Source organism: Triturus cristatus, chromosome 3_2 (assembly GCF_964204655.1).
Source record: "Triturus cristatus chromosome 3_2, aTriCri1.1, whole genome shotgun sequence".
NCBI lineage: Eukaryota > Metazoa > Chordata > Amphibia > Caudata > Salamandridae > Triturus > Triturus cristatus.
In genome coordinates, this window is record NC_140584.1 from 569,728,090 (window position 1) to 569,800,178 (window position 72,089).

Sequence of the window (72,089 nt, forward strand, 5' to 3'; positions counted from 1 at the left end):
CCCGGGCAGCATCGTGCTTTAGGACCTTTACTCTGTAGGTATTAATCTTTTGGCGGGTCTAAGGTAAGGCATCTAAAGGTAAGTCTGTTTACTTATTTTCGTATTTTGCCTGTATTTAGAATGTTTTGTGTTCGTAAAGGAGGTTTAAGCTTTACAGCGCATTTGCGGTGAATTCTCTTTGATAAAAACTTTGAACGCGGTCAGACAGGTTGGAGCCGCGTTTCCTTTTGCTGGATCGCTATCTGTCTCATGCATGCTTTCACATTCAATTCACCAGGAATTCACACCTCCTCGCTAACGATAGCACACACTCTCAGGCAGACATTCCTTTCATCCAAGGAAGACCACCACCCAAACATTAGCATACGGCTAGACAACAAGAAGATTTCACACGCGTGCTGTTCGTAAACAAGTGTTACTTCTCTATTGTTATTCATTTAAAGTAACTCCCCTTTCCTCCGGTTTGACTGTACTTAAACTCGAAGAGCAGCCATTCGAAAACATTGCTTGGTTCCAGGTCATCCAGTACGAGCGAAACTATCTCTATTCCGAAAAGGTAAGCCACTTTATTTGTATTGCCGTTTTGTAAATATACGCATTGAACGTTTTGTATCGTGTTTTGCTAATGTAAAGTGCTGGTGTTTTACTATGTTAACCTTAGCCAACATGTTGGGCGCTTTTATTGTTAGCAAAGTCCGCTCAGTATCTTGATGCCTTTAAATTTTCAAAACCGCGCTTTTATTTACTATCGGCAACGGGAAAATTGACTAACTTATATTGGGCAGCATTTAGAAGGGGCACGCACCCCATATAACCTTAATGTTTATGCTTTTTCCGGGATTATTATATACATTACGGGGCCGCTTCGCCATCGTTTGGTATCTTGCTCCCTTTAATTGTCAATGCCGCGATTACTTGCATTTTACAAAGAAAAACACTTGCTGATAAATATTTGACGGAATTTGTGAGGACCACGCACACACACCACATTACCTTGCATGCTTTTTGTGTCCGCCGCTATTAATAAATACATTACGGTACCGATTGGCTGCGTTTCCCGTGTATTGCATACTTAGTGAAGCGCTCTCTGCATAATACACTTTTCCATGCTTTACATTTCAGACTTGCTATTGTTGTCAGGGATCGTACATTTATTAGTTGAAATACAACTTGAAATGCCTTTTGCTTTCGAATCTATGGTTACATTTTTGAGATCATTTATATTAAATACGCTTCATTTCTCTTTTCCTCGACCTGAACTGGAACAGCAGCCATTCTAGACATTACGTGGTTCATCCGGTACGAAGTATACTATCTCTATTGCAAAAAGGTAAGCAAATTCAATTGTATTGCCCTTTTTAAAATAAACTCAACGAACGTTTTCTATCGTGGATTGCTAATGACAAGTACAGTAAATTTCCAATGTTGACCTTTGCAAACATGTTATATGCTTTATTTATTAGCAAAGTTCACTGAGTGTCTTTATGGCTTTAAATTTTCAAAGCCGCACTTTTATTTAAAAGCTGCAACGAAAAGATTTACTAGCATATGTTAGGCAGAATTTACAAGGGACACGCACACACACCACATTACATTAATGTTTTACCTTTCGCCGCGATTTATATATACATTACGGTACCGGCTCGCCATCGTTTGGTATCTTGCTGACTTTAAGTTTCGAAGCCGCGATTACAATCGTTGAAAAGAAATCACTTGCTAGGAAAGATTTAACACGATTTATAAGGAGCACGCACGCACACCACGTTATTTTGCAGTTTTTGGGTGTTTGCCACTCTTACTATACACATTACGGTACGCGTGTTTTGCATACTTTGTGAGGCGCACACTGCATTACAAACGTTTCCCTGGATTGCATTGCACACTTGCTCTGTTGTCCAAAATCGTACAATTATTACTTAAAATACAACTTACAATGCATTTGCCTTTCGAATAGATGGCTAGATTTCAGAAAACATTTGAACTAACTCCCTTTTATTTCTCTTTTCCTTGACCTAAACTGGGAGAGCAGACATTCAAGACATTTCGTGGGTCATCCAGTACGACCAAAACGATCTCTATTGCTAAAAGGTAAGCAGCTTCTATTGTATTTCCGTTTACACAATGAACTCACTGAACGTTTTCTGTCGTGTTTGGCTAATGACTAGTGCAGTGGTTTTGCGATCTCAACCTTTGGCAACATGTTAGGCGCTTTGTAGTTACCACAGTGCGCTTCGTATCTGAATGCATTTAAACTTCCGACCCGCGCTTTTTTGTTTGTCAAGTTTGCAATAAAATATTTGGTGAGCGTAGATTGGGCAGAATTTAGAAGGGACACACATAGACAGCACATAACCTGGATGCTTTTGGCTTTCGCCAGTATTTCGGTATACATTACGGTACCGCTTCGCCATCGTTGGTTATCCTGCTTATTTTGATTTGTAAGCGTAACGTTTAGATGCCATCATTTTGTTTTTAGCTTAAAACCGAACAGCTTTCGAAACATATTAGGCCAACTTTAACGAATGCACATGCAGTACATTGACTTGCTCTTTTTGCTTGCACCACTAATGCTAGCCTTATTACGGTAACGTTTTGATTTAGTTTGCCACTTATTTCATCCTCACTGAAACACTCTATGCATAAGATACTTTAACATCGATTGCATTGCAAATTTGCGACTGTTGCCAGTCATCTGCAATTATATGCTAGTATACAATTTTCGCACCCGAGGAATATTAATGCGCTTGATACTTTTTACATGTCTTACGACTGTTTTACTTTTGTTGGCAAAATGTGTTTTGTGATGCGAAACATTTATGTGAAATGTTTTCATATGCATGCCTCCTTTTGGAAATGACTTTTGGCCTATGATTGCAGTTATGGTGCGCGCATTCTATAGATTTGGGTTTATTTCGATTCGTTTGGCTTGACATTTGAATACATTTACCATGTTCCGGTTGGGATTCTTTGCATATGCTTTTAAGGTACATTGTTTACGTATAGGTACCGTCTAAAACGCGTCTTTACCTTACTTAAATCTCTAACGCTTCTATGCTAATGTAACCAACTGAAACAAGTGTGTGATGAGGGGGGCGAAAAGGGGGGTAGGGGGGTTAACCTTCTACTAGCAGTGCCATTTTGTCATGTGCACTAATGCTAGCCTTATTACGGTAACGTTTGGCTTTAGTTTGCCACTTATTTCCTCCTCACTGAAACACTCTATGCATAAGATACTTTAACATCGATTGCATTGCAAACTTGCGACTGTTGCAAGTCATCTGCAATTATATGCTATTATACAAATTTCGCACCAGTGGAATATTAATGCGCTTGCTACTTTTTACATGTCTTACGACTGTTTTACTTTTGTTGGAAAAATGTGTTTTGTGATGCGAAACATTTATGTGAAATGCTTTCATGTGCATGCCTCCTTTTGGATCTGACTTTTGGCCTATGATTGCAGTTATGGTGCGCGCATTCTATAGATTTGGCTTTATTTCTATTCCTTTTTCTTGACATTTGAATACATTTACCATCTTCCGGTTGGAATTCTTTGCATATGCTTTCAAGGTGCATTGTTTACGTATAGGTACCGTCTAAAACGCGTCTTTACCTTACTTAAATCTCTAAGGCTTCTATGCTAATGGAACCAACTGAAACAAGTGTGTGATGAGGGGGGCGAAAAGGGGGGGAGGGGGGTTAAGCTTATACTAGCAGTGACATTTTGTCATGTGATGTTTGTTAGACTTTTGGAGGGGGTGGGAGGGGTTTCACAAAGTACGCTAGCGGGACGAGGTATCCTTTTCTAAATTATTTCATCGCTCCTCGAAGGTTACTTAATTTTAGTGTTTGCTGTACAAACATTGGCGTTCATGTATGTATTACCCGCAGTAATGCAGATACTACTGTGCAATTGTTTTTGGGGAATCACGCGTTGGAAAAAAATGAATTTTTTCATTCAGAACATATGGTTCATAGCTTAAAAATGCCATGCACTGTTTGGCATACATCTCTGCTGCCTTTATCTTCAATACTAACCTTTAATATTTGTATACTACATAAATTACTCCTCTCGCTACTCCTTTATGTTTATTACACACTTTATCTTCTTTAATCTTCTCTTTGTTTTCCATGATTTTTCATAATTTACAACTAAAAGTTGACAATAGCTAATGATGAGAAAGTGAGCATGCAGGTGAGAACCAATCTGCTAACTCAAATGGTGTGACTGACATGAGGCTTTGCAAACGTTTGGTACAAGTTTTACCTTTTGCTATTCCTATTTTCAGCAGTAATAGCGCACACTCGCCACCATGCATTTCACATCATGCATTCTCCAAAACACACGCTACACCACACACTCTTTAGCGCACATTGAAATTCACTCTCTTCTATCCACTCTCTACAGCACACTCATTGTGTGACTTAGTGAGTGTAACTTAGCGCGTGTAACTTAGTGCGTGTAACTTAGCGCAGGTAACTTAGCGCGGGTAACTTAGCGCGGGTAACTTAGCGCGTGTAACTTAGCGCGTGTAACTTAGCGCGTGTAACTTAGCGCGTGTGACGCTCTGTTGCACGCGCTCTGTTGCACGCGCTCTGTTGCACGCGCTCTGTTGCACGCGCTCTGTTGCGCGCGCTCTGTTGCGCGCGCTCTGTTGCGCGCGCTCTGTTGCGCGCGGTCTGTTGCGTGCGCTTTGTTGCATGCACTGTGTCACACGCTCTCATGCACTATCATTTCACATACTCTTTAGCATACTACTTTTTGTACACATTTTTATATACATCCCCTCAACATGCACCACAGCAAATTTACATCTCTAATGCCTTTATCTTCACTACTATCCTTTATTATTTGTACACTGCATACATTATTCTTGCTCCTGTCGCTACTCCTTTATGTATGCTACACTATGCCTCTTCTTTATACTCCTCTTTGTTTCCCTTGCTTTTCTCATACTTTCAAACTATAAGTTGACAATAGCTGATGATGAGAAAGTGAGCATGCAGGTGAGAACCAATCTGCAAACTCCAATGGTGTTACTTACGTGAGGCTCTGACAACTTTTTCTGATTTTTTTTCATTTTCCTATCCCTGTTTTCAACAGTAATTGCTCACACTCCACACCATGCATTTTTCACCATGCATTCTCAAAAACACACTTCACACCACACAGTCTTTAGCACACATTCTCATTTACACTCTTTTATCCACTCTCTACAGTACACTCATTGTGTAACTTACCACATGTGGCTTAACGCAGGTAACTTAGCGCATGTAACTTAGCGCATATGACAGCATGGTGCATATACTCTGTAGCACGCAGTTTAGTTACAGCCTCTATGGCACTCTCTGTACTACCAGCTCTTTACCACAGGCTCTCTGCCACACACTGTATGCCACACACTTTTCTACATGCTATCTTTTGGCAGGCGCTTTCACATACTACCTACTGTACACATTGTAATACACATCTCCTCTACATGCAGCATAGCTAATGCTTCCAACTACTACCATTATTATCCTCCTATCCTTTACTATCAGTCAAACACTACACACACTACTTTTACTGCTCAAAACTACTTCTTCATGTACAGTACATACTGTCTCTTCTTTATTCACACTTTCTATTCCCTTCTTTTTGGACACTTTCAGCCTATTTGTCAAAAAAAAATAATAAACAGAAAGTGAGCATGCACGTGACAACCAATCTGCACAATGCAATGGTGTTACTTATGTCACGCACTGTCAACTTTGTGGGCAACTATTTTCTTTAGCTAGCTGTGTTTTTACCATTAATACGCTATTTTTTGATGCACACTCTTTCCCAAGCCCTCTTTTCCGCGCACTTTCCCGCGCCCTCTTTCCCGCGCCCTCTTTCCCACGCCCTCTTTCCCGCGCCCTCCTCCCCGCGCCGTCTTCCCCGCGCCCTCTTCCACACGTAGTCTCAATACACATACTTTACTGCACACCATTTTTAGCACACCACTTAAATATCGTAGCTAATGCTAGCTTTTTTTACTACATGCATAGCCCAAACAGCACCATACATCTCTAATGCCTTTATCTTCACTACTATCCTTTATTATTTGTGCACTGCATACATTACTCTTGCTCCTGTCGCTACTCCTTTATGTATACTACACTCTGCCTCTTCTTTATACTCCTCTTTGTTTCCCCTTGCTTTTCTCATACTTTCAAACTATAAGTTGACAATAGCTGATGATGAAAAAGTGAGCATGCAGGTGAGAACCAATCTGCAAACTCCAATGGTGTTACTTACGTGAGGCTCTGTCAACTTTTTCTGAAATTTTTTCTTTTTCCTAACCCTGTTTTCAACAGTAATTGCTCACACTCCACACCATGCATTTTGCACCATGCATTCTCAAAAACACACTTCACACCACACACTCTTTAGCACACACTCTCATTTACACTCTTTTATCCACTCTCTACAGTACTCTCATTGTGTAACTTACCACATGTGGCTTAGCGCAGGTAACTTAGCGCAGGTAAATTAGCGCATGTAACTTAGTGCATATGACAGCATGGTGCATATACTCTGTAGCACGCAGTTTAGTTACAGCCTCTATGGCACTCTCTGTACTACCAGCTCTTTACCACAGGCTCTCTGCCACACACTGTATGCCACACACTTTTCTACATGCTATCTTTTGGCAGGCGCTTTCACATACTACCTACTGTACACATTGCAATACACATCTCCTCTACATGCTGCATAGCTAATGCTTCCAACTACTACCTTTATTATCCTCCTATCCTTTACTATCAGTCAAACACTACACACAATACTTTTACTGCTCAAAACTACTTTTTCATGTATACTACATACTGTCTCTTCTTTATTCTCACCTTTTTTTCCACTTCTTTTTGGACACTTTCAGCCTATTTGTCAAAAAAAACAAATAAACAGAAAGTGAGCATGCACGTGACAACCAATCTGCACAATGCAATGGTGTTACTTATGTAACGCACTGTCAACTTTGTGGGCAACTTTTCTTTAGCTAACTCAGTGTTTTCGCGCCCTCTTTCCCGCGCCCTCTTTCCTGCGCCCTCTTTCCCGCGCCCTCTTTCCCGCGCCCTCTTTCCCGCGCCCTCTTCCCCGCGCCCTCTTCCCCGCGCCCTCTTCCTCGCGCCCTCTTTCCCACGCCCTCTTTCCCGCGCCCTCTTTCCCGCGCCCTCTTCCCCGCGCCCTCTTCCCCGCGCCCTCTTCCTCGCGGCCTCTTTCCCGCGCCCTCTTTCCCGTGCCCTCTTTCCCGCGCCCTCTTTCCCGCGCCCTCTTTCCCGTGCCCTCTTTCCCGTGCCCTCTTTCCCGCGCCCTCTTTCCCGCGCCCTCTTTCCCGCGCCCTCTTTCCCGCGCCCTCTTTCCCGCGCCCTCTTTCCCGCGCACTCTTTCCCGCGCACTCTTTCCCGCGCCCTCTTTCCCGCGCCCTCCTTCCCGCGCCCTCCTTCCCGCGCCCTCCTCCCCGCGCCCTCCTCCCCACGCCCTCTTCCACACGTACTCTCAATACACATACTTTACTGCACACCATTTGTAGCACACCTCTTAAACATCGTAGCTAATGCTAGCTTTTTTTAATAGATGTATAGCCCAAACAGCACTATACATTTGGGGAAAGTGCTCCATGTAGGCATCTCCACCGTAGCACCCCAGAACGATGAAGCCCTGTAAACAAACAAAGATACACAGTTAGTTACAAAACATACAATATGCCTTACCTAAGTCCCGCAAACAACACCATACTTACAAAGGAAAAGCCTCCCTGCATGCCGCCGCACTGGAACGACCCTCACTGCTGAAGACCTGTAACGAAACAGAAAAAAAAAATGAGTTACTTACAATATGCCTTACCTAAGTCCCACAAACAGCACCATACTTACCGAGGAAAGCACTCCCTGCACGCCGCTGCACCGGAATGACCCACACCGCTTAAGCTCGAGAAACAAAAAGTTAGATAAAAAGCAAGCAAACAACAAAACAGCCAAAAAACATAGCACATTGCTTGCCATACTGCTTCATGAAGAATTTGCCTCACAGCCATAAACATAAGCCGGAAAAGGCCAAAGATAAAATAGAAGAAACATGCCCACCATCAAATATAGGTCCGGCTGGGCAAAAGAGAAAAGTTGCAAAAAAAGACACCCATGATTCTGAAGAGCGTGGGGCAGGCTGAGGGAAACTTCCTCAACAAATGCTTGCTATGGGAAAGGGGAGAGAAAAGAGTTGGGCCACAAAAAACAATACATAGATGGCTGTGCACAATCAAATAATGTATTATTGATTTTAGCAAAATGGGAAGTTTGCATGGAGTACTTAAATTCACGATTGAATGAAGCAGTGTGTATGTGTAGGTTTATGTAAATGCCTGTGTGACATCGTGAAAATGTGAATATAAACCACATTTGGCATTAGCTGTTGATGGGGAAGTAAGCATGCACATGCCAAACAATCGGAAAACTCGAATGGTGTTAATAACATGAGGCGCTGGCAAATTTTACGTTAGAGCAGTTGAATTTATTAGATAGCAATATAGTTTAGTTTTCTACAAACAGTCTTGCGTTTGCACTGTTTACCATACAATCTTTAACATGCACTCTTTAACATGCTATATTGTACAGAATACAATTTAAAGCGCACTTTTTTAGAGACACCTCCTCTACATATATCATACTTAATGCCTACATTAAGACTACTGTTGGTCGTTAGACGCGCCTCTTTTTAATCCTTTCTTTGGGGAACTTTCAAGCTATATGCTGCCGAAATTTAACAATGAAGAAGTGAAGATACAAGTAAAGTATTTGGCAAACCTCAATAGTGTTACTGACATTAAACACTCAACACTACCAGGGGATTTGGACTTTGCCTATGTCAATTTTTCCAGCAATAATATACTTTAATCCTCTACAAACACTCTTTTGCACGCACACTGTTGTACGCGCTCTATTGCACGTGCTCTGTTGCACGCACTCTGTTGCATGCACTTCTTAAATGCTCTCTGCCATACGCTCTATCATGCACTATGCTTTTACATACTCTTTACCATACTACCTGTTGCACACCTTTTTAAGTACATCTCCTCAACATACACCACATCTAATGCTTACATCACTACTGACCTTTATCCTCAACACTATCCTTTACAATTTAACACTACATACATTACTCTTACTCCTCTCGCTACTCCTTAACGTAAAAGACACACTGCCTCTTCTTTATTCTCCTCTTTGTTTTCGTTTCTTTTTCATATTTTAAACCTAAACGTTGACAATAGCTGATGATGAGAAAGTGAGCATGCAGGTGAGAACCAATGTGCAAACTACAATGGTGTTACTTACGCGATGCTCTGTCAACTTTTTATACAATTATTTCCTTTTACTAACCCTGTTTTCAACAGAAATTGCGCACACACCACAGCATGCATTTTACACCATGCATTCTCCAAAACACACTCCACAACACACACTCTTTAGTACACATTCTCATTCACACTCTTTTAGCCACTCTCTACAGTACTCTCATTGTGTAACTTGACACATGTGGCTTAGCAACTGTGACTTAGCGCAGGTAACTTAGCGCGTGTAACTTAGCGCATATGACAACATGGTGCATATACTCTGTAGCACGCACTATATTTACAGCCTCTATGGCACTATCTGTACTACCAGCTGTTCACCACAGCCTCTCTGCCACACGCTTTATGCAACCCACTTTCCTACACGCTGTCTTTTGGCATACACTTTAACATACTACCTATTGTGCAAATTGTAATACACATCTCCTCTACATGCACCCTAGCTAATGCTTATAACTCTACTACCTTTATTATCCTCCTATCCTTTACTATCAGGCAAACACTACACACACTACTCTTACTGCTCTTTCTACTCCATGTATACTACATACTGTCTCTTCTTTATTGTCACTTTATTTTCCCCTACATTTTTGACACTTTCAGCCTATTTGTTGGCAATAACTAATTTTGAGAAAGTGAGCATGCACATGACAACCAATCTGCACAATGCAATGATGTTACTTATGTAAGGCACTGTCAACTTTTTGGGAAAGTTTTTCCTTTACGTAGCTCAGTGTTTTCACCATTAATAGACTATTTCTTTATGCACCCTCTTCCCCGCCCCCTCTTCCCCGCCCCCTCTTCCCCGCCCCCTCTTCCCCGCCCCCTCTTTCCCCGCGCCCTCTTCTCGCGCCCTTTTTCCCGCGCCCTCTTTCCCGCGTCCTCTTTCCCGCAATCTCTTCCCCGCCCCCTCTTCCCCGCCTCCTCTTTCCCCGCCCCCTCTTTCCCGCCCCCTCTTTCCCCGCCCCCTCTTTCCCCGCCCCCTCTTTCCCCGCCCCCTCTTTCCCCACCCCCTCTTTCCCCGCCCCCTCTTTCCACGCGCCCTCTTTCCACGCGCCCTCTTTCCACGCGCCCTATTTCCACGCGCCCTCTTTCCACCCACACTCTTTCCACGCACTCTTTCCACGCACACTCTTTCCACGCACACTCTTTCCACGCGCCCTCTTTCCTTTGCCATGCACTCTGTTGCATGCATGCGCTCTGTTGCACGCGCTCTGTTGCACGCGCTCTGTTGCACGCGCTCTGTTGCACACACTCTGTTGCACACACTCTGTTGCACACACTCTGTTGCACACACTCTGTTGCACACACTCTGTTGCACACACTCTGTTGCACACACTCTTTAGCACATACTCTTTAGCACATACTCTTTTGCACACACTCTTTTGCACACACTCTTTTGCACACACTCTGTTGCATGCACTTCTTAAATGCTCTCTGCCACACACACTCTCATGCACTATGATTTTACATAATCTTTAGCATACTACCTGTTGCACACATTTTTAGGTACATCTTCTCAACATGCACCACAGCTAATGCTTACATCTCCACTCTCTTTATCCTCACTACTATCCTTTAAAATTGTACTGTACATACATTACTCTTACTCCTCTTGCTACTCCTTGACGTATGACACACTGCCTCTTCTTTACTCTCCTCTTTGTTTTCCTGGCTTTTTCAAACTTTGAACATTTAAGTTGACAATAGCTGATGATGAGAAAGTGAGCATGCAGGTGAGCACCAATCTGCAAACTCCAATGGGGTTACTTACGTGAGGCTCTGTCAACTTTTTCTCAAAGTTTTTCAGTATCCTATCCCTGTTTTTAATTGTAATAGCACACACTGCTTTTTACACCATGCATTCTCTATTATACATTCTGTACCACACATTCTTTAGCACACATTCTCATTCACACTCTTTTAGCCACTCTCTACAGTACTCTCATTGTGTAACTTGACACATGTGGCTTAGCAACTGTGACTTAGCGCAGGTAACTTAGCGCGTGTAACTTAGCGCATATAACAACATGGTGCATATACTCTATAGCACGCACTATATTTACAGCCTCTATGGCACTCTCTGTACTACCAGCTCTTTACCACAGCCTCTCTGCCACACGCTCTATGCAATACTACACGCTGTCTTTTGGTATGCACTTTAACATACTAGCTACTGTGCAAATTATAATACACATCTCCTCTACATGCACCCTAGCTAATGCTTACAACTCTACTACCTTTATTATCCTCCTAGCCTTTACTATCAAGCCAACACTACACACACTACTCTTACTGCTCTTTCTACTCCATGTATACTACATACTGGCTCTTCTTTATTCTCACTTTATTTTCCGCCAAATTTTTCACACTTCCAGCCTATTTGTTGGCAATAACTAATGATGAGAAAGTCAGAATGCACATGACAACCAATCTGCACAATGCAATGATGTTACTTATGTAAGGCACTGTCAAATTTTTAAGAAAGTTTATCCTTTAGATAGCTCAGTGTTTGCGCCATTAATAGACTATTTCTTTATGCACCCTCTTTCCCCGCGCCCTCTTTCCCTGCGCACTCTTTCCCTGCGCCCTCTTTCCCCGCGCCCTCTTTCCCCGCGCCCTCTTTCCCCGCGCCCTCTTTCCCCGCGCCCTCTTTCCCCGCGCCCTCTTTCCACGCGCCCTCTTTCCACGCGCCCTCTTTCCACGCGCCCTCTTTCCACGCGCCCTCTTTCCACGCGCCCTCTTTCCACGCGCCCTCTTTCCTTTCCATGCGCTCTGTTGCATGCATGCTGTTGCATGCGCTCTATTGCACGTGCTCTGTTGCACACTCTCATGCACTATGATTATACATAATGTTTACCATACTACCTGTTGCACGCATTTTTATGTACATCTTCACAACATGCACCAGAGCTAATGGTTACATCTCTACTGTCTTTATCCTCACTACTATCCTTTAAAATTGTACTGTACATACATTACTCTTACTCCACTTGCTACTCCTTGACGTATAACACACTGCCTCTTCTTTACTCTCCTCTTTGTTTACCTAGCTTTTTTCAAACTTTAAACCTTTAAGTTGACAATAGCTGATGATGCGAAAGTGAGCATGCAGGTGAGAACCAATCTGCAAACTCCAATGGGGTTACTTACGTGAGGCGCTGTCAACTTTTTCTCAAAGTTTTTCAGTTTGCTGTCCCTGTTTTCAACTGTAATAGCACACACTGGCCACAATGCTTTTTACACCATGCATTCTCTATTACACATTCTGTACCACACACTCTTTAGCATACATTCTCATTCACAATTTCTTCCATCTACTCTTTACAGCACACACATTCTGTGACTTCACACATGTGGCATAACACGTGTTACTTTGCGCCTCTGCCTTAGCCCCTGTACCTTAGCGCATGCGCCAATATGTTGCATAATTCCGTGCTGCAGACTACCATGGGATGAATTATGTGAAGCACTGACAAGTTTTATTGCCTTTGTTTTTGTACCGTACTGTTTGTCTTTCTTAATGAAACTATTTAAATATTATACTCTAAGAAAAACACTCTACTACTCTTTTCTTCACATTCTGCTACACATTCTCGATGTACACTTTTTTGGCTACACATTGTCTACACTATGCTACATTTTACAACACTTTTTCTACCATACTCGACAGAAACCTTACACTACAAACCATCTCCATATTATTACATCTGTATTGCTCTTTGGGATACAATTTCTACTTGTGTTTTCCCTCCATTACATCTACCAACTTTATGAGCCATGCAAAAATTACTTAATTTCGTTACTATTGACAACTTACTGTATATTACTATGCTAAATCAACATTAATACTTGTTTTTATTCTTCCATAGATAACTGTGAGAAGTTGCGCATTCTTTTTCAAGGCATCAAGGTGAAAGTATCTTAATTTATTGTTGATACACCAGCCTGTGGTGAAAACAAATCAGTTGGGATCATTAGAATATATATATATATTTTTTGAAACATACTCATTGTTTTCAGCATGCATAACCTCTGTTAACGATACCTATAGGCTGTTGAGAAAGTCTAGTGCTTACAAATCCGTAAACATCATTCACAGACTATTTAAGAAACACTGACCTTTGCTTAAAGCACAACATTCGTGGAAACACTACAAGCGTATAGAAACACACAACAAATGCATGCTTAGAAGACACTTCTATTCATTTTAGAATCCTATGCATATAGCATAAATTTAATAAAGTATACATCTAACCTATCTCACCGAAATTAGTTTGCTGAACAGCATCTATTTATTACTTACTGTTATTAGCAGCACAAGGGAAGTTGCATGAACCTTGTATAGCTATACAAATAAATAGTAACTACTCAGAAAAGTTAGAAAGTGTATATAAATTTTAATATATGCTAGTTAGCATTATACTTGTATAGAAGCATACAGATATATAGTCCATACAAGAAACTTACAACACTAAAATACAGCATCCAAAGAACGCTACAATACAAACCTATAATAGGTAGTTTAATACCGGCAGTTTATTTGAACAATATTTTGGTGTCGCTATTAATATCATGGAAATACTGCAGGCAGCTTATCATCAAGGGCATAACAAATTTTCTCCTACTTCGCGGGGCAAACAATGTTTGCCAAACAGCACATTCGCAATCATACACAATAGCTACAAACCTGCTAATACATGGACTGTAGAAGATTTACATGCCATTATGGACTTAGGGGATGCTTTATATATAGATATGCATTCCATAAATCAAGAACAGCTTATGCATCCTGATGATTTACCAAATTATATCCAACACAATGACACTATCTATTCGCTTAAGCTTAAACAACCTTCTTATGGGGATATACTGAAACAGTTTGACCCATCTTCGCCAAATATGCAAACAGTATTGAGAGCTGCACTCAATTTGCATTGCGGTGTTTTACTTTGCATGGATATGTATGTTATAGCTATTATGCACAGTGAAAATTCATACTTTGTATTTGACTCGCATAGCCGCGACACCACAGGAATGCCTCACCCAAATGGGACATGTATTACCATACAAATATCATTTGAAGGGCTTATACAGTACATAACAAATCTGGCATATAGTCTAAAGCGACCCAATAGTAATTACTTACCATATGAATTAACTCCAATAGATATAATTCCAATTAAAAAAGATTCACTACATAAGGCAATGCTCATAGCAGAGAAAAATGCAAGTGCCATATTACACAAGCATATTTATGTGCATTCTACTAAAGCATGTACAGATTTATTCACACACACATTAAGAACTCGCATACAAAATGAAAGAGATTGCCTCCAAAGATCAAAGGCAGGTACTCTTCAGCCATCAGCATCATTAGCTAGTGATCAGCATATTCCCCCCTCACAAAATTGCATTGTGCCTATAACAGCTGCACAACTGACGCTACCTACCTGCACTAGCATAGATACAACAGAATATGCAAGTAACTCACATAATACTCCGACATACGCAAATATACTTAGAAATACACTTAGACACAACACAAGAGTCACGAGTTGTGATACAAAAAACATACAGACACAAAACATCACAGGCTCAACAAGTGATTTGCATAATAACGCATATATACAAAGCTCCCATCCTACAAACAAACATAACACTCAGGGTAACAAAATACTTAGCCCAAAAAATAACACCAAGACTATATTGTCAAAAATTCATATTAACATCAGGAACAACATAGAACAAACTTTTTGGCCACAAACACAACAACATATAAATGTCGTATATAGTACAGACAAACAGCAAACACAAACAAATCTTACACTACCATCAAGGTGTACACAATCTATACAAAATAGTCTATTTGCTATTCTACATAACTACTGTAAACCCGCACATAGTTGGGATAGTCAAGACTTGCAATCTATTATGGGACTTGGAAAGGCACTATATATTGAAATGCAGTCAATTAATAAAGAAAATTGTATGCAACCACAATATTTACCCAATTACATAGAGCACAATGACGTTATATATGCAATTAAGCAAAAAAAGAGCATAACGTTGGAGGAAAAGCAAACAGAAATGCAAAATGCAAGGCTTTTGAGAACCCTTACTTCAATGCATTTGAACAGTGGTATATTGATTTGTTTTAATGCATACACTATTTCAATATTCAAAACGATTCATGCATACTTTGTATTTAATTCAAATAGCCAAAATGAGGAGATAATACCTCCTGCTAAGGGGACCTCTATTGCTTTACAAATCAAATCACCTGAGCAGGTTATTGGTTACATCAGAACGTTGGCTCTCCAGAACAAAGTACCACATTCGTTAAGTTTTACTTTATACTTCACTCCAGTTACAGTACGCAAAATTAGCAAATTGTCACTTGAGACAACACAAAGAAAACATAGAGAGAAAAAAGTTACACCTATAAGAGACATGTATATCCATACTACTAAGTTAACTCTACATGCCTCTATACATATCACACCTATAGAGTTACAACTAGAAAATACAATTACAGAAACACTCGACAGCGATAGGCAAATGCATACAGATAATTCCACAACCACAAGTCATATTGAATCTATCATAGCTATTAACAATCCCAATCCAATAACAAACACATTTACACATAATGCTGGGATACACAATGAACCAAATGCAATAGAAGTACAACCAAATAACTGTAACAGAAAAAGATTGCATGAACAAGAAACAGAAAATACACTTAATGCCAGAAATATAACATCTTTGACAAATGCCACAATTAGTACTTTCCATGCACAAATTAAATATGGCCCAGAGTATGCTTGCACTATTTGCAATCAGTTGTGGCATAAACAAAGTTTGCAAACAACGCACAAGTTAAAAAAAAGGGCTAAATTCATAGAATGTAACATTAGTCAATATCAAACAGAAGATATATGCCGGACATGTTACAACTATATTGCCAAGGACAAAATACCACCATGTTCTTTCTATAATGGGATGACATTTCCTGATATCCCACCTGAATTACACTTGCATAATTTAGAAGAGAGATTAGTATCGCCAAGAATACCTTTTTTACAAATCAGAACGCTGCCGCGAGGCTTCCAAAAATCTCTCTCAGGTGCAGTAGTTAACGTTCCTGCCGATGTTATGACAACTGTAACTGTTTTACCAAGACAAATTAATGATAACATGACGATTCCAATAAAATTAAAACGCAAATTAAGCTATAAATCCTATACCCATTTCGAAAATGTAAGGCCAAACAAAGTAAAGCGTGCAGCTCTATATTTAGCAACTACTAGCAGTATGTTCCAAGAATATGGAGTCACTGTTAATAAAGATTGGGAATATACACCAGAGAATATGCCACCTTGTAATGACACTTCTGATGCAAACAATACATCAGATTCATCAGACAACATTGCAGCTGGGAATTTAGATACTATGCTAACTAATGAAACTATAACTACAGAAAGCATTAACATTATTAACTTGGCACCTGCAGAATATAACACACCAAGGGGTCTATATGAAGACAAAGATTCTGAATATTTAGCTTTCCCCACTATTTTTTGTGGGAAGCGAAGGCCAACAAACAAAGAAAGGCATGTACCAATACATTACAGTACAATATGTCAATGGGAATTAAGAAGTTATGATTTAAGAGTAGCAAACTCCATGACAAATGTTTTCTTCAAATTGAAAAAGTTGCATATTAAGCAAATACAGAGCAAAATATACATCTCACTTAGAAAATATTTTACCAATGGTAACATTATTACAGCAAAAGACATCAAACAAAAATTAGATAGCATTTTCCAATTTAATGAGGGATATAAAATACTAAAAACAATACGTGGCTCACCACCATATTGGGAGCAATGCAAAAAAGACTTATTTGCTATGATAAGACAATTAGGGATACCAACATTTTTTTTAACATTATCAGCAGCAGAAACTAAATGGTATCATTTAATCAACATACTATTACGCACTGAGAAAAAAAAAGAATGTACAGAAGAAGAATTCAAAAAAATGTCATGGGAGGAAAAATGCAAATTAATACAGAGAAATCCCATTACTTGTGCCCGACATTTTGACTTTCAAGTTAGAAAATTCTTTAATTGTATATTACTGCATAAAAGTAACCCAATTGGCAAGGTGATAGATTACTTTTATAGAGTAGAATTTCAACAAAGAGGATCACCACATATACATGCTATAATATGGATTGAAAGAGCTCCACAGTATGAAACTTCAGAAGTTACTACTGTTACAGCTTTTATAGATAAATATATAACCTGTGCAAAACAACAAGATACAAATATCGAGCCTTTATTGCCACTACAAAAGCATGGACATACCAAAAATTGTCGTATTAAACATAAAAGAACATGCAAATACCAGTACCCAAAATATCCAATGCCAGAAACTTTTATACTGGAACCATTACCACTAGACAAAACTGATCAAGAGCTCTTACAGAAAATCGAACTAATCCACCTAACTATGAACACGCAAGAGTTCTCACATTATTCCTTTGAACAGTTTTTAGATACAATGAAACTAGATCTAAGTCAATATGTTAGATGTATACGCTGCATTATAGAAAAAAATACAATTTTCCTAAAAAGAACACCAGCTGAATGCTTTATTAATAACTACAATACGACAATTTTACAAGCATGGCAAGCAAACATTGATATACAATACATCTTAGACGCATATGCATGTGCCGTATATATAGTATCATATATTAGTAAATCACAGCGTGGAATGAGCAAGTTGATTGCACAAGCAGCAAAAGAAGTTTATCACAATCCAAGCATAAAAGAGCAGCTTAAGCATATAGGTAACAAATTCCTAAACTGTACAGAAATAAGCGCGCAAGAAGCAGCCTATCTTATACTTCAAATTCCTTTACGCAAAAGTTCTAGATCGTATGTTTTCATTAATACAAGCCCTCCAGAAAAGCGTACCTACTTATTAAAAGACATTGAGACTATAAATTTGTTACCTGATACATCCAATCAAATACAATATGATAATGTAATAGTAAAGTACAGCAAACGTCCTACAGATTTGGAAACGTGTACATTAGCTGACTATGCATCTATGTATCATGGAAATCATAAAAATAGAAAGCAGAAAAATGCAACAGACCATGATAATTTCCTCACCGAAAACAACTTTTATAGCTCGGATGAGGAAGAACTTGAAATTAATATACCAAATAAAACTGCAGAAACAGATTATACAAAGCGGCAAAAACAAAAAATAATTCGGTATTGCAGGTTTAATAAAAAAAATGACCCTGGAAATTATTACAGAGAATTGCTAATGCTTTATTATCCCTGGAGAGTAGAAAATCAAATTATTGGTAATAAGGAAACATATTATGAAAAATACCTAGAACTTCAAAATATAGTTGACGCTAATCATACTAAGTATAATAGGCATAATACCCCTTTAACACCTAATGCCAATGGAGACTGTACATTGGACGCATTACTTATACCCCCAATGGATATAGAAACTGACGAAAACATTTGTCCTGAAGTTCAAACAAATGAACCACTATTATATGACTTATCATTTGATTTAGGCATTAGAAGTACAAGTAATGATGAACTTTTAACCAATAATATAATGCCGGATGACCAATATCACAGTTTGATGCAAAATCTTACAGATGAGCAACTTAACTTTATATACCATCACTTGCATTGGATAAAAACCAAAGAAACACCTTGCTATACGTTTTGCACAGGTGGTGCAGGAGTAGGGAAAAGCTTCCTTATAACAGCCCTTTACCAAACATTACTACGCTATTACAATACCAAAGCAGGGGAAAATCCTGATAACATTTATGTATTGCTTACAGCTCCAACAGGCAAAGCAGCACATAACATCCATGGTAAAACGCTACATAGTACATTCAAAATACCAGTTTCGCAATCGCTGTCTCATAAACCACTCACTCATGAGAACAGGAGTGCACTTCAAAATGAATTATTGCATCTTAAATTGCTGATAATTGATGAAATATCAATGGTAGGGGCAAATCTTTTCAATTTTATACATAACAGGTTACAAGAAATTAAAATGTCCAAACTCCCTTTTGGTGGGATATCCATATTAGCTATTGGAGATTTTTATCAGTTAAAACCAGTATTTGACACATACATATTTGAAAATTCTAGGCATTCATACAGACCAGTAAGTACAAATTTATGGCAAACACACTTTAAGTTGTTTGAATTAACAAAAATTATGAGACAGCTAAACGACTTACCATTTGCTCAATTACTAAATAGATTAAGAGAAGGAAAACAAACTAATGACGATATTATACAAATACAAACACGCGAGCAAGACCCACCCCAAAACATTACCAAAACCATCCCTTATATAATGGCAACAAACAAAGAGGTTAATAATATTAATAATGAAGTTTTGTTACAACATATAACAAAATACCCTGTATACACATCAACCGCAATAGATACAGTTGCATCTGACCTAAGCGAAATTGTAAAAAAAAAAATACTAATGCAATTACCTGCAGATGCAACTAAGACCATGGGCCTGCCATTTATATTGCATATTGCATTAAAATTACGATACGATCTAACATGCAATATCAATGTTAACGATGGCTTAACAAATGGTGCAACAGGTATAGTTGAATTAGTAGAAACTATCAATAGCATTCCAAATGTGATATGGATTCTTTTTGATAAAGAAAATGTTGGCAAATTAACAAGACAGGAAAATAGGCACATATATCACAGTAACATTTCACCTCATTGGACACCAATTCATGTTATCTCTAGACATTTTCAATTTACACAAAAATTTATAACAATAATACGCAAGCAATTCCCACTACGCCAATCATCTGCACGTACTATACATAGAACACAAGGAGAAACTATTGAACCACTTTACATCCATTTTAACAATAGTAAAATACATCATTTGCATTATGTTGCTTTAAGCAGAGCAAAATCATTAGAAAACATATATATTAAAAACTTTAAGCAGGACAAAATAGTTGTCCACCCAAAGGTTCATGAAGAAATGGCCCGCTTAAGGACAGATATGCTATTAGAAATATCAGTACCACAATTATGTAATTATCTGCTAAACTTTAATGTTATTGTACACAACATACGTTCACTACAAAAAAATCACAAAGCTATACAAGCCGACACAAATATCATGAAGGCAGATATTATATGTCTCAATGAAATAAACACAACTAGGGAAGGGAACAGTCATTTATTATATATTGACCACTATCATCTGATGCTATTTGATAAATTCCATAATCAAAATACCAAGCATGGGATTGCTGTTTATTACAAGAAAAATATTTGCCTTTTGCCAATTTATGAAACACAGCACGAAATTGACATTTTACATTTTACTTTATTTATAAAGAATTGTGATTACTTATTTGTGATAATATACAGGCCACCACATGTACAACTACAAAAACTTTTTCAAGTGTTAACTAGCGTATTGAGCTTTTACCCAAACTACAAATATATAATAATGGGCGACTTCAACATAGATTTAGCACAAGTATCACATAATGCAACACTACTTTTAGAATACATGCGAAACCAATTTCAATGTCACCAAAAAATACAAAACTACACAACAGACTACAATTCAACCTTAGACCATATATATGTTAATGAAGAGATAACTCACTTTGGTATACTAGAGTCCTACTATAGCGATCACAAAGCATTATGGGTAGCTATTTAATAGACTGAAATTATCAATTTGTATGTTATTTTGCTTTAGGAATTTCCTTTCTTTACATGCTAGATTCAGAAGGTCTACTTACATTATTTGTCTCGTTGCAGATGATTTCTATACAAGAAATTAAGGAAACCAAACACGAGGAAAGCAAACCGTATCAAAAAGCAATACGAGCAAACATAGTCAAATGCTCTGCAAAAACACACTACAAAAACGCTAAGCAAGAAAATAAGATTTTATTCCACATTGCTCTTGCTGATGAAAGTGGGTCCATTAAAGGAACTTGCTACAATGATGATTTTTTCAAGCTAACAAAAGAAGGGAATGGAATTATAATTCGGAATTTTATAAACAAGAACAATGTCATCATCTTAACGAAACAAACAAAGATTTCGAGAATGCCACCATTAACGCTCCCGGAAACAATAACCCAAGAAGCAGTATATTTGCTACAGCCGCCTGCACCCCCAGTTTCTCCAATAAAAACTATAAGAAAAGCTAATTTACGGACATTGATGAGCATATTAGGGACAATATCAGAGGTACGTATCATAAAAAAATTAAGGTGCTTAACTATTGCATGTAGTAGTCTGTAAACTTACATACTATCAGCAACACTATCTGCCACACACACTTTGTAATCACACTCTTCAAACCACTATACCATACATTCAAAACCCATTTAGTAACTGCAACTCTTTAAAACACACACTATTAGCAGCACACTTTACTATAAACTATATACAACACTCACTCCAACACACATACTATCTACAAACATTTCAAGTAATAGCTGTTGCTTACTCCTTTTACACACACCACAAGGTTACAAATAGTTAAAAACGGACACTCTCCATCTCATTCATTGCTACTTAAACTTTGCCAATACTCTGTAGTACAATCTACTACAAGCATACAACAATTTTTTATAGAGAAATAACATCTAAAGGCTATATTTAGGACTAATCGATGTAGAAACTCAAATAGAATACACAACATTGCTGCTAATAGCACTATACTTACTGCACAACACATACAATATTCTAGCAACTCTACTCGCTCATTTTACAATCTAAATTATATTTAACTAATATAATTTACGAAAAAAAACATTAACATCTGTAAAAATACACATTGGACACTAAATGCACTGTAAAGTGTTGATTACATGGAACAGTCCCACAAGTTTCAAACATGTAAAGTATTTTTACTATTTATTTCAAACACTTCTAAAAATGATAGCTATACAAAATATCATCATCTACTCTTTTATGTGCACTCTCCCACAAATTATATCATATATATACTTCCATACAAAAGTCTCTAACGCACACTCTCTAACATACACACTGTAGCACACACTATTACACAACTAATACACCACAACAATCAACAAACTTTTCACTCGCATGTTCTCTCCAATAAACAAAGATACAGCACAAGTGTATACTATCTATGCAAGAACCAATAACAATGATTGTTTATCAAATTTGACAGGAGGAAGAAACCAAAACTGTATTCATTGGAGGGCAAGAAACAAAACTAAAATCAATAACAGTAAACGATGCAACAGACTCAGTGAAAATAACACTGTGGAGGGACGCAGCAGACTTTCCCATTGAACTTGGGAGCTACATAAAAATAACCCATCTGACAGTGCATGAATTTAACAACGAAAAAATATTAAATTCTACTCGGAATACACAATTGCAAGTAAGTACAAAGTAAAAATACAATGCGCAAAAACAAAAAATGTATTCTTTGCAAAGAAATTACTTACACATCTAGAACAGAAGACTCATTAAATTCACCATTTTTATATCACACGTAGTAACATCAGTTGCTCTTTTTTCAGCATACAATTTGGAATTCTACACATAAATCTCATACACATAGCTGAAACACCAAAATACTATATCGCCTTTAAATACATGCATATACATTCATACAAAACACTCTCGAAATATCACAAACAACTTTTCTGTTTACCTTTCCTACAGCTCAACACCTAACGACAAACTTCAAAACATGTAGGTCAATACATTGCAAATCATACTACACCTTTCATTATAATAATTTGGCACACATTTTAAAATGCTAGTCCATAACCATGCCATATAAACTATTTTTGTCCATATCTACACCTTACCTACAAACACATGGAAACATAAAATATCTTACTTTATATATAGCACTAACTTACTATTAGAATAGCACCAGAATCATACATTACTACATCTCAAGCAAAACAACATCCAACTCTCTATCTATGTCTATATTTACCTTTTTGGAATACATACTAATCCAAAACTGCCTTAAATGCACTTTTCGATTTTACATTACCTATTACTTAACTTGGAGTTTATTTGCACTCTCTCACTACTTTCCTGTGCATATTCGAATTCTATTGCAAATTTTTCACAAAATGTGCCATATAAACATACATTTTTATAAATATCTGACACCTTTACATCATCTTGCACTACATTTAGAAACACTCTGCATCAAAAAAAATACAACACCGCCTTCATAAATTCCATAGGTAAGAACACATAAGTACGCACTTTGGGTCTTTGCCTTCAACTACATTTTTCACATTCTCTGAACCGCGCTGAACAAATGCAATTCACAGAAAAATCTTGGAGAAATTCCTTCAGCATCTAAAAAAATTTTTTATTTCTCTGAAAAGCACGTTAAAATATAGAAAAAAAAAAAAACAGTAAAAAATGGGTTTTATAACTGATGTTTTTTTCTATTTGCAGAAAATTGAGCCACCCCAAGAACAACTGCAGATAACTATATATGGACTCGAAAATACAACTCAGGAAAAAAGCACCATTACCATACAAATTCAAGATAATGAACATTTAAAATCGGTACAAATAAGCAATGCGCTTTTAATGGACCACCTACAAATTCCAGCAGATATTGAGGACTTTTCAGAGGCTCTTATGCCACATCTACCGAAAACACTAAATATAATATTTCAAAATGAACACATTGTCGAAATTCTTGACGAAGATTAAATTATGCAATCTGCAAAAATATAACTACTTTTGTAACTTTGAATAAAATGGATACATACAAAATAAATATTTTAGTTAATAAAAATCTTAAATCACATTTGACTTACTGTTTATTTTTTCTACGAAATAATGTTTGATATGTACTTGCATGTATTTATATGCGCCATTCGGATAAATAATTACACAATGACTTATGTATACATTTGGCAAAAATTGGGTACTAGTGTTACTAAAAAAAAAATATATATAATTTCTAAATATTACTTAATGCACTTGGATAAGGATAATTACTCCTCCATTTAGAATATAGAACGTCCTATTCAAACCTTTCTCTTCACAACTAATAGTACACTATCTAAACAGTAGGTCACCCAACAATACTACTAGTGTTAAAGTTACAGCTATTCGAATTGCTAATAACATTATGGTTTGCTTATCTTTAGAAAACAGTACAAAAAAAACATTAGTATTTACTGTATCAATAGCTAACTCAATATATGTGTAGCTAACTCTGTCTGTAAGTACAAAGGCAATAAATATTGCATTTAAGACTTATTAAGGTATTAACATTGGAAATAACAATACCTTTTGTTTAAATGTTTTAACAACAAAAACTTACCCAAAAACAATGTCATAAACAATGCCAATAGCTCTAACTTTACTAATGCCGAGACCATTGCATTGTAAATGCTTGTTGTGCAGGATATGAGGAGACCTGCAGATTATAAAACAGAAAGGATATTGTAGAGTCAAGGAGAAGGACAGGACAGAAGCTAACTGTATCAACAAGACTCAGAGAAGCAGAGCAAGAGCATAGCCTGCTGCAATCAATCATTTTATGACCCATGTGCGATTGATTACCTGAGAAGTGAGAACAAACTACAACCAATCACAGACAAGTGGCTGCAAGTACCGGGCTGATCAATCTCACAACTGTCATCATAGCGTTTAGCCAAGTGCATGCATAATGTGATTACATCACATGTCTGGCTCCAGTTACTTACAACAACAGTTGATAACTTTCTTCTTCTGGCTGTTGAGGTAGTCCCACCCTGAGTCCTTCCATTATCCTCCTGACTCTGAGTAACGACGAATCTGTCCAACTCCGTTCAGACTCCTGACCCAAATGAGAGAGCGATCAACCTGTAATGTACTGCTGTTGATTAACAAGAAGAGAAACACTGAGTAATTTGTTTGTGTAGATTTGTGTTTGTTATGAAATGGTCTAGAAAGGTATTTGAAGATTAACTTGTAAACCAGTTACCCGAACAAAAAAAACTCTGAGTGGACCCAGAATGCAAATCTCGTAAGTGTGAAAGGGGCAGGGCCGTTGACCTTCAGGAAAAATGTTCACCCATCATGCCAAAAACATTGGCAAATCATCACAATCAAGCTTACAAATTATAGTTGGACATCCTCCCTCACTGTCTGTCACCACATGAATTATTCATCAATCACAATCACTCGTTGGTGCAATATATATCTGTTCCAATCCAAGCAAGGTGGTACTCCTCTTTGATGCAGGCATTGTTTCTCCAATATCCTTCAAGGAAATGGGGGTGAGGGGGTTCTTCACTGCACTCTGGTCCAACTCCAATCCATCCATACATGTGCCTAAAATGGTGGGGCTGCATAAGGCAGTCATACATAAACAAACAAAATAAACAATATAATGTTCTCCTAGCTATATCACTTTTTTGCAAAGCAATTCGGCAATAAAACTTCTATGGTGGCCTACTTACAGAAGTAGAGTACGTCCTCAAACTCATGTGGTTTTCCCAAAAGTTGGTCAGCTGACACACACTGATCTGAGTCTGACCAATCACCCTCATCCTTCTCATCTGGCGTTTCAGTACCGGTGTAATTCGGTGGTATAAAATGTTGGTTCATTTTAATCATGGTCAACCTCTCCATGTTTTGAGGCAAGGGACTGGTCCTTCTCACTGTGACAACTGCGCCATCTGTACTGAGCACATGCTTAGCAGACACACCATCTACCAGACAGGCCAGAAACTTTATTGCCAACCTGCTGAACTGTGGCCATTGGCTCATCTTCGCATACCAATATACCAAGGGGTTTTGATCCACATAGACCTCTCCTGGGTCATCCGGATACTCATTGAACATCCTCTCAATGGTCATTGGTGCTGCCACTTGCTCGACCTGTTTTGCTTCACCTCTGCACTGGACTTAAGCCTTGCCATTTGATACCAAAACAATGCAGGGGTTGTGTATGATTCTTGTGATCCTGTTGGTTTTGTTGCCACTGGTGTTCTTGTTGCTGGTGTTGGTTGCTGTGAGACAACAGGACTGCCCGGTTTGGAAGTTGAAGGCGGCACCCCAGAACTTCTTTCCGTGAGTAGGATTGTATGTTTCAGACATTCTTCTTTCAGGACTCTGGCTCACTCAACAATCCACTCTCTCTATTCTGAAACATCCCCTTCTGAAAAAGGAATGAAAGTGGCCAAAATTTTTTTGTAACATGGATCCAGTATTGTGGCACAGATGTACTCTTTGGATGACACAATCTCTCTTTGCAGCCTTGGATTATCACCCTAGCGAAGTATTAAGCTCTCCATCAAGATATATGCATCTTCATATTCATTGCCCACAGCTGTAAAACTGGCAGGCACATTTTTTAATTTTGTCTTTAGCAGACACTTCAATGGGATAGCTTGGCCCATCATGTTGCAGGGATTCTGCTTATGCACAGAACTATGCGCAAGAAACCAGGACCTCAGAGAATTGTGGTGTACCAGAAACTCCCCTCAGAACCAAGAACCCCTATCCGACTAGCTTAGTGTCCCATTCGTTATCCGAGATTTAGCCCGGCGGTCCCAATCTATAGACAACCCAGAACAAGCGACTTAGATACTCTCAGGAGTGGTGGGAATACGAAATACCCGTTTGTATATATATATCAGATATCAGTCCACAACAGAATGACAAAGACACGGTAAAGTTTAAAGAGTTTATTTTATAAACCTCGCGTCCTAAGATGCAGTACTTTGGCTAACACAAGCAGACAAATGGTTAAGATCAGAACCATCAGCATTGTTACAATACCATAGAAAATGAAAGGAGCAATCATAATAATAATGACAGTGGAAAGCGACCACCCTCCTTTCTCTAGCAACTAATAGGTTATTATTAGACTAATAGAAGGTCTCTTAGGCTTGCATGGGGGACCCCATACCTTATAGATCAGCTTAGTGGAATCACATCACAGGATCAGCTAGGCTCTCTCCTGCAACAGCTCTTCGTTTCGAATGTAAGTGAAAACATGCTGCTCTGCAATATTAAAGGACTCGTCTTTTAGGTATTGGCAGCTGTATGTATGTTATGGCTAAGAAGTGGTACGATCAACCTGAACACAACAACCTGCACCGTCTAGTGACCCAGACTCGTTCTTTACACGGTGTACAGACCAAGGTCACTACTCACTGTTAAGGATGTTAAACAACAGACGGTTCTCATGTGAAGCAAAGTCGAGTCAGCAGTTCTCGAATGAATAACCTGTAACAACAGTGTCGTGTGCAAAAGCAGCAAAAGCGGCAAGCTGGCTTTCTAACAGCCGACGAGGTTATGCTAACCTAGCGTTGTACATAGGGAGTGGTTAACCCATACTGCACCCCCCCTTGATCGGACTACTAACCACTAGGGGCGCACTAATCAAGAACGCAGAGTTCAAGTTAGAAAGAACGGAACCAAGGGCATGAACTATAAGTCCATATAAGGTAAGTGTAAAGTTCGAAAGGAAAAAAAGTGTCAAAAAATGATGTCGTCAGGGAAAAAACCATGAAAAAAATGGGGAAAAATGACATCGATGGATGCACCATGAGTTGACCAAGACAAAGAGTCAATCCATCAAGGTATAGGCACAATAAATTGCAAAAGCCTCCAAGAGGAAATCATTGGAGCGTTCCGCAAAATTATCCGCCATCCAATTCAGCAAGGGAAAGGAACACACGTGTTCACTCACAATTGGAGCTTCCAGCACCACACGAGGACAACAGGAAGGTTCCTCGATATAACTTCGTTCCAGCAAGTCAATCGCAGCCTCTTCAATGGCCCAATTTCCAAGGACTCCATGTGCCGCACCCAAGGCCATAAACCCGAAACCAGAACATTCAAACTCATGAGCCACTAAGGGGCCCATTAGTTGATCAAAATCCGGGACAGGTGACACCGAGTTTGACAGGCATAAATCTAGAGCCCACTGGAATGGACAATCCAGGCAGTGAAAGACTGGTTGCACACAAGTAAAGAATGGAAACCGGAAGGCCAATCCATATGCGACACTTAAGGTCGCCAGGGGTAAGGTGCCATAGTATTCAAGCATCCGGTTACGCAGATGTAACAGCCGGGGCATGTTGTCTCGGTACGCAAGTTGCGCAGCCATTGCGTAATACGCAAAACAATAGAAGTATTCCAGCTATAAGGGCGAGAAGCAAAGGGAGACCTCCGAAGACGCTGGAAAAAATAGAATGAAAAAATGCGGGAATCACACCAAAAATAGTTTGAAAGGAGGTCACTAGGCCGGAGCCCACAAGTTTAAAAAAATGAACTATGCCAGTCGTAGACGAGGCATTAAAGATAGTCTGTATTAATGTTCCAAAATGCAAGGGGAGGTCAGTATTCAAAAGCGCCTGCACCTCCGTGCGGGTGTTTGCCACGTGAAGAAGAAAGGTTTCACGGGACGAAGTCAAAGCTACCTCCCTTTGAGATAAAAGAACCCTTATTCTGCTCATCTGGTTGAACTCTGCGTTCAAGGTTGGAATCGAAGGCCAGATAGAAACATCGAGCCGGCCATGCAGGTGTGGGAAAAGGACATTATTACAGCAAACCACACGCTGTGAAACAGTTACTATGTATGGTATCCCCTTTAGCATCCCGCAGCAATCCTCATTATTTAAAAGCAAATAACTACCGTTAGCAAGCAGCGTAAATGAAGGGGTTATAACCGGCACCGGTATACCTTTCAGGATGCAAGCCAAATTAGGAGCGTGTACATTGCAAGCACCATGTAATTGTATGTGTCTACACACTACAGAATGATCAGGGGCAGAAGTGCATTCCTCACCCTTCAAATAAACCTCTTTTCCCTCCCGCATGCATCTATATGTGAACGGGAGCGACCACACTTCGTGCAGGAATGCCGTACCAAGTCGTTCATATCTGCTAAGAGCATAATGTTTCATGCACGAACTAAACTTAAAAAGCGGAAAAGGTAAAGTGATCACTCCGTGGATAAGCCACACGGCCGAATTTAACTCAGCAATAGAGAAAGGTAAAGGTTCTAATTTCTCAATGTGCAGTAATGAATAAGTAGCATCTTTCATGGACATAAACTGTTGTTTTGCAGTTAGATTAAAAGGGAGGAACAAAGATGAAACATTCATGTAATCCCATGGGACCTTCCCTGCCTTTAACGTTTGTAAAGTCCATGCAAACTGCATAACAGAACGCAACTGATTCTGGCCATGATACAATACAGACAAATCATCCTGCACAATGTCTACGACAGAGGAAACAATATTATCTAAAGTGTAAATTCTAGAAGACAAGGTGTTTATACTATTATCAATCACAGCCAATACTTTTTCCATATTGGCCTGGTCAATAGCACGTAATCTGGACGCAGCTTCAATTTGCGACATTTTCTAAACTTCGTTGTAAATAGCATATACCCATCTTTTGGACCTGCCTTTTGCAGGACCCTTAATAAAATAATTTAGATCAATTTTGTCGTTTAAACGTGACAAATGAAGTTTAACAGATGCTAATGTGGAATGTCGCAGCCATGACTGGCATAACTTACCCACAGAGTAGGTAGTTACTGTATGTGATGATTCAAAACGAGGATCTACCCTGAGTTGAGTATACCCAGGTGCTAAGGCTAGAAATCGACGTTGACAGGAATCTGAACCAGTTTGCCATACCAACCACCCATCAGGATTACATGCTGAAACATTAAAGGTGGTGTTGGAAATGAGGGACTGCAACCTAGTAAGGGAAAGATCTGTGTGATTACCCCAGCCGGGATATGCACCCAGATCTGGGATCGAGGGGGAATTTAATTTTTTAGATGTGGCCAATCCAAAACAGGTGGTCTGAAAAATAGATGAATTCAAAAACAAAATGTGGTTTGGGATAAGACAGGCGCGATGCAAAGCTTCTGTTCCCTGAACCTGCCACGGTTTAGTACCCCAAACCGATTTAAGATCGATAGTAGCTTTCCATTGCTCATAGCCTCCGATAGCCAATTCGTCCATAAAGGACTTGGAATATAGCAATTTGGTATGTGTCAACCTAACCTTAGAGGCGGTCTTAGCCGCCACCTTAAAATAAAAGGAGGTCGGACTAGACACACTAAAATCCGAAAAATATGTGAACTTGTTCACTAATGTGGCAGAACTGCCATAATAAGGGGCCGGACAGTGTTCCCATTGTGTGTAATTAACAAAATTACGAAAGGTATTTGCTCTGTGTAGGAAATGTGTGCCATAATGTTGATAGCAAAATTGTTCACCATAATTTGCAGAATTTAAATACAAATCTTCAGCATCAAATGCAGCATAATATTTTAGATCAGAAAATAGTGCTTCTATAGCTTGTACATCCCAATCATCAGATCGGATAATCTGTTTAACTACATCACCCATAGAAACACGAAAGACATTAGGCACATTAATCACTTCAGTAGGTCCATGAATTTGAAATTTAACAGCATCCCAAGCGATCCCATCATGCACAGGCCAGGCAGTAATGTTCACAAAAGTCTGGTCCCTTTTCATAATGTGTGATGAGGAATGGGGGGCCAAAGTTCCATCAATTAACCTAATCGCAGATCGCTCAGCCAGGTAGTGTCCATTGATAAGTTTAAAAAACACTACCACAAAGCCAATTGTCATGAACAAAAAAATACATATTAGCACCAGCCAGATGTAAGTCCAAGGTGCCACCAAAAAATGTCTCTTGAACCAGGCAAAAATTTAGAAATGTTGGAAGGGGCAGTGGAAGTCATCGATTCAGTGTCAAAGGAAGAACGTGACTGGATGATCGCTGTCGAATGTAACAGAGGCAACGGGACACCTGCAGGATAAGCATACTCAGGATCATCAGGCAAACCACCAGCAGTAGGCAGCATAGAAGGAGCAGTAACTGCATGCATCTCAACGGCAACCTCAGGCATGATGTTCGAGGGCGGCATCACAACAGAATTTCGCAGAATGGAAGGGCAAGAAACTGAAGGTGTCATACTATAGAGAATCGGCCACCCGCTGTAGCTTGACATTGTCAATCGAGATGTACCTGTTATCCTTGCGACCAGGAAGTGGAGGTAAAATAACCGTACGTGTACCCTGGACTCCAAGCACCGGGACCGGTGCACGATAAGAGGGGCCAAACTCCTTCTTGTTCTCCACCTTCTCACGGACCAGGTCACCAACTCGAGGTAGCCAGCCGACTACCGGAATGTGGAGCTCAGCTTCGCATGTAGAGGGTACGTGTTCCTTTGCTAGAGTGTCTCTGGCTTCTTGAAGATTCTGCAATACAGCACAGTGATCATCTAGGTCAAAAGGCGCGGCAGGTGCCGCCATGTCTAGACCCTCAAGGTCCAGGACAAACATTCGTACTCCAAAGAGCATCATGTATGGGGTCCGCCCACCCAGAGACCTTCTAGGGAGATTATTAAGTGCATGTTGCACGTCATACAAGTGGGTTAGCCAGCCTCGGCCTGTACCTAAAACCCTTGCTGTCAAAGATTGCTTTAGGTCACGGTTCATTCGCTCCACAACACTATTGCCCTCAGGCCGGTATGGAGACGAAAATTTGACTTGGACCCCCAAACTTCTCATGGCTTCTTTGTATGCCCTAGAGGCAAACGCAGGGCCCTGGTCAGAATGAAGGGTACCATATGCAAAACTCCCAACAAAGACACGCAAATCCTTGATGATAGTCCGGGCATCAGCACTCCTTTGCGGCCACACCCACAGAAAACGTGTGCACGAATCCACTGCAACCAAGATGTACTTGTACGCAGTATCAGAGGAAAAAGGACCGCAGTGATCTAAATAAACACACGCAAGTGGTTGATTAGATATATACAGCTGTGTTTGTGGTGGACCCGCGGCAGAAGAAGGTTTAATCTGCTGGCAAATGTCACATAAAAGGACATAAGCCCGCGCCTGTTTGTACAAACCGTACCACCAGTAATGTTGCTGCAAAAGAGATACAGTAGCCGAAACGCCGGCATGCGCAGACGCAACACCTCACTAACGGGACGTTATCAGGACTTAAGCGATAATGGTAGCGAGAAGGGAAACCTTTCGGAAAGCCTGTGCCTGTCTCGGACACAGCAATAGCTGCCAAGACGTCATCATCAATCTTAGTTTTGGATCTTGTAACTGCTGCTACTAAATATGTCGCCGCTGCGGTTTTCGCTGCCTCGTCAGCCAAACTGTTACCGACAGCATGGACACCAACCCGTTGGTGACCAAGAGTGTGAATTACATTCACGAGGGGCAAACGTTCCTTAAGTTCAGCCACTCGAACCCAAAGCGTTTTATGCTTTACTGTGCTGCCTTTAGAATCACGAAAGTCATTGTGACTCCAAAAATGTAGATTTTCGTTGTATGATTGAACACAATAGTACGAGTCACTCACTATAAGAGTAGTGACTCGAGGATCAGCAAACTCCAGGGCAAGCACCAGAGCCCTCAGTTCGGCTAACTGCGCGGTACAATCACCCAATGACTGCGTATGCACGACATCAGATTGGAACTCAGCGTTCACGAAAGTACCCACCACAATTGCGCAGGCCGCTGAATAGGCGTGCTTTGATCCAGTCGCGGGTTGCGCAGACCCATCAGTGTAAATGACACAATGGTACTCCTCGAGCGGGCGCAAAGTCAGAGGAGCCGGATGAACAAATTCATACTCCAAGAACTCCTGTGTCTGTAATGCCGCGTCAAAGATATATGTGACGTCAGGCGAGGTCAAGGAGGTTGCCCATTGTATCCACCTTGGATGCAAAGCCTTAGAATTCGGTACACTGGCCTTAGTGACCGCCTCAAGGGCAGGGTACGGTGTTACCACCAGCATGTGCTTCCCCTGTGATAGCGCTCGCTCTTTCAGGATCGCCATCTGAACTGCTGTCAGTACTTTTTCGACGGCGGAGAAGCGCAGCTCAGCCGAAGTGTACAGATGAGATTTGTAGGCAATGGGGACGGTGTCGCCCTCATTAAACGTCAAGTAGGTGAAACCCACTGCACCCGGCACGATTCTAATGACCAGGTTAGTGTGGTTATCACGAGTTTGTAAGAATTTCGAAGCAAGAAGATCAGACTGCAAAGATTGCAATGCAGCAGAATGCTCAAGCAGCCAGCAAGATTTGGTAAAAGTAGGTTGTACCAAGGCATAAAGCGACTTGATACGCTGGGCATAATCAGGAATGTAGGCACGACCGAAATTCAGAAAACCCAGCAAAGATTGTAATTTCTTCAGTGTCGTAGGAGCACTAAGGCGTGCGCATTTCTCAAGGAACTGCGGAGCCAAGCCTCGACCCTCATTATTGAGTTCGTACCCCAAGAACAACACTGTGAACTCGGCATTGTGGGACTTCGCAAAGTTGAACTTGTAACCGAAGTCAGCAAACATAGTAATTATATTATCCACGCGAGCAAGGTGTGGAAGCAACTCGTCGTCCGTCAGGTAGATGTCATCTACATACGAATATGCTTCCGGGTCAACCATCTCCAAGAGAGAGACCACACGAGCAGCAAAGACCCCGGGGCTATTTTTATAGCCCATCGGGAGCCTTTTGAACTTCTTTTGTTTGCCACCCGAGGTAAACGCCGTCCACTCATAGCTATGAGGGGACAGATTATGGCTATAAAAGCCATTGGAGATGTCAAGGGTGGTTTTAAACCGTTTTCTCACAAGACTATCGACTAGAGCCGAACTGTGAGTATTTTGTACCGCACATGTCCGGCAGTGCGAATTTAAGTGCCGGTAATCCAAAACTAGGCGGTACGATCCGTCAGGCTTCGTCACAATGAATAAAGGATTATTCATGGGTGACACACATGTTTCAATTACTCCCTGATATTCCAATTGTTCAAGGATAGACGCGACGTGAGACCTAGCCTCGCGACGCATGGGGTATTGGGGCTGTGGCTGGGGTTCTGACCGCAACGGAATCGTATGGTTGGGAGAAAATTTGTCCCAGCCCACCTGAGTACGATACAACGCAGGCGCGAGCACCTGCGCCCACTCCCCGGCTAACCTGTTAGAATGTTCCAGTGGCACTGTATGCCCAAAAAACGGGAGGATCACTACCTCCTCTCTAGGAGCATCTAAAACGAAAGCCGGGGGCCAATCCGCCTCCGCCAAAAGGATATCATAGGTGGAGGTTAGATTGTCCCAAAATACCACTTTAATTTTACGTTGTATGTCACCCTCAATTATAAGGACAATTTCAAACATCCGTTCAGGGGGAGATACGCGAGTATCAGCAGTTTCAACACTTACAAATGTATCAGTTGCTGTCGCCGCCAGATATGGACGCAGCGCTTGTCGCACTACCGTAACTTCCGCCGCGCAGTCTAGCAGCGTTAGCGCCCATGTCTGGTTCAGAAGCTGTGTCCGTACCATCTGAGGCATATCTCGCAGTTAGAGCAGCAACTTTTTTCTTCTGAAACGGGGGTCTTTGACGTGCAGATTCGTCCTGCTTACCTTTACCGTCAGTCTGACGGGGCTGCTCACGACCTTGAGCACCCCTTCCTTTCCCACGATCTCCGCCACCGGATTGAAAAGCCGATGTTTCCTGTGAAGAACGAGGAGAGCGTTGTTCAGGAACCTGAAATCTATCAGGTGACTTAATATTAGAACGATCGCGCAAATCATAAGTGCGTTCCGTTTGTATCTGCACCGGCGACGCAGAACGAGACCTCCGTTTCTCTTGCTGTTTCCCCTGTTTTTTGGCTCGCCAACTTTGTTTTGGAAAGTTGGGCTTTTCGTCTTTGGTAGACGAACTCACTTTAGGTTGCTGTACTACAGTAGGAATGATCACGGTGGGCTTCACACCCAAGGCGCTACGACTCACCATTCTATAGGCTTTCGCTATAATTTTAGCGAATTCCTTTGGCCTGTCGGCCGGGTCCACGAGTGCCAACATATTGCCCACTTGGAATTGCATGGCATCTCCTTTGAGGTTGCCCATTACCATGGAACAAACCACATCGAAGCTGTCGACAAGCCTCATTCCCAACTCAATAGCTGCCTCTGCACCATGATTGTCTTGGACCTTCTTGATGACAGAGGGTAGTACGGACATAGACGGAGAGCCATAGCACTTCGCATAGGTCGCAGCAAAGACCTTGCCCCAATTGTCACAGTCGACAATATCCGGGACCAGGTCCTTTGGCAAAGTAATAGTGAGTATCCTGTGTTTATCCACAGGAGAAGTATGCGGAAACACGGCTTCTAATTGATCAAACTTTTCAGCAAGCCAGTAAGGAAATTCATCCTTATTTTGGGGGCGCTTGCCGACAACCGCATTAACCATAACTGGACTGATGACCACCGCATGATGGTCAGTCGTGTGGCCCGCAACCGCAGGTGCCCCCGCCTGTACATTGCGAGACACGTACTGCACTAACGCCCTATGGACCGTAATCAGGGCAGTGTGTAGCACACGCAACTCCACCACCCCACAGTCATGTAGCGGGGATGGGGCGTATAACCGGCCAGCACCGGCCATGTGGCCCCTGCAATAGACAACGGGCCCATTCTCGCCGGTACTACCGCATGGGGAAGGGCACCATTAAACCAAATGGTATGCTGCCAGGCAGTGAGAGGAATTTCAAGTGTCTGATAAGGGGAATAGGCTGCAGGCATAGCTGTGGTAGTATATTCGTGGAACAAATTATCGTTCGCATCCACTGCATAGAACGTCACCCAAGAGTAAAACAACTCATATGGGAACGCCGCATCAGCCCCTACCACAAAAATAACAGGCAACCCATCCTCAGGAACCCCATAGACCCGTAAATGTGCGGTCAGGGGAACCCGACTATGCGCGGCAACGTTGACCGCCATCAGGACACACAGAAGAACAACAACAAGCTCTACAGTAGCACTGGGGTTCAGAAAAAGAAAAACTTTTTAATTATCAAGCTTGAAAGAACGTTTAGTCGAAACCTAGGTAGGTTAAGCCGTCACTCCCGTTGTCCGGAAACCAGAGTGAGGGCCTTGTGGACTAACAATAGCACTACTAAGGCGTTTCAGATCAAAAGACCAAACGTTAGGTGCGCCATGTTTCAGGGATTCTGCTTATGCACAGAACTATGCGCAGGAAACCAGGACCTCAGAGAATTGTGGTGTACCAGAAACTCCCCTCAGAACCAAGAACCCCTATCCGACTACCTTAGTGTCCCATTCGTTATCCGAGATTTAGCTCGGCGGTCCCAATGTATAGACAACCCAGAACAAGCGACTTAGCTACTCTCAGGAGTGGTGGGAATCCGAAATACCCGTTTGTATATATATATATATATCAGTCCACAACAGAATAACAAAGACACAGTAAAGTTTAAAGAGTTTATTTTATAAACCCTGCGTCCTAAGATGCAGTACTTTGGCTAACACAAGCAGACAAATGGTTAAGATCAGAACCATGAGCATTGTTACAATACCATAGAAAATGAAAGGAGCAATCATTATAATAATAACAGTGGAAAGCGACCACCCTCCTTTCTCTAGCAACTAATAGGTTATTATTAGACTAATAGAAGGTCTCTTAGGCTTGCATGGGGGACCCCATACCTTATAGATCAGCTTAGTGGAATCTCATCACAGGATCAGCTAGGCTCTCTCCTGCAACAGCTCTTCGTTTCGAATGTAAGTGAAAACATGCTGCTCTGCAATATTAAAGGACTCGTCCTTCAGGTATTGGCAGCTGTATGTATGTTATGGCTAAGAAGTGGTACGATCAACCTGAACACAACAACCTGCACCGTCTAGTGACCCAGACTCGTTCTTTACACGGTGTACAGACCAAGGTCACTACTCACTGTTAAGGATGTTAAACAACAGACGGGTCTCATGTGAAGCAAAGTCGAGTCAGCAGTTCTCGAATGAATAACATGTAACAACAGTGTCGTGTGCAAAAGCAGCAAAAGCGGCAAGCTGGCTTTCTAACAGCCGACGAGGTTATGCTAACTTAGCGTTGTACATAGGGAGTGGTTAACCCATACTACAATCATACTGTCCTCCTTGCTGACTTCCCGTGTGAAAGCCTCAAAAGGATGTAGCATCTCTGTCATGCATTTGACTTGTTTCCATTCATCCATCCCAATGGTCATGCTTTTAGTTACAGCTCCTCCTCTTTGCCTGACATACTCGTTGATTGGTCTGCACTACTCAAACAGACGTTGTAACATGTACTAGGTTGATTTCTAAGTTGTTGACACCTCCTGTATGAGAGGTTTAACTGGTACTCTGTTAGCGTGCTACATGATTCATAACTACTTCCGCGCTTTAAAAAAATGGCTGAAATTAGTGCAGATTCTTCTGCAGATGTTCAGTAAGTTGCTGACTAGCCCTTCTTTTTGAGAAAGACCTGCAGAATGATGATGCACCAATGCGCCAAACACAGGTTGCAGAAATAGTGACCATGTGCCATGGCCTTAACTGTATTACTGCCATTATCCGTGGCAACAAATCTGCAAAGCTTTTCAAACCACTTCCAGCACATTGTGATGGAGCACTAGAACAGCCACTCTGGCAAAGTAGATCCTGCTGGGAACCTTCCATTTCAATGGCAGCCACAAACTCTAAAAAAAAGCCCTCCTTCCACAAATGAAAAAGGGAGGCACAGAGGGCTGCCACAAACTCTAAAAATCCCACTCCTTCAACAAAAAGAAAAGAGAGGAGGTCCAGCACTAACGTTTTAGCGACCTTGTTGTTGTACAAATGTGCCATTCGGTGGTTATGATTGTAGGGCCCCTCCTGCCTAAACATGCTAGTAAAAGTAGCCTGGATTTTTTTGTTGGTGGTGCCACTGATGCAGGCGACTTCTGGAGAGGACCAGGAGGTAGCAGACTCAATGCGCGTCTTGGGGCAGTCACTACTTTATGCTGTATTCACAGTTGAGGCTGCTGCCTAGAAGCGGCAGTGGGGCAGGTAGGGGCGAAGGGACGGGGGGGGGAAATCTGGTAAAAAAGAAATTCCTTACCTCCCAGCCGGCACCTCTCTTGTGTCCAGTCCCATCCTCTTCCTGTCTTCTTGTGACAAACAGGAAGCAGGAAGCACCAGGGCTCCGTTGCTCCTCACAGCCAATAACAGCGCTGTAACGCTACAATGCAGTATTGTGATTGATCTGAGCACCGTGAAACGGCGCTCAGCCAGGGGCTGGGCATGTTCTCCATTGCACACTTAGGAGTGTTCTACCACTCCTCCCCTGCTCTGCATCCCTGCCCGACCCACTCCCTCACACACGCTGCCGCAGCAAGAGGACAAAATAAAATGCTAATAACATTACGTTAATATCATTTTATGTTTTCCTATCTTTTGCTGCTTCCTGGCATTAGGGTGAAGCTCCTCCACCTTAGCGGAGGAGCTGCCAGTGTATTCAAGTTTTAAGGTCCAAGTACTCCCTCCCTGGGTTAATAATGCCCTCTCCTTTTGTCTAAACGGTAGGGCGATACTCGAGGTTTGGACCATACTTGTCCCTGTTAATATTAATTGTGTAGGTTTTGAGTTCGTCCTCCTATTTAATTTGAGATTTTGTTTGTATATTAATTTGTTTTTTCATCATTCTGTTGAAAGACACTACGAATATGATGAAAATCTTGATCTGAGAATTAATAGTGCAATACCACAAATGAAACAGGACTCAACGCATTTCTTTGCATGCTGTATCAGAATGATGAAAAAAAACAAATTATTATACAAACAAGATCTCTAATTAACAGGAGGACAAACTCAACACCTACACAACTACTTAATGCTGTGTTGTCTCCATCTGACTCTTTTCCCATTGCGAGGTTGCTGATGATGAGACCGGTGGTACTGTTGCACTTCTTGGGGCAGGGCTGTTTCGCATATAGATGTCACCCTCTTTTTTCTCATTACCACCCACAACTCCCTCTCAGATCGGAGGCTCCTTTTAGCTGATACCCCTCCAACCTCACCTTGACCACCACCACATGCAGAAAGTTTATTAAGGCACGCCTCCCTGTGGAGTGTTTGATGTTTTTCAAATGGGTCGCTTGGCCTCCAGTACTATAGTGTGTACCACGCTTGGCACTAGCATTGCAAATGGAGCATATTCTGATGTTGTCCATCTGCTTGCTAACTGTAAAGAAGTCCCTAACTGGGGAGGTCCACTTTCTCATTGGGCCACTGGTGCCACTACCAATGCCTGAAGAAGTGGAGGTAAGTGGGTGTGTCAGCAATTGCCTCTCTGCAGTGCGCACTTCTACAGAGCTAGTGGTGGGTGCAGGCGTCGACGTGTGCCTTTCAAATATGGGAGCTGGCACAGGTGGGGTGATGTTGCCACATCCCTTGGAGCAGGCTGAATAGGAGGTGTAATATCAGTCTCCTTTGTGCCAGCTTCCACAATGAGTGGCTCGTCGTCATCCTCGCCCCTTCCATAATTGGAAGGCTTTCAGGAAATTTCCTTTTCCTGAGCCTCCCCTGGCAAGTCTCTGACTCATCATATTAGAATGAGTTGCACACCTTTTTTTTCACCTAAAGTTCTCCACTTTTCTGAACTTGTACTAAATCATTGCGTGCCCAATGACGTCGTGCCTAGCCCAACAGCACGTGTAAAACCAAACATCAACATATAGAGGCCACCTTTCTGCCCCAAACCATTGGCACAGCTTAAACTTGCGTTTGCAATATTATTTTTTCTGTCCATTTTCCTCTTTTCCACTTTTGCAATGTTGTTACGTTCTTTGGATAATCTAAATGTTTACTTGAAATAATTTTGGTCTTCATGCAAGGTAACGCCATTTCCCAAATTTCTAGTGCTCCTGCCGGGCCTCCGAACCTCTAATCAAGAGCATGACTGAAGCCAAGTTCATCCATAGCAGTTTATTCAAATCCAATGCATTCCGAGCCTCTATGGCCCTTCGTCAGGGAAAACTAAAAATAACAATAACACTTGTTTTAATATGACAGCCAATATATACACTAACATGTAATGCTTAAAGTTACCCACTCGTCTTTGTTTCAATGAATTAATTTAGTAAAAATACATTCTTAGTGTTCCCCTTAATGTCTTTATCATACTCGAACCCCGTACAGTTTAACATCAATGACTTCCTGTCACTCGGTGAACTAAATGCCCTAGTTTAACCCGGACTGCTAATGATCTCAACCTACTCCTTCCCTCATAACCCATCAGTTAGATGAAAACCTCGCTAATCTCTCCTCTCCTCTCCACTTCCTGCTTCCCAGCCCTCCACAGACTTCCCATAACCAGTTCCCATTCACCCAACCTTTCCATTTTTAACATTCTTTCCCTTTATGAGACAACATATTTCTCTGATTTTGCTACTCGTTCTCAACTTGTACCTGCTAGGAAGCAATCGTCCTCCTCACTCCATCCTAAATAGAATTTCTCCTTTCCCTTTTGCCTTCCTGCCTTTAAACTGCATTCTAGCCCCTCCTCGCAAGCAGCCCTCCCCCTCATTTCTACATAATTAACACCTGTGTCTTTTTGAAAACTCCTGTGGTTCCCTGAAAACACTACGGCTCCCACAATACATTGCACATTAACACATATAAAATTGTTAAATGTTTAAATGCAACTCTGAACGTTTAAAAAACAACTCTGAACGTTTAAAAAACACAGACAATGTCTAAATCATATATTGTGTCCCACATATATTGCTGTAATGTTCATAATCTTCTGACACCAAAAATAAACTTGCTGTATGAACTCCGATATTCCGCCTTGCATGAAAAAAAACAACCTCATTCCAAAATGTTCCTTTTTTGTGATTTTCGTTGTGGGTGCTAACCCGGAAGGGCATCGTTGCATAAACATCATATTAGAATGAGTTGCACACCTTTTTTTTCACCTAAAGTTCTCCACTTTTCTGAACTTGTACTAAATCATTGCGTGCCCAATGACGTCGTGCCTAGCCCAACAGCACGTGTAAAACCAAACATCAACATATTAATTCATTGAAACAAAGACGAGTGGGTAACTTTAAGCATTACATGTTAGTGTATATATTGGCTGTCATATTAAAACAAGTGTTATTGTTATTTTAGTTTTCCCTGACGAAGGGCCATAGAGGCCCGAAATGCATTGGATTTGAATAAACTGCTATGGATGAACTTGGCTTCAGTCATGCTCTTGATTAGAGGTTCGGATGGCCCGGCAGGAGCACTAGAAATTTGGGAAATGGCGTTACCTTGCATGAAGACCAAAATTATTTCAAGTAAACATTTAGATTATCCAAGGAACGTAACAACGTTGCAAAAGTGGAAAAGAGGAAAATGGACAGAAAAAATAATATTGCAAACGCAAGTTTAAGCTGTGCCAATGGTTTGGGGCAGAAAGTTGGCCTCTATATGTTGATGTTAAGTCTCTGACTTTGTTTTTAACATTTGTAGATAACCCCTGACGAAGGGCACAAGTAGGCCCGAAATGCATTGGGTATTGAAAACAAGTTAATGAGGAATATATATGCAACACGCCATGCTGCGGAGCAAAGCCAGTACCAGCATGTTTTCAGCATTAAGGATTGTGGAAACATATATGTCCATTGAGTGACTGGTTTCAAAAGATGATTATCAAACTAATAAATAATGAAGAAATGAAAACTTTTTTGGTTGAAATTGGAACAAACGTTGCATCTTTATGCATGAATGATGGCTGTGCGTCCGATGTGGGGTGTAACGTCGCCCCACTTACTTTCAAAGTCTCTGACTCAGCCAGGATACAACCTGTGTCCAGATCATCAGAAGGGGGGCTTGGAGAAGATGGTGGAGTACTCTTCCTTTGTCTTGTCAAAGTCCTGGAAGCCAATGGTTGTAAAAGAGGAGGTTCTTGCTGAGCAGGAAGCTCAACCTCCTGTTCTGCTCCTACTTCAGTAAGATCCATTGCTGGCTGCAGCTCTTGTCTACTTTCGAAAACGATTGGGAACTACTTTGGAAAAGAGACAAATCCAATTCAATGTCACTGCTCGTCATCCTCTACATAATTGCAGTGGCTGCCTCATTGAGAGACATGGGCTTGGGCTTAGGTTGGGGTGGTGCCGTTGATGCATGAGTGCTACTCCCAGCTTGTTCCCTGGAGGCTGGGTCAGCAGGCACAAGTTTGCTGGGAAAGGTTCTGGGCGACAAGCCAGTGGCAGAAATCTGCTTCTTCTCCTCCCCACTGGCTTCTTTCTTAGTAGTGCCTTTCTTTGGGGCCTTCTTGGAGCTGTCAGTTGGCAGTGGCACTGAGCTGTACAAGTGGGAGAGACTGAAAGACTCACATGACTGTCTGGCAGTACTGTGGGTGATGTCCCCGATGCACCTAAAAGAAAAACAAGCAAAAAACATTTAGTGAAACGTGGCATTGTTGCAGTTTGAATTCGTACAGACAACATAACTTAGTGTGGTTACTTAAGTTATGATTATTATGCTAAATAATTAACAACAATAGTGCATGTCAACGTCAGACCACACCACCGGAGCATAATGTTTAACTTCCAATCAGGATAACAAAGTAACTGTTTGCTTTGTGTGCAATGCATGTATCTAAGGGAGAAACCTGTGGCAGTCAGGGAGGTGCAGGGGAAAATGGAATAATCCTTAAAAAATAAATGCTGGTGTGTGTTGTGCACCTATGGCAGGCAGGGTGTCTAGGGGAAAATTGGATAATCATTAAAAAATTAATGCTGTTGTGTGGCTGTGCACCTATCACTGGTAGGTGGGGGATGGATGGTGGAAAAACTTTAAACTTTTTATTATGGTAAATAAAAAATACATTAAATAAGAAAAAAAAATGTAATGACAAAAAAAATAAAAATAATTAATTGCTGGTGTTCTAGGGAGCTTTGAGAAACCCATTGGGAGGCATGGGGGCAGGTGAAAAGAGAAAAAGACATGTAGCAATAAACTTTTACTAAATATACGAATATTACTAAATGATCCTCAAGCAAACTTTTAAACTATCAGGGAAAAGTAAAACAAAATTAACAAATACAAAAAGGCATAGCCCTCTCCTATCAATCTCTCTTTGAAACCTGGAAAAACAAGGGTTGTTTCATAAAAAAGGCCTCTGAACAAATGGTCAAGCAACAACCAACAAGAAGGCATGGCCACAACAAAGAACACATGCAGGCCTATGGCAAAAGCACACTGACTGGCTACACAAAATGGCCGTCAGTCACATAGTCGAAACCGAGCAACCAGCAAGGAGGCATAGCCACAACAAAGAACACATTCAGGCCTATGGCAAACGCACACTGGCTGGCTACACAGAATGGCCTCTAGCCACATAGTCAAACAGCAGCAACTAGCAAGGTGGCATGGCCATAACAAAGAACACATGCATGCCTATTGCAAAAGCACAATTGCTGGTAGTGGCTACACAAAATGTCCGCCGTCACATGGTCAAACAACAACAATCAAGGGAGCATGGCCACAGCAAAAAACACTTGCAGCCTATGGCAAAAGCAGAGGCTAGCTACACAAAATGGACACCGGCCCCATGGTCAAACAACAAGCAAGGACGCATGGAAAACAAAGAAAACATGCAGGCCTATAGACACTGACTATACAAAATGGTCCCTGGCCACATGGCAATGGGAACAACGAAGACAAATAGTGGCCTATGACAAATACTGGCTAGACAAAGTAGGCATGGTAACACAGGAGAAGACACAAATAATTCAGCAATACTAAAAACCAAAATTAACAGGGCTGTAAAATTTTACAACACACATCCTCCAAAGGCATCAAATATATATTACCCCACCTATACAATTTTTGCAGAAAAAAGCATGAAATACCCTAAAAAAACACATTTTGTAATTTAATCCATTGTCATCCATGGCCTAAATGATGTTTCAATTTAACAGACACCACAGAAAGAGTTGTTTCTTGCTCCCATGAGTAGTACAGGGTCTACTGGTTGAAAGGCCCATTGGCTGACTATGCCACATAGTGAATTAAATGAATACTGAAACTGCAGGCCACCCACCCCAATATATTTTAAAATTTGAATAAAACTAGAAATACATCCTGGTGCATGCCCTCTATCAAACAAGCAACACCCATGAACAGCAGTTTTGAACTTACTTGTGATATCACAAAAACAAAGTCCTTAAATCTGATGGTATGTATGCAGCAGACAAATAGAGAGGTCCTTCCAGCTCAAAATCCAAAGTAAAAGGGACCAGGAAAAGGACAAGGCACTGAGAGGAGCCAGCTGGACAGGAACAGTAGTTGGAGTCTCTGGGACACTTCCTCCTTCTTGGGAAAAAAAAGGAAAAATTTAAAAAGGCTGCTTGCACTAAAAAACAACTTGGACGGTCTGTTGTGTGAGAATATTATATCAAACGTATTTTCTAGTAGATTTAGCGGGTTATCGAGATGAAAGCTGCTCGAGGATGCAGCTGCAGGCACTGGCACTCTCTTGCGCTAGTTATTGTCAGAAAAAAGGTGCTAGCGGCTGGCAAGTCTTGCGAGCTCTCGCAGGCGGTTGACAAGACTCAATGGTGCTCATGAGCGATCAGCAAATCTCATTGGCACTTGTGAGCACTCAGCAAGACTCGTCGTGCTTGTGAGCACGTGCCAAAACACAACTTGAGCACGTCAACCGAAAAACAATTCTCTTACGAGGCGGAGTTTATTCTGAGCGCTGCATTCTCCCCGGAAACCAAAGTTCCTTAATTCCACAAAATCCACAAGTGGAGTGGAATTTTATGCCCAGGTCTAGTAGTTGAGCAGTGTACATTAACAAACCTAGACCATCTTTGACTCACATGCCTTTACAATTAGGGACTTAGCAAATACACATCAACACACCAGAGGCTTATAGAGAGCAAGAACCTAGAGGGGTATTGTATGGGGATGAGATCATAAGGAATTAGCTCAGATGCAGAAGACACTCCTATCTCACTACAACAAGACCATAGAGATGTATTGCACAGAGACAGATTAGTGAGGACTTAAACACACACATCCAGCATTGCTCAGGGGACACAACATCTTCCAGGAATCTAAGAATGCAGTGATATGCCAAGTATCCCATAGACTACAAAAGACAGCACATCTCGCACACATCTAACCAGGCACTTATTTGATATATAATCAACTATCACGTTCTGACATCATTAGCCCTCAAGAAACACAACAAAGCATCTAGTATAGTACTTAAGACATAACCTCTCACGTACACCAGGATGACTCAAAGATGCCACACAGGCAGCAACTCCTGGTTTAATCTTTCTCTAGTCAGCAGACAAAGGGCATGATCAATGGTGAGATGTTCAAACAATTGGTACAAGCTCTCTGGAAGATGTTCCTCATGCCAAAGTTCATACACCTGCAACTCACTGAACAGGACACTGATACCCAGCAAGGGTCCTTCAGGACTTAATATCTAGACCATATCATCAGAGGTGCGACAGGTCTGCTGTGGAAACCCTCGGAGTTGCGCACTGGTACACCCCCAGGCAGCCAACAGAGACACAGGGTGCGTGGCAGCCTGTGTCCTATACAAATGCCAATACCATTATATGGCACACACTAAAAATGTCATCCATTATCTATGTTAATGACCTGATCAATTCATTTGAAACAGGTAGGGTTACATGTATGAGCTGACGACACTAGATAATTTTCTAGAACTGTGGTGACGCATCTTCTGACAATACCAAACTAAACCCAGTATTTAGTCACATCATGAGGCAGAACTAGCAAGCCATACAGAATGTCATCAGGCATCCAAAAATAACCCAAAGGCAGGCCTTCTTCGTCAGGGTTATAGATGTGTAGCTGCTGTGGAAATCAAACATTCCATCGTTATGCAGCGCTGAATACCGCCAAGGTTCACTGCTGTAGAAAGAGCAACAAAAAAAACCAATAATAAAATAAGCACATCTTCGCCCAGGTTCAGTTTGTCCCCAAGTTAACATCCACTGCACTGCTCTTGCAGACATGAAATCCCTATTTTCTGGTGTTGCTGGACCGTACGTTTGATATCATGTGTGATAACAATGGAGTCAAAAAGAAACAAGTGAGTAACCAGAAAATGAAAATACCCTTGCTTCCAACCACAGCTCTGGGGGCACCAAGCAAGTGAGCCAGAGCCCCTAGAAGAGCTCCCTTATCTCTTTCATCCAAGAATCTCCAACTCATGCTTCCACCCTTCCAGCCACCCACAGATATCCTCTATTTCACCCTTGCATTCTGTCATCCATTCATTCTTTCACCCATCATTTAATATTTCACTATCCATCCTTCGGCCATTGCATATGTGCATCCATTTACACATCCATCATCTGTGCATACATCACTGCATCCACCCATACATCCATCCGCTGACTTACCCATCCATCAGTAAAGCCTTCCATCTATCCGTCCATCCATCCATCCATTTGACTTACGCATAAATCAGTACAGCCATCCATCCCTCCGCTCAGATTTCCATTTACTTTGCCATCCTTTCACCCATCCACCCACCCTCTCATATATCCATTTACTCTGCTATCCTTTTACCTATCCATTCACCCATCCTTTTACCAATCCTTTCACTTACTCACCCGTCACCCACTCATCCACCTATCATGTTACCCTTCCTACCTTTCTTCCACTTTTCCTAACTTTTACCCTTCCATCATTCTTTCCTTTTTCTATCGCCCCATTATTTCTTTCTTCCTTATAGTGATTATTAGGAGCTTTTTTCTGAGCTACAGGCATATGAGGCCCATTAGGAACCTAGCTGCTAAAGTTGTGGGTTGACGATTACCCTGTGAAGAAGGCGCTTGAGCATCAGACACCAATCGATGACCATGTGGACACTGAAGAGAGCTATAGCAGAGTTCCTGGCTCTCTCATTCTTGTTCAATACTGAAAGAAACACTGTGGCAGAAAATGTATTACATAATAGAAAGAGTGGATACATATCAAGTTTTTTGTGAATTTGTTGCAAGTAATGATGAGCCAGAAGTTCTCCTTTCAGTGTATCAAGAAGCACTAACAAAGCAGTTTTTTTAAATGCAAGCCAATGGCACAAAAAGAAAAAGAAAAACATGCCGTGGCAGCCATATGCTTGAAATACAAATTAAAAATAAATAAATAACCATTGCGTTTCATTTTAATAAAGCAGTGCAAGTGCTTCCTAGTGGGCAGGCGTACCAGGTTTTTAGTTGTAATGCACACCACAGGAATATACGATTGATATTGATATAAGAAAACATGCTCCTACCTTTGAATTTCTGTAACCCGAAGATATAGTTTAAATATAAAATGGTGAATAAAAAAATTAAAAGATCACATATTAGAAAGAAAAAAAAACAACAGCAAGGTAACGTATTGGCCCGGCGTCATAGCCAGTGAAGTACACTTCTTTTTAGGTGGATGAGCACATGTGATTATAAAAATGCCACAGATCACAGTGCAAGAGAGTCAATAGCTCAAGCACGCTGACCCATTGTACCATCTTGAATGCAGTGGCTGGTGGGAGCACAATGTGAATGGTACTGAACGGACCAATGACTGAAAAGGGCTGGCCCCAAACCCCTCTATGTATGCGTTAGTAAATATGTGTTATTTAATTCTTTATTTTTTATTGCATGAGGCTGGTGAGACAGGCAAGGCTGTCTCAATGCCAGACTGACACCTTCCTGCACATAAAACCACCCCGTGAGGTATTTTCCTCTTTCTATGTGTGCTGCTGAATTGAGCACACATAGAAAGAGGAAGTAATGAGGAGAAGTAAAGATATTTTCCTTCTTCCGCTCGCCTGGTGAGGCGTAGCCTTTTGACACATTCCCAGGTCTACCAGTGATGGTATATCTGGGAATGCGCCAACATTCATGGGAGGATGCCTGGGAACACCCACGCTGCACCCATGCCAATCCTCCCTGGGGCAGAGTAACGCAATGCAGCGATTTGCGCTGTGATGTGTTACTCCAGATTTATCAAGCCACGCTAGAAGGCCTTGCGTGACTTGATCAATCCTACTTAGGTTTTGCGTCACCTTTGTTCCTCCTTCTGTGCCTCAAGGGCAACACAAAACCAACATAAATATGCCCTTAATGGGCAAGGGTAGCTTGTCAAGAAAACAAAGGAATCCAAATTGTGTTTCAAGGAATAATGATTGAATTTTGATTTAAAAAATGTAAAATGATAATGCAAATGTAGACAGTGGTACAGCAAAATAAATCTATTTTAATCAGATAAATGGTGAATATTGATTTTGCGTATTGTATTTATTTAAACAGTGTTATTGACATGAAAACATGGGAATAAATAGTGAAATTGTACACAATTTCAATTTCGTAAGTATTCACTAATAAAACGCAGAAAAAAGCTGAAATTGTGCATGAATTGTATGTGAAATTAGTAGCGTTTTGTCAAATCGTTTTGAAGGTAAATTAAACATTCTTACCAGAGTCCCAGTTAGCAATATTAGCTTTTTTAATATGCCCTCTCCTGTTTGGTCAAGAGATGTTAAAAGAGCCGTCGCTATTTTCTGGCTCAGTGGTACTCAAATTGTTGAAAAAGAATGAAGCTTCTTATAATTGTTACCCACATTAAATATGAAGGCCTTTCCTCCGCCTCTGCCCTCGACTGGCTCAGAATAATGAGGTGGAATATTGGCAAAGCGATGCTGACATTTTGGCTCCAGCGGATATAGTCATGCGTTGTTCTGTTGTGCTTCCCCATTGTGTGTTGGTTAATGTATGCCACATAAAATGCCTGAACAATGAACTAAATCAAATTGACCTCTCGAAAAGTGATGCGTGCTCTGAAAAAATTATGTCAACTGAACTCTTCTGTGTTTGAAAGTGCTTAAGGTTCTTTCCTGTTGCTTGCTGTTAGTCAGGTGTTTGGTCACCTGTATTTTATGTGCCTGGTTGACACAATTAAGGTGCATATTTACAAGGGCTTATTGTCACAGGACCGTCACTTTTTGTGACATTCCTGTGGTGATAAACCCTTCGACTTATTTACAAGGTGGCGTTAAGCCACTTAATGCCACCTTGTAAATGAGGCCCTCTTTCACGCTACACCTAACGTGAAAGGGGCGGACAATGGGTGTTGCGTTGTGTGTTCCGTCGAGCACCTATTGATTTTAGACGCTGCCCCCTATTTATAAGTATGGTGTAAATATGGGGCAACGCCAAAATTAAGACCAAAAATAACCTGGTCTTAACATGGCAAAATGAGGAGAAATTATTAATTTCTCGTTGTTTTGGCTGTTTCTATGTGTGCTGCATTGTGCAGGATACATGGAAACAGAAAATCACCATGAATGATTGTGTCCCTTCCTGCACATAAACAATCATTATAAAAATTACAATGTGCGACTTCTATGTCCAGCACACACAGAAGTTACAAATCACCATTAGTGTCCCTCTCTGCACATAAACAATCATTTCCTCAACGCAGGCACCTGCGTTGGGGCCAAGTAGCTGTATTTAGTGCAAGCGCTAGGGGAAACGCAGGAGTGCATCGTATCATTGCAAATACAGGGCATCCCTGCGTTTTCAGAATGGCAGAGCACGGCGTTAGCAATTTTAGCTTAACACTGTGCTCTGCCATTCTATTGCAAATATACCCATTAGTTTCTTAGTGGGCACCAGTGAGTTCTTTAATGCTGCCAGTGCATCAGAAGTGCCGATCCGGTGCTTGATTACACAGGATCTCCTGACATACCTGTCACTATTTCCAGGACACTGTGTGGTATAAAACAGGTCTGTCTAGCACCATCGCTGTGGTGTAATCAAAGTGTTTTCATATTTGGTGTTTTATACAGTTTGGATTTTTGCAGGCTTCATTTCAAGGCTTGCACTCCCCAGAAGATACTGATTCCTGGTAATATTCATTACTCTGATTAGGGGTCCTCCTCATTTTAGTCATTACTATACTCTGCCTTGTGTGACATCTGTTTGGAAATAAATTACTTTTTTCGGGAAAACAGGTTTGTTAGAAATGGGGGTCTCTAGTTGGCAAGGGCTTGCACCTTTGTCCAAATAGGGACCCTTCTTCCTAGTCAGGGTAAGGGAGTTACACTCCTAAAATAACCCCTGCTCACCCCCTTGGTAGCTTGGCACGAGCAGTCAGGCTGATCTTAGAGGCAGTGTGTAAAGCGTTTGCCAACATTAATACAGTGTAAGCACTACAAAAGGACACCACACCAGTTTAGAAAAATAGCCAATATTTTTTATATACTTAAGACAAGACCAAAACGATAAAAATCCACAGTATAGTACTTAAAAAATCTTCAGTTATCACAGTATCCTTGAAAAATAGTTCCTTGATGTCGATAGCTCCGTCCGGGGCTATCATGGCGTCGTGAACAACCAAATCCAAACCGTTCTGGATGACCGTGGCATCGCGGATCAGCTACAGTGTCGGGGAGACCCGCAAACAGTACCTTTCAGAAATGCAGGTCGTCGATGACCTCTCATTGTCGCATGCGTTGCAGGTCGATCACCTCTCTGATGGAATCAGGAGCGATGGCGTCGGGTGCTGTGGTGCGAAGAGCAGCAGTGCAGCGTGCAGTGCCCTCAGGGTTGCGGTGCAAGCAGCGGCTCAGTGGTGGCGTCAGATGGCAGCGGCGGTGAGACCAGGGTCGCGGTGTGAGATGAAGGCGGTGCTCGTCACGGTGCTGGCAGGTCACGGTGCAGCAGCGGTGTTGTCATTGCTGAAGCGCTGTCGTCGGCTGACGAACTGGAGTCAATGGCACCGGAGTCGGTAGGCCAAGGCTGCGGTGCGGGATGAGGGCAGTGCGTCATGTAACTTTACGAGCGGTGCCCTCGAACCACAGTGCAAGCAGCGGCGTCGATCCGGCATGGAGCGTCGTCGTCGGGGATACTAAGGTGTCATCGTGATGCGAGACGGCGCAGAGTGCAGTGCCCACAGGTCGCGGTACGAGCAGCGGCTCAGTGGCGGCGTCAGTAGGCATCGTCGGTGAGACCAGGGTCACGGTGCAGCGTTGCAGCAGTGCTCTAAGCAGTGCCACAGCTTCAGCGTGAAGCGAGGGCGGTGTGGAGTGTGGTGCCCACAGGTCGCGGTGCAAGCAGTGGCTTGGTGGCGTCGTCGGTGAGACCAAGGTTGCGGTGCAGCGTTGCAGCGGTGCCCTCTGCGGTGCCTTTAGAACATGGAGTTGGCAGCAGCATCGTAGACGGTCTCGGACTTGAAGTCTTTGCTGTTCCTGAGACTTCTTGAACAGGGGGCAAGCTCTACCTCATGCCCTTGGAGAAACTCACAAAAGTAGATTGCAGAAAGTTCAGTCCAGTCCTTTCACTGCCCAAGACAGAAGCAGCCACTGCAGGCCAACACAGCAAAGTACACAGCAAAGTGGTAGTTCCTCCTCACAGCTTCTCCAGCTCTTCTTCTTGGCAGTCTTCTTGATCCAAAATAGTTCTCTGAAGTCTTTTCTATCCCTGAGACTTCCAACAGGAGGCAAGCTCTACTTCAAGCCCTTGGAGAAAACTCTAACAGCAGGATAATGAAAGCACAGTCCAGTCCTTTACCTACCTAAGATGGAAGCAACCACTGCAGGCCAACCCCACAACACGCAGCATAGGGGCAGTACTCCTCATCCAGCTTTCCCGGTCCTTCTTCCTGGCAGGTTCCTTAGTTCAGAAGTAATCTAAAGTTCCGGGGTCTCGGCTCCAATATGTATACTACAAAATCTTTTGTCCTCTGAAGGTAGAGGGTCCTGTACTTAGTTCAAACCAGTTCTGGTAGTATTCTGCCCGTGTGCACCTTCTTCCTTTGTCAGTGTGGGCCAGGGTCATCAGACACACCACAGTAGGTGGAGCCAGCATTGTGGAAGGCAGGCACATCCCTATTCAGACCCACGTGCGACTCCTCTCACCCATCTACATGCAGATAGGTCTATTCAGCCCTGTGCTTACTCACCCTGTCTCCTGGAGTCTCCCCCAGCCCCTGTCACTCACAAACCAGACAGACAATACACAAGCTAGCAGAGGCAGGGTGGATGGTTTAGGTAAGAAAACACCTACTTTCTAAAAGTGGTATTTTCAAACACAGAATGTTAAATCCAACTTCACTAAAAGGTGTATTTTATCATTCTGAGTTCAGGCATGCTAAACTCGAATTTCTACCATGTTCCCTGGGTCAGTTAGGATTATAGGATGTTATCATCAAACTGCACATTCTGGTCTATGGGGAACAGGTAGCCTTGCCATAGTTAAAAACTTAGTAGGCTGTAATTCACTATCAGGACGTACCACACACACCAGGGCATGTCCTACCTTTCACATACAATGCACGCTGCACACAGGGGTACCTTGTGCCTACCTTAGGGGTGACTAACATGTAGAAAAGGGAAGGTTTAGGGACTGGCAAGTGTGTGCACTTGCCAAGTCGACATGGCAGCCCCAGGCTGCACACAGGCTCTGCAATGGCAGGCCAGAGTTACATTTTATGGGCTGTTTGCGTGGGTGGCACAATCCAGTGCTGCAGCCCACCAACAGCATTTGATTTATAGGCCCTGGCACTCGCAGTGCACTTTACTAGGGACTGACACATAAATCAAATAGGCCAATCGTGGAAACACCAATCCATAACACAGTTTACACAGAGAGCCTATGCACTTTAGCACTGATTGGCAGTGGGAAAGTGCCCAGAGTCCTAAAACCAACAGACACAGGTCAGGAAAAAATAGGAAGAAAAAGCTAAAAGTTTAGGGATAACCCTGCAAAAAGGGCCATTTCCAACAAAGTTAAACAGCTTGAGGTTCATTTTCTTGCTGTCTGCTTTCTCTGGCACAGTATCCAATTCATCCCAAAAAGGCTTTGGGCCAGAAAACTGTAACTTTTGAAATAAAGACCTGTGTGAAGGATCAAGCTTCCAGGACTTCAACCACAGTGATCTCCTTCCGGCAACCACAGCTCCAGCTGATGAAGCTGCTGCCCTTAGACCATCAAACCAGATATCGGACAGAAATTTGGGAAGGAGTTCCATCTGAGCCAGAATTGAAGTAGGATAGTTCTCCTGAAGGTATTCATAGAGATGCTAAAAATCTGTAAGGAGGACCTGTGTAGCATTGTCGAAGTAGGAATGAGCTTGAATAGCAAACCAGTCGCAAGCAATCTTTTAAAAGTTGATTCCGGGGGCGTGGCCAAGATTGCGGTGGAATAGTACCGTTCTTCAGGGGCTCCCCTCACCGAGGCCGTGAATGTGCATCCACAGGTGGCTTTGGGACCTCTAACTCACAGGATCGCGGTCCCCGACCACCCGCAACACGAGCAGTGTCGGTGCATTTACAGAGGAGGGCGGATTGTGGTGCCGGCAGCCGCCGCAGCGCACAGGGCCTGAAGGTGTCCAGACGTGTAGGCCGCACCGAAGCGATCAGAGGGGGAGGGGCACGGGGCCCGCGCCCTTGCAGGCGGTGAAATACTTGTGGCATAGTAAAGACCCCCAGCCACCCGGAGGTGCCAGCACCGAGGAGGAGGCCCCCAAGCATTGGACGCTACATTGGGTCGCCCGGGAGGGGGCGGTGCGCCTGGCCCTGCAGCGGAGGAGCAGTGTGGACAGCGGGATCCCCTCGGAGGTGAGACCGAGGTCTGGGTGTTTCGTGAGGCCCTCTTCCCCGGGGGTGCTTCATCAGAATCCTGCAAAAGACACACAATTAATGGACGGAATGCAGAACAAAGCAAAACATTCACCCCCAGTCAAGAGATCTGGGTTAAATACATCATTCTTTTGCTCATCATTACACCCCAGTTTGGACCTGGTCATCTGCAAACCAGTCTTGACCCTGTGCCTCATGGGAACAGTCTAGCCCGAACTGCCAAGCCAGGTCCTCCCTGGACCGGAAACAAGCATCCTAGGACAGGTTTGGGGTTTCACCGCTCTTCAGCCAGGATAGCTTGACTCCAGTGGCACAGTGAGCCCAGGACCCACGTCTGGGCATACCTGGCACACTTAGGGCGAGAAAGCAAAAGACACACAATTGATGGACGGAATGCAGAACAAATCAAAACATTCACCCCCAGTCAAGAGATCTGGGTTAAATCCATCATTCCTTTGCTCACCATGCCACACCAGTTTAGACCTGGCCATATGCAAATCAGTCTTGACCCTGTGCCTCATGGGAACAGTCCAGCCTGAACTGCCAAGCCAGTACTGGGGTGGATGTATGACATTGTTCTGCATTCTGTCCATCAATAGTTCTTTTTGCATTTGTCACCCCGAGTGAGACGGGCATGCTCAGACGTGAGTCCTGTGCTCTCCATGCCACTGGAATCAAGCTATCCTGGCTGAAGAGGGGTGAAATCCCGAAACTGGTCCTAGGATGCTTGTTTCCAGTCCAGGGAGGACCTGGCCTGGCAGTTCGGGCTGGACTGTTCTCATTGGGCACAAGGTGAAGACTGATTTGCATATGGCTGGGTCCAAACTGGAATTGCATGGTGAGCAAAAAAACGATGGATTTAGCCCCAGATCTCTGTACTGGGGTGTATGTATGACATTGTTCTGCATTCTGTCCATCAATAGTTCTTTTTGCATTCATCTGAATCCTGGGCAACAGCAGGGGGCTGAGCCGACATTTCGGAGGCGGCTGACCCCCCTAGGGCGCGAGCCATGCGACAGCCATACCACGTGCGTGCGGTGCTGGAGGGCACTGAGAGCTGCCCTGGGAGCCCTTGTGGCTGACTCGCCCCGCATTGGAAGGTTCCTCTGGAGGACCGGGGCGGCTTTAGCTATTGCGGCAACTTCATCCTCACGCTGCCGTCCCCCAAGTAGGCCCCAGTGAAGAGAGGGCCCCTGGGCCTGAAGGTGAGGCCTAGCGTGGAGGTAGCACCTGAGGCAGGGGTCCTGACACACCGGGTGGGACTGCAGGGCCTCGCGGCCTGTACTGTGGAGCCCTGGTATCGCAGAGGGGTACAGCGGAGGATTGCCTTGCCGGGATGTGGCACTCACTGAGGCCTTAACCGTGTGGCGCACTCACGCCGGCTGTGAGGAGTGAATAGGGGTGTCCAGGCCATCAGTACCCCAAGCGGGATCCTCATGGTCCGGACTATCAGGTGACATGCTCAGGATCTGGTTGGGGTGGCAGGTCCGACCGCCCCCTGTTTTGGTCGTCTCAAACAAGTGCCAATATCCTCTGGTACAGGACTTGTCAGCTGTTGGGGAAGCGCTGGTCCCCTGACCCTGCACTGCCAGACATGGCCACCCAACGAGGCAAAAAGGATCTCCCAAGTAAGGAATCTTCTATGAAGGACCTCCTTCAGAAGGCGGGTGGGAAGAAGACTGGGGGACTCAGCGCTGACTCCCACGGGTCACTGCCCGGTGTCGACACGATGGACCCGGCCGCTGAGCATGCTGTTGAGCCTGCCACGAAGGAATTCATGGAGCAGCTCTTTGGTGTGCTGCGTGATGACTTCGCTGCACTGCGACAAGACCTGGCTGCCGATACTAAGCAGCTCAGAGCAGACCTCGGTGAAGTAGGTGATAGAGTGTACACTCTGGAGCATAATGGGGACAGGCGGGAAGAAGAGCTTGCAGAACAGACCTGAGAACTCATCGCCCTCCGGGAGCAGCAGGAGGAGCTCTAGCTTAAGGTGGAGGACTTGGAGAACCGATCAAGGCGATACAACATCAGCATTAAAGGTGTACCACTCTGGGCGGACGGCGGCAAGCTCGAAGATTGGGTTCTCCGCCTCTTTAAGCATATGGCCCCGGCCCTAAAGGACCAAGAGATCACGCTGGACCACACACATCATGCCGGGCGCCCGGCCTCGGGTCCCGGCCAAACGCAGGCTATCCTGACCTGCCTTCACTCCTACAGGCAGAAAGAGGTCATTATGGTTGCCACATGTGATTGCCCAACTGTGGATTTCGAGGGCCTCCAGGTGGGGGTGTAACAGGACCTCTCTCCCCTCACCCTTCAGAGGCGTAAGGAGCTCCGACCAGCCACGACTTTCCTCCGTGAGCACGGAGTACGATACAGATGGTTGCACCCGTTCCGCCTTTCCTTTGTTTGGAACAAAGAAACACATGGGGTGCGTAATTTGCAGGAGGCGAAGGCCGTCCTTAGATCAGCCCTGCCATCAGCTGAAGACTCAGACACGGCGGAGGGGGATCCAGCATCGGGGAGGCCGTGATGACCAAGCAGGAGACGGGGTTCCAGGAGGGGGGTCCAGGTGAAACCTACGGAAGAGGACTTCCAAACGGAGAGGGAAGCCCTACTGAGACAACTGATGGACCGGAAGGACTCTCCTGCGCCAGCCGGTGACTGACTCGTCCAGTTGTTGACCTGAAATTCAAGAGTTGGGAGAATGGTCCAAGCCTAGCCTCCTGTGACATCGGTCTTGGGGGGGGGGGAGCCCCACCATCGAAGTGGTGATGACCGACCGTCAGACTCATGGAACCCTGCACGCTGGTTCACTACGGTATCGTTGGAAGAAGACTTTGAAGTCTCCTTTAGTTCACTTTCCTTTTACTTCCTTCTCTCTTTTTCTCACTTTTCTTCCTTCCCTCTTCTCCGCCCACGAGAGAGTTGCGGATCTTATGCAGTTTGTGAGAAATTATGCCATTCCACGGGCAGGTAGGGTGAGTCTTCGCCTTCTGTAGCTGGGGGCGGCTGGTGGCGATGAGGAGGATGATGCTTCTTTAGGAGGGAGGGCAGTCCTGTTGGGTACATTGGGGGAGGTGGTCGGTGTGGTTTATTTGCTTCTCATTTGCTGGGCTGCGCTGGTTGCCTACTTCGAGGCCCTACCAAACATCCCCTGGCGCATGATGAGGCTGTCCTGCTGCATTAGAAGTCCACTCTGTAGAGCCTTTGCGGTGAGGGGACGTCTGTCACTGGGACCTTAGAGCTGGACGAGCGGGGGAGGAGTGGGTGCCTGGGGGAGGCTGGTTCTCCCTGCGACAGGTGCGCCCAATGCGCGATGGAGCTCCCTTTCCCTTTTCCATGACACGTCTTAAAGTAGTCATTAAGAGCTTCAATGTGCGGGGCCTTGTCTCACCAGCATAAAGGCGCGTGCTCCTAGCCTTGTTGAGGGATGCTAAGTGCGATATTTGCCTCCTACAGGAGACACACCTCATGCGCTCGGACTGAAAGCGGCTTCGATCCCCTTGGTTCGATAGACAATATTTCTCATCAGGGCGGGAAAGAGGGCTGGTGTTGCGATTCTTTTGGCCACGCATTTTCAGGGGAAGGTGGTGGGAACTCTCGCGGAGGTTACGGGTCGCCTCCTGGCTTTGAAGGTGCTACTGGGTGAGAGAGTACATACGATAGTCTCGGTCTATAGTCCCAACGACCGCCAAGAGGCCTTCCTACGAGATGCTATAAGCTTGATCCTGGAGTCACCTGTCGAGGATCTCGTCATCGGAGGGGATTTTAACTTAGTCCCCAACGCGGAGCAGGATAAGTCAACACTACGGATGGGGCACACGGGCTCGATCTCTGACATGATGCTTCAGAGACTGAGGGAAGCGGGTCTCACAGATGCCTGGCGTCACCGCTTCCCGACAGCACAGGAGTATACCTATTTATACGCAGCCCATCAAACGTATGCTCGTATTGACATTTTTTGGACTTCCCCCAGGGTCACGGCGGCCACGCAGGACAAATCTATTGGGGTCGTGGCGCTCTCGGATCACTCCCCGGTCGTTTTGACGCTGCTTTCCCGGGTGGCGCTTCGTGGCAGAATACTTGGCGCTTAAACCGCTAACTACTCACGTACGATGTTAATATCACCGATCTACATGGCACTATCAAGGCGTACATGGAGGTGAGCGATGGCGGCTCAGTGGGGATCGCTATGCTTTGGTATGCCTTGAAGGCGGTAATCAGCGGCCGCTGTATCGCTATCGCGGCGGGCTTGAACAAACACCGCAAGGCCAAGAGGGGAGATTTGGAGGACCAAATCCAGGAGATTGAGGGGTACATCGCCGCACGGGGGTGGTCCAAAGCCGGCGCTTGCTCACACAGGCGAGGAAGCAACTACAGGCATTGTACCTCGACCGCGCTGAATGCGCCCTAGTCCGTACCAACCAGCGCTATTATGAAGGGGGGAACAAGGCAGGGCGACTCCTCACACACGCTTTGCGGGCTGAGACAGAGACACGTCGGGTTGCCAAAATCGTGACCGAACGGGGCGAGATCTTGCGCGCAGACGGCGACATAGCATCCGAATTTGAAACCTTCTATAAGGCTCTCGCTCTCGGCCGATAGCCTGGATCCCACTGCGGCCAGGGACTATGCGCAAGAGGCATCAGTGACCCCGCTGGCAGCCCCGGTTGCTACCAGTATAGACTCGGACATTAGCCCCGATTAAGTTTTATGAGCTATTTAGGGCCTTTCGGCCGGCAAGGTGCCGCGAGATGACAGCTTTCCTGTCAACTTCTATAAAATCTTTGCACCAGACCTTGCTCCTCTGCTGGCGAAGCTGTTCAGCAACTTTAGTGCCTCTGGGGATCTCACTCCGTCAATGGCGGAGGTAGTGGTCATTCCTAAACCGAGAAAGGACCCATGCGAGTGTGCTTCATACCGCCCCATTTCCCTGCTCAACGTAGATCTGAAAATTTTCACTAGTATTTTGGCTTTTAGACTCCCTCCCCATATGCAGGGCATGGTGGATCCCGACCAGTCTGGTTTTATCCCAGATCGCAATTGTGGGGATGGGACTCGCAGACTCTGCCATTTATTAGACAAGATGCAGTGAACCCAGATCTCGGTGTTGCTTCTCTCAGTGGATGACGAAAAGGCATTTGATCGATTCCATTGGACCTATTTGCAACAGGTCCTCCATCGCTTTGGACTCGGTGACAGGTTTTGGAGATGAGTGAATTGCATCTATCACGGTCCACAGGCTCGCATCAGGGTTAATGGGGTGGTTTTGCGTCCCTTCCAGTTCGGGCGGGGCACGCAGCAGGGGTGTCCCCTCTCCCCCCATCTTTTCGCGCTCTATATGGAGCCATTCACTGAAAGGGTCCGCCAGCTCCCTTCGATCTCTGGGATCCGGATGGGAGGCAGGGAGCATAAGATCTCCTTATATGCAGATGACGTGCTCCTTTTCTTAACTCACCCGTTGCTCTTGCTTCCTCTTCTGCTGGCAGAGAACGAGGCTTTTAGTGCGTTTTCAGGCTTTAAAATGAATTTCAAAAAGACCCAGGCCCTGAGCCTCACCCTTCCTGAGGTGGATCGGATCCGGCTATCACTTCACTTCCCATTTTCTTGGGCAGCTACTGATATCACCTGTATATCTGGGGCTACGGGTTTTCTCTATCACCACGAAGACAGAGCAGGTGAACTACATGGAGGCTCTGAACAAAATGCGCCTCGAAATGAACAGTTGGAAAAAGCATGCCCTCTCAAAATGGCGATTTTACCCCGCCTGCTTTACATAATGCAGACGCTCCCCCTACGTCCGCCACCCATGACATTGGCTTGTATGGAGCAACTTATTAATAGTTTTATCTGCGGGGGTAAGAAGCCACGTATGGCGCAACATCTCACTTATCTGAAGCAAGATGAGGGCGGCCTCAGTTCCCTGGCTACCCAGACGTAACCAACCGCTGGGTGCGTATCTCTCCCCAGTCCTGCGAGCCACTGTGCAGGTATGGGATAGGGTCCAGGAGAAGTGTCAGCTGTTCTCAGCCGTTTCTCCCTTGACCCCTTTTATTGGGAACCTGGATTTCCCCCCGGCCCTAGTGGGCACTACCTACCTAAAATGGCAAGAGGCAAACTGTAAACGTACAGGCGACCTCTTCGACGAGCGAGGAATACTGGATTTCCCCAGTCTCGTGGCTCATTATGGGATCCCAAAAGATGCACACTGGCAGTATCTGGCACTGATCCATTGGGTCACACAGCCCCAGGTCCGTCCGCACGCTGGTCGGCTCCTCACAAAATTTGAAATTTGGTACATCACACGCACTTCCAATAAACGCCTTCTGTCAGATATTTATGGCTTCCTCAACAAGGCGGGAACTCAGGCCAAATCCCCGGTGCATCGTAGGTGGGAGGTGGGAGGTGGAATTGAGCCAGGAATTCTCCCCTAAGAAGTGAGTGGATATCGTTCACAGGGCCCTAGCATCCTCATGCAGCACTTCAGGGAAGGAGATGCTCCTAAAAATTGCACACTATTGATATTACACCCCCGTGAGGGTCGCCAAATGGAAGCCCTGTAGCAGCAATCTCTGTTGGCGCAACTGTGGAGAGGAGGGTACATTGTCCTACATCTTATGGCACTGCCCTAAGATACGGGCATTTTGGGACACCATTTTGCCCTTAGTTGATCAGATATACCAGACGGAACTCCCCTGCTTCCCTAATTACATCCTGCTGGGGCTACCTAACCCTCTCACATATCCTATTCGGTCCTGTAGGGTCAGGGCGATCATTTTAGCACTAGGGACAGCCAAATAAGTCCTCTTGGCAAAGTGGGGCATGACTGACATCCCGACCAGGTTCGATTGGCTACATAAATTGTGGGAGGTTGTGGGGATGAAGCGGATTACAGCAGGAATCAACCACACACTACCTAAATTTGATAAGACCTGGGGGACCACGGTGGCCTACTTATCCTCCGAATTCATAAAGCTCACTTGCCCTCACTATCTCCCTGTCTTGAGATTCCCAACAACCCACAAAACGGACCCGCCACCACCCCCAGTGGTTACAAAGCCCTAGACACCTCCCCGTCATTCCATCAGCCGTGGGTGGATTCCTGTCCGTTCTCGTCTCTAGTTTCCTCAGCCTTTTCTTTACTTGCTCTCATCTTCTCTTTGCTTCCTCATCTTACTCTTGAATAAAGTTTATTTCTGCATAAATTAGCTCCCCCCCCCCCGCCGGTGGTTGTAGGTGGGCGTACTGTTTATGAATGCAGCATACGCAATAAAAAGATTCAAACCATAAAAGTTGGTTCCACCTTCCTATCGACCACATCAGGCAATGTCACATCCTCTGACGCCAAGGAAGACATAGAAGCCATGGAGGATAGAACGGTGTTGACATTCGGGGTCAAGGGTAAGTTTGAATCAAAATTCTCAAAGCAGTATTGCTTTGAAAGTAAACAAAGTATCAGTATCCTTCCATTCCTTAAGGAGAATCTGTTTAACAACGTCATGTAAGGGCAAGTCATCTGACTGGATTGAACAGTATTGAGAATAAAATTCTCTTTCATCTGGGGTTTTACACCAAAACCAAGTGTCACTCTGAAATGCAGCAGCATACCTCAAAACAGGCTCCCTTGCACATATTTCCACTCTGACCAGTCTCTTCATCCTCATCTTGGTAGTCGCTCTAGCGCTTTGCCTGAGGCTCTGTCACGGCTGAATTCGCTGCCTCTTTTATTAGAGTTTGAAGGTCTGCTCTAGCCAGTTGCAGAATCTCATTGTCATCCTGTAAAGCAGGGGTCTTCAAACTGTGGGTCCAACTGTGGGTCCGTGGAGTGATGCAAAGGGGGCCGCGCCTTCCCAGTCACACTTCTGCCAAGGCCCAAGGGCTTCAGCCCCCCCCCCCACCTCTTCCCCTGTCCTGTGTCTCAGCCCGGGCTGCTGCAGTGGAACTTGAGCTGCTGGGGGCTCAGCTGGGCAGTGTCTAGAGTCTTATCTCTGGCACCCCTGTGTTTTTCACAGGTCTTTAAAGACCTTACATGCCTTTGCAAACTGGTTACAGAGGCTTAGGTTTTTTTCCTGGTTCCAGTACTCCCTGGGTCCCCACTCAGCCTATTCCTTTCATTTTTATTTTACATTTATTGCTGTAGTGTGAGAATGCATTTCAAGGAAAGGAATACAAAGTAGGCTTGCCAAAAGAAAAATGCCTGCCGTGTTTTGTTTAAAGAGCCTGCAAAGATCTCCTCTTGGTACTAAATAGACTTAGAAATAAAAAAGTATGTATGCATTTGTTATGTGACTTTTCTGTCTTTGTTCTCTTTAATTATCAGTCATGGATCATTGAGGCAGCCCTAGAACACAATTAAAAGTGCTTTCTATTTATATTTGCTGTTGGAAGTATGCACAGATAAGTGCTGAAAATACCGCTTTAGGTGACTGCTTTTTTTTGTACCGACTGGGCCATCAAAATAATCTGCTGGCAACCCTAACCATAGGACTGGAAGTTTGTTACAGGATCGGCACATTATTTATTTCCTTCACCCTCGATCCCCGATTAATGCCGCAATAGTTTAACTTAGATCTTAAACTCTACGCCGCCGTCAATAACATGCTGAGTTACTTCATGGGTCTGGGAATGCACCCTGCATTCAGACAACTCATTCCTTATTCTCGCCCTTCACGCTCACCCTGCACCCACAGCACTCACACTGATCACCATGCACTCGCACCATTCACCCGCTCACCTTGCACTCACAATGCACTTGTGCTGCTCACCCTATACCTCAACCTGCAGTCACACGAGTACACTACTCATCCTGCACTCATGTGACACTTCAATCACCTGTCCGCCTCACTACTCAATATGCAACTCACTCAAACAAGCCCATCTGTAATCATACATTCATTCATCCCATTCTGAACTTGCATCCGCACCCAAATTCATACGCCACCTCACTTACCCTGCAGTCACTCCTCTTGTCCTACTCTCACTGTTGCATCGCTCACCGTGCACTCAGATGGGCACTCTTGTCACCCACACAGTGCAGAGGGTTAATGTGCCTGCTACTAAGAATATGTACCATGCAGATCCCAGAAATGAGTGTGAGTAAACTATGAGTAGTGCTATAAAAATGAAATGTTTGTCAGAAAGGTGCTATAGAGAGATGCGGTGCATTGTTGGTGAGTGGCAGTGAAGGAATTCATGGAGAAGGAGGATACGGGGGTGGGGCATCAAAAAAGACTGATGCACCGGGTGCGACCAGCGTTAGGACCAGCCCTGACTGGGAGTGTTAGCCCCCCCCCTCTGAAGTTCTGGTCTAGTGGCTCCCCTGCTTCTGCCTATTATTATTTACATTTGTAGTGCACTACTGTTACAAAAAGATGACCTGGGGCTAATAACCATCTACTGCCTGAAGGCAAATGAGAAACACACAGAAGAGGAAGGGAACCCAGCCAAATGGGGTGACCTACAGAGCATAGAGAAAGGTTTTTATATCTTCCTAAAGGATAATAGATTCTTGGTGGTATGAAACAAAGGAGGGTGCACGTTCATAACTGCACGGCCTGCACCAAAACAGCGAGACAGATAATTCATGCCTTCTTGAATTAGGGAACAATAAGCAGATTGGCACAGGCCGAGAGGAGCATACGGGCCCGACCCGTATGCTTGGTGAGGAGCAATGAGAGAGGACAGCAAGGGAGTGAGAGAGTTAGATTGAAGAGGTCAGGGATGAGGAGAAATGTGAATTGCCGAAGAGAAGTGTGGACACGGAAGAAGTGAATGTGTGCCAAAGGTGAGGTCTTCTGTTAGAACAAAGGGGAGATGTGAAAGAGGAATGGGGGGACTGGAGAGGTGTAAGATACAAATAGACAAAAATTTGAATGGAGAGACGAGGTGAATGAGAAGTGCTGGGGGGCACGGGAGGTGACAGGGACAGAGAGGCCATGAGATAAATGTGAGAGACTGTTCGAGATGAGGGCAGTGAAAGGACAGAATGGCAAGAGGTGATTAAAGGTGAAGTGAGAGGTTGAATGGGGAGAATTCAGAAGTTGTAAAAAGGGGTGAAAGAAAATGGCCTGCAAAGTGAGAGAGGGATCCAGGATTAGGAGAGGAGAGAGGGATGGAAGGGAGGGGGTGAGAGGAAAGCTGCGTGGGTAAACTGCCTAACTCTGCACAAAACCGCCAGGGTTTTAAGGGAGCCCTGCTACTCCCGTCCAGGGTCAGGTGAGCTTCTAATGTCGCAGCACGTATTCCTGCAGAGTGGAAGGGCCTTCACAAAGGTTGACTTGAAATCTTTCTGATGATAATTGCTGTATTTTGGTTATAAATGGGTACTGATTGGGTGAAATCTTTCCTCAGTGTTACTGTGTGTAACAAATATCAAAATAATGAAGCAATGCTATCCCAAAATACGCGGCATCACATAACCTCATTTACATTTTCATCCCACGCGATTTAGTCAACAGGTTTAGACATTTTTGTCAGGAGGGGGTCCTTACGCCTCAAAATGTTGACAGGGGGGTCTCGGCATCCAAAAGTTTGAAGACCTCTGCTGTACAGGCTGTTGGCATTGAACTTGAGAGCAAGCCGGTCCCTCTTCCATGCTGACAAGATGGAAATAACTGCACACAATAAAGCGCTTTGCCACACTGCAGCTGCTGACCAGGATGTGCTAAAGCAGCACCTCTGTTATAGAGGAATTCAAAATTTGAAATCTCATCTAAAGCGAGATGTAGCTAGAATAACCCAACCCCCTCATCCTTCCTCCCCACGCCCCTCACGCTCATTGTCACAAGTGTGAGACTAAGCTATCACACAACTCTCAAAATGGCTCCGCCTCACTGCATGCAAAGCTGTTGGAAAACAGAAAACACAAGAGGTGGGGCGGGGAGAGGCACAGTCTAGTTTTTTGCCCTGAGCTGCACCCTCAGGGCAGAATTTTCTCCCATTCAAATTTACTACTTTTCAACCCTTCCTAAAAATATAACCTCATTATAACTTTCCCCAGATATTCCAGGACTAGAGTAGTAAATAAGCCTCCTGGAATATTTTGGGGAGAAGTTGTCCTTTCTAATTAGCATGGGATCATGATCCCAGAAGTGTGTTTATGGTCTGTAGGAGGCAGAATGCATTATTATAGGAATGATTTGGATCAGGAGGATGCAGATGAGGGTTTAATGTAAATCAGCCTTCAACTGAGACTTTTCCGCAAAAACTCTCCCAGTGGAATCAAAACATGTTGAGCGGATTAGAGAGAGGTAGGTATGGTTCCAAAAGAAAGTTGACTGCAAATTCAGAAATATTTGGAGAAGCTTCTGAAAAATAAACATGTAAACACTTATCACCTGGAGCTTGAGCACACTCACCAAAAAATCACAGTGAAGGTTAGGATTCTTTTTTAAGAGTGGGTGCATGCTCTTATAGTGACAGATGTGGCACATACAATGGTAGTCTGGGTTAGGATGTGTAATTATGGATAGCCAGTGCCAGAAAGCACTAGCCTGATTCCAGATTCATCAGCAGTGATAAATAGTTACACTCTTCACTGAATTAAAAGCAAAACTTTTAATATAGAAATATAAAACTCAGCAGTAAACCATGGAGGTCAGTAGTGTGGATCACTCATGGTTTTATCAAAGAATCTGTTTGCTGAAATCAAAATCTGAAACTATAAAAAAGTAGAAATAGGGGACTCTGTTTTCATTTGCAATTTGTTGACAGGAGGTTCCAGCCCAGCACTCATTCTCGCTGTCATCCCCCGAACAGCTGAATTCTTGCCCGCCTTATGCCTCGTTGTTCCTTCATCCAGACTTTTTTCCGTTTTCCTCTGTCTTTTGTGCCTTCCTCACTGCCTGTGCCTATTCTTCTGTCTTTGACTTTGTGAATCTTTATTGTCCTTAAAGCAAGCTCCTTGTTTCCCTTCTTTTTCTGCCTTGCCTTTTAGAAATGTTTTCTTCCATATAGCCTGTGACTCATTTTGCCACCTTTTTCTCCCATTTGTTTTACTGCTGCCCCTTACCCATCTCCCACTTGACCCACCCACCACCACAGTTGCTGCGTGGGGCAAGTGGGAGATGGGAAAGGGGCAGTGGCAAAACAAATGGGAGAAGCTAGCTCTTTCTGGTGTGTCAAAGGCAACAGTGTTTGTGCCTGTCTGCACCTGCAAAAAGAACAATAGATGGACAGAAGGCAGAACAATGTCATACATTCACCCCAGTACAGAGATCTGGGCCTAAATCCATTGTTTTTTGCTCACCATGCCATTCCAGTTTGAACCCAGCCATATGCAAATCAGTCTTGACCCTGTGCCCAATGGGAACAGTCCAGCCTGAACTGCCAGCCCAGATCCTCCCTGGACTGGAGCCAAGCATCCTAGGACCAGTTTCGGGGTTTCACCCCTCATCAGCCAGGACAGCTTGACTTCAGTGGCATGGAGAGCACGGGACCCACATCTGGGCATACCCGTCCCACTCTGGGTGACAAATGCAAAATGAACAATTGATGGACAGAATGCAGAACACTGTCATACATTCACCCCAGTACAGAGATCTGGGCCTAAATCCATCGTCTGCGCCTGGCCAGCACTAGGAACCCTGGTTTTCCTACACCCCACAGCTACACCGTCACGAACTCCTAGCCCTGGACCGCAGACATCACAACAACTGATGCTGCTGCACCTCTCCACGACCCACATTAGGTCCGTTCTCCTGCATCCACTGCTCCTTCTCCTGCACCATCAGATCGCCCACCAACACCCCATTCACCACCACACGAAGCAACCAACACAAAGGGCCTACTTCACATCGACTTGCCTACCTCCTCCTCAATGCATGCTTGCTTTGCAAACATGCCGCCAAGATCTGGGACCTCATCTCCACCCTCACCATTGTGTTCCTCACCAAAACCTGGCTCACCCCCGCATCCGCTCATGACATTGCCAGAGCAACACTCGACGGATACAAGATCACACACCGAGACCGCACCAACAAACCCAGAGGAGACATTGACATCATCTACAAAGAAAGCATCCACTGCCCCACCGAGACAGAAGACACCAACCAGACCATGGAACACCTCAACTTCAAACTCCAAACAGATGGAAAAACCACCATCAGAGGCACCATTGTCTACAGATCACCCCCAGCTTCTGCCCCGTCATCCCTGACTTCATCGCCCTCTCACCATTGACTCCAAAGACGATATCTTCATGGGAAATATGAATTTGCACCTCAATGACCTCACCAACACCACCAGTCTACAGCATGAATAACATCGGACTCACCCAACTTGTCACCGACTCCATCCACCCCATCTTTACCTCCAGCAGCAGGGTCAAATACAGCCACGTCACCAAACTCAGCTGGACCCATCACTCCATCAGACACTTCAACATGTCCGGCTCCTGATCCACCACTGCCGCCCCCCGCCACAGTTGGAGCAAAGTATTAGAGAAACAATAGGCAACACCCTCAACACATCATACCCCAACGCTGCATCAAACCTGGGCCAAGCTGTCAAAAACTGCAACTCCTGGATCAATAATTGTGCCAACATCATTGCTCTCATCAAGACCAGCAGATACAGGAGATCCACCAAGCAGGCAAGATGGTACGCCAAGAAACTGAGGACAGCAAAATGTCACTGCTCTGGAAAGAAGATGGTACACAAGCAAGGACACATCAGACAAAACCACCAAGACTTCCCTCAAACTTTACTATGGGCTACTGAGAGACACAAAGAGGGAAGCCTTAGCTGACTGCATCGAGTCCAGCTCCAACCACAGCAAATAGCTCTTCAACATTGTCAGAGAGTTCACCAACCCCACAGCCACAGAAAACATCATCACCCCTCACAAGAACTATGTGACAGATTCACTAACTTTTTCGATGAAAAGATCTCCACCATCTATAAGAACTTTGAAACCCAGCCCAAGGCCTCAGACTTTCTTCACCTTCATGCACTCATTGAAACAAACACAGACCACTGACTGACCGCATGGGACCAGCTCATCCCCAGGATACCACCGCCAACATGAACTCTGTTTACTCAGGAACCCCCATGCACCACATTTGCAACCTCAGAAGCCTCAGGATCAGGAGGGAGCTCACCACCCTCTTCAACTCCTCATTCGCCACGGCCACCTTACCCCAAGGCTGGAAACATGCAGCAGTCAAATCACTCCTCAAGCAATCATCTTCCAACCCAAGTGAACTCAAGAACTGCCGGCCCATCTCCTTTTTCCCCTTCCCCGCCAATGTCCTGGAGCCATCAACTGACAACTTGTGAAATATATGGAGCAGAACCTTCTCCTAGACACCTCCCAATCCGGATTCCACACCAAACACAGCACCAAGACTGCCTTGATCTCGGCCACAGATGAAACCATAGCACTTCTTGACCGTGGAGAAACAGTGGCTCTGATCCTCCTCGACCTCTCAGCAGCCTTTGACAACATATCTCATCACAATCTGATCAGTAAAGTACATCATATTGGTATCCAATGTAATGCCCTCAAATGGATTGCCTCCTTCCTCACCCGAAGAATGCAGAAGGTCTGCCTACCTTCATTCACCTCCGAACTCAATCATCTGCAGTGTCCCTCGAGGATCCTCCCTCTTCACTACCTACATGACTCCTTTGGCTAGCATTGTCAGATCCCATGGACTAAACATAATATCCTATGCAGATGACACTCAGATCATCCTCTCACTCTTAGAAGATCCTACCAACACAAGAATCAACTTCCACAGGTGCATGAAGAGCATTTCCAAACGGATGAAAGACATCTGCCTGAATCTCAACACGGACAAAACGGAAGTACTGATCTTCGGCAACAACACCACCTTTTGGAATGACTCCTGGTAGCCCTTGGAGCTAGGACCATCAACCATACAGACCGACCACACCAGAAATCTCAGCATAACCCTGTACAGAAAACTGACCATGATGTCCCAGATCAACGTAGTCTCCTCTGCCTGCTATTATAATCTTTGCATGCTACGAAAAGTCTACAGATGGTTCCCCCTGAACACCAGACATACTGTCACTTAGGCCCTAATAACAAGTCAATTAGACTAGGGCAAGAAACTGGGATCATCATACACCTTCAGCAGAGGCTCTAGACCATACGAACTCAGCTGTCAGACTCATCCTCAAGCTTCCCAGATGGACAGACATCACCCCCTACATCAGAGTTCTCCACTTGTTCCCTATACAGAAGTGTTGCCAATTTAAGCTGATGATCAACGTCTACAAAGCACTGCACAACCAAGGACCAGCTTAAACCAGTGGTTCCCAAACTGGGTCCGCGGACCCCCAGAGGTCCATGACACATTCCTAGGGGGTCCCCAGGCAGCTGTTTTAAAAGCACTGCAAAGTTCCTTGAATAATCAGCAGTTTTTGGGTAGCAATAAAAGTGTCAAGATAACTCCGATGATTAATGTACCTGCTGTAGAGAGATGGAGGTTTTGTCCAGTGGCAGCTTTGACTCATCTTAGGAAGTGCTGGTGGTTAATATGTCTGCTACAAAGAATATCTACCATGCATTTAAAAAAAAAACTGTATTTTGTTTTGTGCATAACTCAGTGGGTTCCTGCTTTTGCCACAGAGATTATTTTGTTATTGTGCAGTTCACAAGTTCCAATCGTAGTCTAGCATAGTGAGCTCTGAACTGCCATCAAAGAGCTGCATGCAAACTCCACAGTACAAGTTAGTAAGTTATGCTTTTCCCCAGTCTTTCATTATCCTGATGCTGGTAAAAAGGTTTGTTTGGGTAGAAATAAATCCTTATTATTAAAGTCAATGCTAATCCCTGTGTTATATTCTGAATTCTGAGTTTCTGCTTCTCCAGACCAAGCACTCTTAAAAAATACCTACCAGTATGGATGACATGTGACTCCTACACCTTGTAGTCCCCTTTGCCTTGTTTAACATTTTCTATTCACTTATTTACACACATATGATTCATGGTCTCTCTGTGTGATGTAAAGTGCTATTACACCCTACAGTGATATGAGAGGTGCTATAAAATAAATTAAATACATGTGACAGTGGGGCTATGGAGAGATGAGAGGCACTGTTGGAGGGTAGTAGTGAGGGAATCATTGAAGATTGTAACTCATTGAAGATTGACAAAAGATTGTTGCATCATTGTTTACTATGCTATAAAAGCTAATACAATTTAATATATAATGACAAATGTGTTGTAAAATGCACCATTTTCCCCCAAATTGTCTTGGGGTAGAGCTCCCCAAAGCCCCCTTTGTAGGGGTAAGGCTCACTCGCTCCACTTGTGCACTGCACGGGGACTGGTCTGACAACATTTGCCATAGCAGCTTTAGGTTTCCAGTCCAGCCTTGGCAGTAGCAGGAGCCTCGGGCGGCGAAATAAAACCAAACAATGAAAAGTTAGTCGCAAGATACAGCACCAACCGTCCCATTAGGAGTTTTCAATTTGTGCAAATATTTTTAATATAAAAATCTAAAATCTTTAGTAATTCATGTCAGTCTTTGTTTGATGTGCACACGTGTGAGTTTTTTTCTTCGAATTACAGTTTTGTTTGAGATTTAAATCATACAAATTGGTTGGAGGTCCCCGGATTCCAGTAGTGAATCAATGGGGGTCCTCAGGAGTGAAAAGTTTGGGAACCACTGGCCTAAACCATTAACCGCCTGAACTTCCACCATCCTACTAGATAACTAGGCATCACCTTCCTCTTACTTGCCCACACTCTTCACATTCACCAAAGCAACAGCGGAGGATGCTCCTTTTCCTACCTCACAGCGAAAACCTGGAACAAACTCCACCTCCAGCTACGGACCTCCAGCTCTCTGCTGGAATTCCAGAGAGCACTTAGGACCTGGCTGTTTGATAGAGTCACCTGAATCATCATGACCCTCAACCACATGGATACCAGCTCGGGTGATTAGTTGTGCTATATAAACCCACTGATTGATTGATTGATTGATGTCCGATTCTTGTAAATTTGCCCTCTCTGCAGGGTCACCCCATATTGTTTTGCCTTTTGCTGAACCATATTTTTGATAGCTATAGAATGCTGTGCACTTTGCCCCCGCTAACTCGTGATAAAGTGCTTGTGCTCCTCCTTTCAACATGGTAAAATTGGTATATAATCGATTGTCATATGTTCTTATCTAAAAGTTCTTAGTATATGGTACCTGCCATCAGAAGCCTGACTGTTGTGGGTGCAAAATCGTACCCCAAAATTTGGAAACGCCAACATTTGACCTCATCCGGTTCTCCCACGGGTCTAATTGCACGTTAAAGCACCTCCTAAACATCGATTAGCAGAGAAAAACTATTCAAATAAGTAACGGACCCACTTAATAATTGAGTTCAAGATCAATAAGAAGTTAGGTTTTATTGCAAAATTAAAAAATAAGTGGTAGAGGGTAAATGCCATAAAAGCTCTCAGGTATTAAGTCATAGAGAGTATGCAGAGCCAGAAATCATTCTAAGTCCCATAGGAGCAGCAAAATAAAAAAGAAGTCAGACAGCATCGGTAGAAGAACAGAAAAGTCTTCTGGCTCACCCTCAAAACCTAGGGGTAATTATACACAATTCTTGCATAACAAATTAGGAAAATTTCGAAATCATCATGGTCTGAGGAAAAGTATAATTTAATTAGCAAAGCCGAACACCTTAATATTACGTCATTACCTTAACACATAAACACCATCCCATTTCAAAAAACCTATTCATCACCCTCTAGGCTAATACCATCCTGAGATGTTCCAGCAAATGTGAAACCTTTAAACGACAGAACTTTCAGTGAATGAAAGAACTAATATGCACAATGGAAGGCAGCTGAAGTGACCTTAAAAATGTTTCACGTCATAGAAAATAGAAAAGAGCAATGTAATCATGACAGTGGAAAAAATCATTGCACATAAAATTGACCATATTCTGCTAAGTCTGTGGGGAGAAACAGGAGTGAGGTCACAGATGGCATCCATCTTGTCCAATATGGCGTTTAACAGAAAAATGTGGCAAACTAAAACACATTAATAAACAAACTTGTACATATTATGTAACATTTATTTCAACTGTGATCATGTTAATTCAGTCTCTATATGCATAATAAATTATAACATTGAA

At 43.5% G+C, this 72,089-nt stretch overlaps 1 protein-coding gene and 1 long non-coding RNA gene across 2 annotated transcripts in view; both read left to right on the forward strand.

The window, feature by feature from the left end:
- LOC146857706 (uncharacterized) overlaps positions 1 to 526 on the forward strand; it is a 975-nt gene extending 449 nt beyond the window's left edge. The window contains exon 3 of the long non-coding RNA XR_014979606.1: positions 1 to 526. This exon is cut by the window's left edge and continues 22 nt beyond it. This is a non-coding gene — a long non-coding RNA (uncharacterized LOC146857706).
- A 1,507-nt stretch (positions 527 to 2,033) lies between these two features.
- Positions 2,034 to 24,282, forward strand: LOC146857707 (uncharacterized). Its single transcript, XM_085648302.1, has 5 exons — positions 2,034 to 2,088; positions 13,244 to 13,284; positions 21,263 to 21,700; positions 22,656 to 22,871; positions 23,921 to 24,282. Exons 3-5 carry the CDS (start codon positions 21,263 to 21,265, stop codon positions 24,182 to 24,184), a joined length of 918 nt encoding a protein of 305 aa, XP_085504428.1. The 5' UTR covers positions 2,034 to 2,088; positions 13,244 to 13,284; the 3' UTR covers positions 24,185 to 24,282.
- The last annotated feature ends 47,807 nt before the right edge of the window (positions 24,283 to 72,089 follow it).

Bases quoted from the DNA above. Each gene is read 5' to 3' on its own strand.
- LOC146857707 (XM_085648302.1), top strand. From the start codon at position 21,263: ATGATTTCTATACAAGAAATTAAGGAAACCAAACACGAGGAAAGCAAA. The intron at 21,701-22,655 runs GTACGTATCATA...CAAATTTGACAG, and splicing joins TATTAGGGACAATATCAGAG to GAGGAAGAAACCAAAACTGT. The intron at 22,872-23,920 runs GTAAGTACAAAG...TTCTATTTGCAG, and splicing joins CTCGGAATACACAATTGCAA to AAAATTGAGCCACCCCAAGA.